This window comes from Pezoporus wallicus, unplaced genomic scaffold, assembly GCF_028554395.1.
Source record: "Pezoporus wallicus isolate ANWC-B61680 ecotype Strahan unplaced genomic scaffold, APGP_CSIRO_Pwel_v1 contig_7485, whole genome shotgun sequence".
Taxonomy (NCBI): Eukaryota; Metazoa; Chordata; class Aves; order Psittaciformes; family Psittacidae; genus Pezoporus; species Pezoporus wallicus.
Window position 1 is genome coordinate 899825 of NW_026641901.1, and position 60948 is coordinate 960772.

The window sequence follows — 60948 nt, forward strand, 5'->3', positions numbered from 1 at the left end:
TGGCCCTGTTGTTCAACCTGTTATTCAGAGACAACCTGTTGTCCCATATGCTGCAGCAGTCTGAATAGTGCTGCACTTCAGGGTCTTCATCCTCTACTCCTTAAGTATCTGGAACTTTGTAAAACTCAGCTATTTTCCTGAATGCTCTGGTGCTGTTCTTTTCATCTGCAAGGGCACATGTTTTAAAAAGAGCACAGTGACTAAAGCATTTCCCATAAAATTGTCTGCTGTACTAGTTTTCCAACATCTGGCAAAGACTCATCCATTACTCTTTTGATTTTTTTTACAGTAAGAGTACTTTTTATGCTGAATACACATGATAAAATGCATACTTTCTCACCAAGCTGCAACAGACATGTAGTAGCTCACCTCAAGAGGATTGTTTATCAAAAAAAGATATTTAATAACGGTAGTATACTGCAACTGATGCATCTCCTCCAAAATGACATGCATTGTTTCACTGCCATCGACATGGAAATGCCTAAAATAGGCCTGTAATAAATGACAAACTTGTAGAATCATGCCAGACACCATTTAGAGGATGAACTTTTCTGAAGTCACAAGGCTACTTTTGGCCTGAATGGGCAACTGCTACTACATTTTACAACAGAATGAAGACCAGTATTGATGGGCAAGTGCAAACAGTGCTTCATTCTCCACCGATCTGCAAATGACTGAGTCAAAAGGTGATGAATAAATAGGACAATTTCTCCATATGTTAACATACTGCTTCCACCCTGCAGAGTGCATTACCATCTGCTGGGAGATATTCAGCTTTTGTGAGCATAGTATTACAACACATTAATGTTTTTTGGGAATCCACACTGGAACTAATAGAGACACAAAAGGTGTTAAAATATTTGGAAACTGTAAAAACTGTGCAAACCCAATAGCAAAAAAACATTCCCAAAGTGTAAATCCCTTCTTGTTGAACTGCTGGAGTAGTTTGAAAGTAATGTGATTAAATTTGTTGAGTTGTGCTGATGTAAAGTTGTTATGGCATTGACTTCAGGCATAAGTCTACATTGAGTTCTGATAACTATTTTAGAGCTTTCCATGTTCCAAGACTAGAAAAAGAAAATATGGAAAGGGCTTACATGCAATGAACAGACCTAAAACCTGGGGGTGGGCTGCAAAATGCTGGATCATTTAGGTAACCCATGCATACATGAGTGGGTAGGGTAATCACAATACAGACAAATGCTGATATGATTTATGCAGGTTGTACAAAATTTCTAGAAGTTGCTGCTAGGGTGGCTGGCTGATATGGTGTGTTCACAATTTCCTGAGCACTAATGCCTGTGCTAAACAACCTTTTATGACAAAAGCTGTCAAAGCAACAGCTTTAGGAAACTCCTGCTAACAGACAGCTGTAGAAAACCTAATATTAGTTTATTCCAGTATTTAAAAAGTGGCTACAAAGAAGATGGAGACTGTCGTTTTTACAAGGATTCACATGGAAAGGGAGAGGGATGAGGGACACAAGTTACTCCTGGAAAGATTCTGGTTGCACACAAGAGGAAATTTTTCACAATGAGAACAAACAGCCATTGAAATAATCTCCTAGGAAGTGGTGGATTCCCTGGGATTTGATGCTGTTAAGATGCAGTTGGACAAGGTGCTGGGGCATCTAGTCTAGGTCATGCTTTGCCAAGAAAAGTTTGATCAGACAGTCCTTGAGGTCTCTTCCAACCCAGTATTCTACAGCTCTAAGATTCTATGAAAACAAAACGTGATCTGTGGCAGCAAAATGGAATCTCTTATGATCCAAATCTATTAACCCAAACTAGAAGGTACAGTTTTCTGTGCCATCTTCATTTTTTAAATGAAGTTTAGATTTGTTGTCTGCATAGCCTCATAAGTTATAAAACACTAAATTGGATAGTGTATGCTTCTCACAGTGATTTTTTGGCATGCTTTCTGAATTCTCAGCAACATAGAATCATAGAATCATAGAATAGTTAGGGTTGGAAAGGACCTTAAGATCATCTAGTTCCAACCCCCCTGCAATGGGCAGGGACACCTTACGCTAAATCATATCACCCAAGGCCTCGTCCAACCTGGTCTTGAGCACTGCCAGGGATGGGGCATTCACAAACTCCCTGGGCAACCTATTCCAGTGCCTCACCACCCTAACAGGAAAGAATTTCCTCCTTATATCCAATCTAAACTTCCCCTGTTTAACCCGTTACCCCTTGTCCTATCACTACAGTCCCTAATGAAGAGTCCCTCCCCAGCATCCCTATAGGCCCCCTGTGTAACACTCCTACTCATAGACACTCAATGGCTTCCAACAGGCAGAGGTTTCAGAACAATGCTTTTTTCAGTAAAATGTAAAATCCAGCATTAATGTGATTGGTGTGTAATCACAATATCTATGGAACTTAGCTTACTGCTCAGTAGGATACATGTTGAAAGTGGGTTTTTGTTATGATGGGGGTTTTTGAGAATAAATTCTGTTAATAATTTTAATGCACTCAGAGTATGTATGGCCTTTTGAACGAAAAACCTAGCTCTGAAATGATTTGCCCAAGAAGTTTATGACAAGTACTATGCAGAAAACATTAATGACTGGACTTTGCACCCTTCTTCTCAAACACAGTTTTAATAACTTAAAAGATAATCATACAATAAATACTTTGATATAAAGGGGAAGAATGAATAATTCTATATTACTCATTAGAATTCATGCTCCAGGTAAGTGTGATTGATAGAAAGCTTTTAGCTCATGTAACTTACATGGTTTCAGCACATATCATTTATCTGAATGTAATTTGTCATTTATTTACAATGGGATAAAAAATATTCCTTTTTTTTTTTTAATCAGATGACACCGAAAGTGCACTTTTCTTTTCTTTTTTTTCTTTTTTTTTTTTTTTCCTCTCTCCCTTTTTTCACAGAATGACTTTGTATTTTGTTTTTTTCATCTACATATTTTGGAAAACATTTTGTTCTCAAAAAGATAATTTTTATTTTTCTGCAGTCATTCCTATTACTAGTTCAGTTTGGAGAAGGACAAGGTAATTTAAATCTCATTTTAGCAAGGTATTCCAGCAAACAGACTGGCTCAAGGTGCAACGTGGGGCTGTATCTTTTCCTTATATCCTCAGTCCTCTGTGCTCCCTGACCTTGACCCAGAAGATACCATACATACAACCTTCCTGAAAACTGAAGCGATCAAATACTTTATGCCTAATTCTATGGCACTCTAGTTTCCAAAGTCTCACAGCAGTTGTAAACCTACATTTCTAGCAGCCTTTTCTGCCAGAATACCCATGGTTAGAGCTGTCTGTACAGCTTCACTCAGTCAAAGAAGAGTTAAACACTAGCCTAGTCTAGTGAGACAGGGCTGTCTGCATTATCTTTGTGTAAATATATAGCATAAAGTATATATGTAACAGATTTAATGTCAGTTTTCTGCAGAGTTTTGACAGTGTATGCTGGGACTTCAGCCAAGGTGTCATCACTTTTCCCTTTTTCTTCCGTTTTCTCCTGAATGCAACTTTTTCGGTGACATACAATATCCATCTGAATTTGTGAACATTCACAAAAGTCTCTGATAAAGGAAGAAAGTCATTATACACTGTAGAAGACCCATTTCAGAAAGATAAGCAAATATACATCTTCATAAATTTGATCTTTCTCATCTGCTTATGTGTGCACATAGGTGCAATACAGGAGGGTGAGATGGTTAAAACTGGCAAAAATAGAGGCCCAACTGTTCTCCTTTTTTTGTCTTTAAAAATCTCTGTGTTCTTAATAATTATTGGGAACCACAGATTTCTTACCTGTTTTCCAGTGTGAAGAGAAACAATGTTAGCATGAGCACAGAGGTGTTATGTTCTAGATAATCAACTATAAAAATAGTAAAACGGTTGCCTTCTTGGCTTCCTGCACCCAGCTGACTGCCTTGAACTCCAGGCAGCACTGTATGTTAACCATAATATGGCTTCTGTAAAATGTTAATCCCTAGTGTAGATTTACACAGTGAAAAGCAGCAGCCTAAACCTACCCACTATTATGACTTGCTCTTCTATTTTTGAAATGTCACTGTAAGATGAAAGTCAAATTTGCCCTGCTCAGCACAAAAGTTTATTCTACCAGTTTTGCATTGCTAAGGGCAATGAACTCTAGTATGTAGACTTCTTTTTCTTTCCAGTAATCATTTACCTTATTATTTTTTTATTATTTTTTTTGTTTAGGAAATTACAGTAGTGGGAGATGCAAAACACATCCGCCCTCTTTGCCCTCTTTGCTTGCTTCTAAACCCTAGTAGCAGTTAGTCGATAGTTCCCATGGGAAGACCTGTTTAATTGTAATCAGAATAATCACTTCATAATTTATGATTCTAAATTGAAACTCACATTTTCCTTTTTCTTTTTTCTTTTGACAAACAGCTAGACCAAGGCACAGGTTAAAATCGTTTATCCTCAAGCGTATGTCAACAGCTTCTCCTTAAAGTTTTCAAGTGAGGTACATTTGTACGTACGTAAATTATCCCATGTGGACCCAGATATGCAAGTATATCCACAGAAGAAATATTTTCATAACTGTAGAAACACATGGTCCACAGCATGTTTATCTTCTGATCTGTTGCAGTCATGTCTCACAACAGTTTGACAATGACGCATGTTAATACCTTTGAATGCACAAAGTCATTTAGTGATTGCTAATATACAGGTGCTCATATACCTAGGGCCCAGAAGTCAGGATGTGTATTATTTGGTTATGTTGCTGAATGCACTTTGAAAGCTAACGTTTGCACCCCTGTCACACAGCACATACTCCTCTCCCTGCAAATAAACCCTCCTCTGTTGTTATGAGATAAAGATGAGAGAATATTTTTAAGTTATTTTTTCCCTTTGTGTAATGGATGTCTCAAAAATATCCTTGGAAAAAGGAAAAAAAAAACAACCTTGTTGCAAAGTTCTGTGTCCTGTTGACTGAGTTTATGATTAAACTTGTTTTTGTGCTCAGACTAGAACAAGGTGTTGCAAGGCCCCCTTTCCTGCCCTCCCTCTTCACCTCCTCCCCTGGGCCCAAGCCGGGGCTGTGTCCTGGCATCCTGCCCTCCCACCAGCCCTCCCCTTGCTGTCCTGAAGATGTCCGGGGTGGTTAGGATTTGTCAGGTCACACCTCCGCCTGTCAGGACACGGCGCCTCCTTTGCCCTGCTTCAGCCCATCGCTTCATTTCATCTGCACAGAGCCCGGCGACGAGCTGTCCCTGTTAGACGCAAATAACCACAGCCAGCCAAAATGAGCCAGCTGTTTTCTTCCCGCTTACCTGTCACATCCCATTGGCTTTTGTTAAACCAGCCAGGGCTTTTATTCAATCCTGGCCATGGGAGATAGGCAAGAATGTACATGCATGCATGCATATATATATGTGCAGGCACATGCAGGCATGGAGTCCAACAAAAGCTTCAGGTTTTGGGTTGAAGGTGGTGGAGGCCAGGCTATACTCCCAGCCCTTGCCTCTCCCAATGCACTCCTTTCCCTCCTTCCTCCCTCCACCACATGCTGCCTATGGAAATTCCTCCTTATCCAGCCCTGCTGTTTTCTGCCTCTCCCACCTGTTCACTTGTTGCTTTGTCAACATTTCTTTCATTTCCCTAGCATGAAGATTTGACTCCTTCTCCCTCTTGCTCTGCTTTGGTCTGACACCATTTTCTTTCAACTTGACTCACAGTGATTCCCCCCAGCCTGCCCTTCTCCCTGTCATCACCAGCTCTCCACTTCTACCTGCACTTCTCCTATGTTTCCCTACCTTTTACCACCCCTCTTTACTCCTGTCCAGCCTGAATGTGGAGTGGTGATATGGTCTGAAGAGATCAAGTCTCAACTGTGGCAAGCCCTACAGCCTCAGTTGAAACCACAGCAAACACACTCCTGTGATCCATCAGGCTCCCATCCCCACCTCCTCACATGGAAAGTGGAGAACACAGGCACAGAAATGTGGGACTGTTGACCAGAGTCTTCTCCTGGGGCTGGGGCAAAAACATACCCCTCTAAACATGACATTATGCACTGTATGCTCACATTTGAAACTCAACTCTTATTTCATACTTGCTCTACATTAAAGTTGGTCACTGCCATGTTGCGATATGTTGTACTATCAAATCCAGCAACCATCCTACTGGTAAATGGAGTGTGAGAGCAGAATCAGGACAGCACTGAATGTATGTAACAGCACTACAGATTCAGCTTCATGTTTTTACATGAAAAATATTCCAAAGAAAGTCTATCAAAAAATGTGTTGCAATATGTTCTATGTAACAATGTCTGCAGACAAAAAGAATAGTAAAAGAGTGAAAACTTCTTACGGACAAACATAGAATCTAGAAGTTATTCTATTCCTAACTGAGAAAATAACACATTATTTTACACCAGGATTATTCAACTCTACCTTCCTCTTTGTGCATGTGTGTCTATTTCTAACTGCTAGCATAAGGAAAAGTACGTTTAATTTGCTTAGTATGGTACAAGAAACTTGTCACTTCCCTGGCATATTTTTGTGAAGTTTAGAAAGTACAGAGTAGTTCTTCCATGAATAGTTTATATGGTATTTTCTTGGCAAAAATACATCAATAAATTGTGAGTACATGCCAGAGAATGCAGATGGCAGAGCAGTATCTGAATTTTGAAATCTGAGCTGTTCTCTAGTGGGTGCTGAAGCATTTCCTAACAAGAAGCAAGAATCTGACTTCAGCAGAGTGTTGGACTGGTTGTATTTCTTTGGTGCTTTCACAAGGCATCTTTGCGTTTTCTTGGAAATGAAAGACAAATCTGTTCTCACACCCTTCTATTCCCTTACTTTGCAGCCTAACTGTATCTGCAACTCCACTCCCTCCCTCTTTCGTATTTTCTTTTCTCTATCCCCTTTAAGTTGTAATTCAATCCCTTCCAACTCATGATCTCCTTTTTTTGGCACTCCCTCGGCTCTTTCTCTCTCATTAGTTTGAGTTAATTAGGAATAGTAGGCAGCCCTCAATCTGTTGTGTGTTAAGATAGAACAATCCAAAACAGAGAGGCACAGACGCAACTATGTGATTTCATTGTCTAAGGGAGACAGAAAACCAGTGGGGATTCTCTTATCTAGACTAACATCTTCTCAATGGTTAATATAACTGGCTTTAAAATGTTCTGCAAATGCAGATCTAGGATAACAATCCTTCCATGTTTCCTTTCTTTTTTCTTTTTTTTTATTTCATCATTGGCAAGAATGAGTGAATTGGATTGACATAGAGGTGATAGCAGAAGAGAAATAGTCTACACGTCAAAATGACAATGTATATTACATGGTTAACAGAATGAGTGGTACGTGCAATGGCTGTGGGTATTTTCATCTGCTGAGTTGTACAATAAGCTCCTTTTTTTTCCCAAGTGTATCATCAAGATCACTCCCAATTCAATGCAGATTAAGTTTTTGCTTGAAGGATCTCTTTCTATGAGAAGTATCACATGATAAATGTGGAACTGAAGTTAGAATCTATGTATTTACTTGCTGTTATTGCTGAATTGTGTATATATATAGAGGTTATGCCTGGCATTCTCACTGTAGTGTTGATTACGGACCTTAGGGCAGAGCGTGCTGTGGAAGTGAAATATAACAGATCTAAGAAATCAAGTCCTGGTTGTACAGGTAAGGCCTTGCATTTTTGATTGACTACATATGGTACTCTATGGATTAAATGCATGCTCAGAAAAGACAGATATAACTGTGCAAAGCAAATATGTATGCCTGTCTGTGTGTTCTTGTATGTTTATATATGCATGTAAATACATAAATAAAGTTTAAGCCTTCAGAAAGAATTGTGTAAGATTCATGGACTATGAACAGCCAAAGTCATAGCAGTAATTACATTAAATTGCTAGTTTTGTATGTTTGTGCCTGCATGCATATGAAGATGTCTGGCAGTAATTACTGCTAATAATTTATCTATTAATTAACAATGCTAATGTAAATATGCTTTGAAATGAAAAGAATTCCAATTCTTTTTTTTTAATCTGATCTCTAACAAACAGAATGAAAAATTTGTTTGAAAAAAGGGAAGAGAGTCATTAAAAGTCCTGCAATTAAAATGTCATTTTGTATGTTAGAAAAATTAATCTCCTTTCTGCCAAAATCATCAATTCATGACAAACAAAACATCAGACTAATGGGGCAGAAAGGAAATGTCTAAGAAAAGACAAAGTATAAGCGTGATTATCAGAACTTGCAAGAATATTAAAGCACTGGGGAAGATAATTGGCAGTTTCTTTTGGGCTGTGTGAGGGAATTTCTAGCTAGACAGAATCAACATAAGACCAAATAAGGAGATGTTGCACTAAGTTTAGGGCTTTTTTACAGTTTTATGCAATTATGTGCAAACTGTTAGATTCAGTGATAAGAGGTAGATTTCGCCCTTATAATGATCCACTGTATGATCTTTGCTTTATACAGCAAATACAGCTTTATACATACAAAAACCAGTGGGTGCTGGTGCATTTTACAAGACAAGAGAAAAAATACTCGTGTTTTTCCATGGAATTAAAAGAACCCATAGTAACACCTCTGTTTCAGTTCTGACAATTAAGAACTTTTAGTTTACACAGTGATTTTCTTTCTATAAACATTATAGATCACAATGGAAGGGTTGCATAAGAAAAAGGTATAAATATATGATTTAATAAAAATCCAAAATATTATAAATCTATACACTAGATAATAATAAGTCTACACAGTTCTGAGTTCTGGGTTTATATCAGTTCTAGTTCTACATAGATGCTGAAGCATCTTCAGTAAGCCATAAACCAGATATGAACTCACACATGAAACCATTTTTTAGTCAAAAAGTGAAATAGTAGAGTAAAACAGTAGATGTAACTAAATCTAATGTCTATCCAACAGATCTCTAGAAAGTGCATACCTTTAGAAAGGCACAAAATAATCGCACATGTAGGAAAAATACTGGTGATTTTACAAGAGTAAACATATTTGTACCCCTACATGCAGCAGATTAGAACAATAGTTTCTGTCAGTCCTTATTTTCCCCATGCCAGACTGGTGTGCAAGCCCTGAAAATGCTCTCTGCCTGTTAACAGCACACTTTTCAGTGCAATGCACACAAAACCCCTCTCTTCCATCAACATAGATACTGGCATAACAAGAACAGGAGAAACATAGTGCAGTGGCCTGAGAAGAATTGCTTTAGTAGCTAATAAACTATTAATAAACTAGGGCAAGTATTTGTCACAAGCTGAATAAAATGACTGGAATATTGCCATACAATGCAAATAGGAATCTGCAGTCTGAGTGGTTTTGATCCACTGGTATGTATGAAATTTAGTCTGGACAGAGTTTCCACAGCAAGCTGAGGTTCAGCTATACTGAGTACAAGAGTGTCGAAGCTGCAGAATGCAAGACCTGATAATAAACAGTTACAGAACCAAGAGAAAGTAACTTTTAAAATGCATAGTTAATGCAGTGGTGGCTGTATCCTAGGGGCTTTAGTGGCATGTAGCTGTTCACACGTGGTTATCTAACCTGAAATACTACAAAAGCATAAGGTCAATAGCTTAGGAATTATCCTTTAAGAAACACTGCTTTAAGTGCATTAACAACTGTATTACTAAAATCTGGTGCAAATCATTTTGGTGTAATGACAGTTTATCATGTGTTATCAACTGTTTTTTGCAGCTAATTTTTCCTTATTCTTGAGATACACATAGGTAGATTCAGAAAAATAAATAAGTAAACATGGTATTTTGGCACTTAATGGTATTTTTTAATTTGATATAGTGCTAAGATTCATCTCAAAACTAGAACTCAGACAAATATTTTAAAATGCATTGGTCATATGCAAGATTGCTGATAAATACATCTAAACCCATACTATAAAGATCAATAAGAAAAAAAAATATTAATCTTTTACCCAGAAATATTTCAGTGCTTTTGTATTTTAATCATGGAGAGACGCCTGAAATTCTTCAGACAAAAAGCAGACATATTCTTACTGTAATGGAGTGACCCACCCAAAGTATCCTTTCCTTGTTTGAATGCTGACAAATCTTTTCACAAACGCTTTGTTTCTAATCCGCTGCATGGCATTACATAGAGTCTCTCCTTCTGCAAATACTCACCATGAGGCAAGTACTCAGATTAGTATTTTTTCTTGATTGTTAGCATATTGCTCAAGCCTGAACTTGAGTAGATGGATTTAATCTGCCTTGGTATCTAACTTTTATTAGCACTAATAATTATTCCAAAATCTGTAAAGAAAATTTGGAGCACTAAGAAATGCATCCTTTTACATCAAAGCAAGCAGCTTTTCTTATTTTGTGTTCACATCTAGTGTAAAATGAAAAGAACTCTGAGAATTTTAATTTGGAGACAATTGTGAATTTATGACGTTCTCATGTGTTTGGAATTCTAAAAACTTTTCTAAAATGTATTGCCATGACTCATTTTAAGAAACATTTTTTGTGGTCTTTTTAGAAACGGAGCAATGAAATCTTGTGCAAAAGTACAAAGCCTTAACAATACATTATTAGTGTATATTACTTAACTAACGCTACGCTTCAGTTCATGACAAAATTGGGGATTGGATAGCACAGAAAGGGAATGGATGTGAAAGGCCTTATCAAAACTTCATTACCTTAAGTTTCCTTCTTGTAGCTTCCAGAGAGGTAGCATGACCAAACAGCTATTCCTCTACACACATTAAAAAAACAAAAACAAAAAACAAAAAACAAAAAACAAAACAAAACCCATCACAAAAATTAGTAGATTTGTTGTTGACTTGCATTTAAATGCATTATTTGTACAGCTGGAGTTACACTAACCCAGACAAGGCACTGCAGTCCAATCTAACAAAATGTTCTTCTGGAAGAGTTTGTTTTACCTGCGGTCCCAGAAAAGAAATGGAAAATATATCATGAGGCTATAGTCAAAACAACTTGTTCACTTTGTCTTTCAGAGATTCTTACATTGATTTTCCTTTGATCCAAACACTGTCTATAATTAAATATTCTTAACTGTATTAGTAAACTGAAAATGAGGTTCTCCAAACAGAACGCTTCTGAACTGTGAGTACTAAATGTACCAATAAAATTATTTGCAAACTGACATCTGAATAATTCTTCTGCTTAACATGAACTTGCGCAAGTTTTCTAGATAGATGAACATGCTCTTATCTTACAACTGCTCTTCCTCTTCATTGTAAATTACAGCACTTGAACCTCATGTAGTTTCTCCTGAGAGTACAGATATTCTACAGTTTTTCCAAGAATGATCCTGAGTAGATTTTTCTCTGCTTTTCACAGAAATATGGCAGTATACACTTTCACTATTAATAAAGTGTCCTTGGCAATGCAGAGCACATCATAAACAAGATAAGTTTCTGTTTCTAAGAACTTAAAATTCTGGGAAGATATTAAACAGATATTGCATAGGTATGACAAAGTTATTGCAACTTGCTTTTTAATTATTATTTTTTCATCTAATTTTCTGACAAGACATCAGCTACATGGATATTGTTGGCAAACTGGAGGCTGAAAGAGCTAGTACTGATGAAAGATTGAAAAAGAGAAGTAAGTCTTGTGAAAAACATGCCACAAAGCATAATGATTCACAGGCAGTAAACTCCATCCTGATACTGCAGTTGCATCAGCTACCTGTGAGACAAGAACAAAATGGAACATATTCCAATGCACAGCATATTTTAGCTGCCAGATCTACCACTTATACTTTTAGTGTAGTAATTTAAGACAGAGGAAGAGCAGATTTATTAAAGAGCCATGAAAGAGAAAGTGAGAAGTTTCAATGTTAGAAAGAAGATCAAGGGCTCCTTGTGGCCTCAACTACAGTGATTAACTGATTAGAGGAAAATGGAAGAAAATCGGGTTTAAAAATTCACTTGCAGCAGTTCGAAATCCAGCTCCAAGCAACTAACAAATTTTACAGTGCCTTTCCGAGTATTTCTCTTCAAAAGACACATCACAGAGGTATGGACACATATACACTGAAACAGAATGTGAATTGTCTGCTTGTGCTCTCATTGAGGTGTTTAAAGGATAATTCAGCCATTGTTAATCTATAATGGGAAAATAAGAGTGCAAACTAAGTAACCAAAATTACCTATTGAGCTCCTTTCCTAAGGATTTGTTTATGCTTTCTCATCTTGCTTAAATTGTTTTATATAGACAATTCTTTTTTATTCCAGTTCATATCTTAGCCCACTGTAACTAATTCTTCGTCTCATAAACCCTTTCTTTACCTTCATTAGTGTTATGACTTTTAGCTCATATATTTTGACAGTCTCTTTTTTCTCCTCTGCTTCTCTCTTCAATCTATCTCCTTTTTTACCTTCTGGTTTTGTAGAAGTTTTATATTTACCTATGCTGAATAAGTACGAAATTCAAGGTGAAACCTCAAGATAATGTCAGAATTTTACTTAGTTTTGAAATTGTAAATCTTTCCTGGCAAAGTTAGGAAAAGAATAGTTTTATGCAAAGCCTATCCTGAGCAAAATAACTGTGAATTTATGTTGGTTGTGAAAGATTAAATACTGTCTCCCACATACTGCAAAACTTCTGTGTCAGTGAATTTTGGCAAGCTAGCTAAACAAGAAAGAGTAGCAATATTTTCATTTTTCAAACAGAATTTATAACTTGAGCCACATGTAACTTGTTTTTCAGGGAAAAAAATTATAAGGAATAAATACTAACTCTAACTTCGACCACTGTCTCCTCCCTTTGACTCATCTTTGCTTTCTCCACAACCTGCTGATCTCCAGGTAAATTTTAGTTTACTATTATCACCATCACAGAATACAACTTTGGGTTAATATCCAGGTAATGTGTAATTCATAGAAATATTTAAGTAGTATAAGCATAATTATTGTGTATAGAATATTGTGCATTCTCATTACCAAAGCAGTATGCCAGAGGATACGTATTTGATAAACCTCAGCAGAATGTTGAAAAATGCAGTAAAATGTTATAAACATGTACTGATTTCTCCTGGCAATAAGAAATGCTGATGTTCTCAGCTCTTGTATCCCTAATTACACGGAGTGACAGAACCAAGGTGTTTCTTAAATTACTCTGCTATCTAATAAATGAAGCAGTCAAACCATAATAGATCTCATTTTATTTTAAAACTTTAAAAAGATATTAAACTCCTCAAAGTCTTGTTTTAAAACCTGAATTTTGAAAAACAGAGATCCTTCATAATTTTCAGCAAAAGTTTTATTCTACATTGGGATTTAATTCTGAGTCCTAGAGCCCCAGAGCACATGTATGTATAGATCTACAATATGGTTAAAGTTCAATTCTCATTAGAAGCACCAGCCTCTGACAGAATCCACAGAAACTTCCCTGAAATTTGCAAAGAAAGAGAGTCTTGCTTCATGTTAGTTGTTTGCTTGTTTAAGTTAAACTAAAGAGTTGGAAAATAAAGGAGTTGGAAATCCATCAAAATTCTCCACTGGCATTACAATACAGGGAAAAAAGTGTAACAGTTGACTTCATAATGTTGTGTGGTGAGTCACTGTGCCGAGTTGGTTTTTGTTTTTTCTTATTTTAAATAATTCATATGCCTACTGTCAGTATGGTTCTTTCTTAGTATTTCCCATTCCACTTCAGATATTATAAAGTTGAGGGTTTTTTTACCACAAGATTGCTTACCTGTATGGGTGGTTTTAGCCAACTCTGTGGGAACTTTCTGGGGAAAATCATAGTAAAAGCAAGTTGGGGAAGGGGTGGTGCAGGATGACACAAATGAACTCTTATTGATTTCGTATTAGTTTTACATCAGTTTAATTGTAACTTCAGTAGATATCGTTTTGAATTCTTCTACTAATAGCAGGTTTCAAATCATGTTCCAGCAGTTTACTACCATGATGTATGGAAAAGGCACAATGGCTCCCGAGAGAGAGGGGTTTTCTTATTTTCACAGCAGAGATCTCAAGGCCTGATACATCCTACACTGAAAACTATGAAAGTAAATCTTTCAAAAACACAGTAGTTATGCTGATTAATGTCAAATACTAACATTAAGAATAATAAAGACTGATATAAGGAAATTAAGGAATATACATTCAGAAAACTATTTTTATATATCAAATCGAGGTAGATTAAATATACTTCTGACTTCTTTTTCTTTATACATGTACAATAACTTTTTTGGATGCTCTTTGAAACTTTAAAAGTAGAAAGAGTATTATTTTCACATGTGAGGCTTTTATAACCGAAGAATACAGTCACTACACACAGGCGTATAAAGCACATATAATAATTATGTAAAATCAATCAAGCTTGTCTAAATCTTGGCTTTGAAGCAAAGTTCATGAAGGAAATGTTGAAAATTACTTGTCAGTAATTGTTGCTAACAATGCAGGTTAATAACTAGTGTTGGGTCTGATTCTGATCTAACCCTGACTAGTTTTGCACTTGCATGAACTCTATTGATTTGCGACAAATTATTCATGATGTTCACAGATAAGAGCTTTTATCTGTGACCTGTGGCATAAAATCTGCCTCCTTATTCATAACCAATTATTGGAGGAAACTTCAAACTATTTTGTTACTTATTACTTGCTCTCATTTGACCTATGTATTGAAAAAAGTGTTTAAAAATTTTAGTTTAATTTTTAACAGGTAAAACAGGAATAGACTTGTTGTTCTGACTCATGCAATATGAGTCTTAATGTTACAATTCTGAAACAGAGAATAGAGATAAGAATAACAGTATCACAAAAAAATATTCTAAATACAAAAGTTATTCTATGCTGCTGACTGAAGCTATAGACTACAAAACTGTACTCATTTATTAGCTAAGATGTTGTGATAATACTGTTCATTTACCAGTTCTCATTTTTGCAGCCCAGATATTCATTCCAAATTTCTGAAAGCAGTATTGCAAAGGAAATAGAAATATCCATTAACTTTTAAAAAGCAATAGACCATTCTTAATGTTTTAATTAAATAATGTCTCGTTAATATGAAAACTAGCTTAGGTTGAGTGAAAAAAGTACTTTCATCAGTCCTAATTTATGAATAGACTTTTTCTATAACCTTAATTTTACAAATACTTGATGTCATGTTTGAATAATAAAGAGGAATAGATAGAATGGAAAAAATTCTACTGATAAAAGTGAAATACAGTGCACATACAGACCTTTACAAGTCACAGTTACATTATTTAGTATGGTTTATCCAAGTTTTGTGTGAATTTCATTCATCTCCAGAAATACAGAAAAAAAATTTGATGCATCAGACTATAATGAGTTCTTTTTATTGGGATTTTTTTATTGTCTTCTGCTCAATAACTATCATGTCTTTTACTTTTGTCTAATTTTTTTTATGATAAATTCAAAAGGAAAGAAAACCAAGTCATTTCAATTTAAGGAAAAGGAATATATCATGTTATCAAATATTCTTGCAACTTTTAGGAAATGCTGTAATGCTGAAATAGCTACTGTTTAGTTTTTTAATTTGTATTACACAGAAAATTGCTTCCTCTGGCTATAATAGGTTCTATGGCTGTTTTGAAAAATGGTGTTGATAATTCTTTAAACACTGCTCTCTCTCTCATTGTCCCACAATATATATAGTTCTTTTAACATTTTGTTATTTTTTTCTTTGATGCTATTTTTATTATTGCATTTTTGTCATTATTTTATATGCAAATTGCCCTATTTACAAAAATAAAACATTTTTCCCCACAATCAGTACACAGTATATGAAGCAATGTTACAGAAAATATAGACCACAAAGAGTAAATGTCCATGTACCAGAAAGAGCAATGTGTTTTCTAAAAATATCTCTGTTATCATAGAATCATCATAGAACTGTAAAATCATGGAAAGGTTTGGGTTGGAAGGGACCTTAAGATCATCTAGCTCCAATCCCCTGCCTTGGACAGGGACATCTCCCACTAGATCCGGTTGCTCAAAGCCTCATCCAACCTGGCCTTATATTTCCAGGGATGGGACAGCTACAGCTTCTCTGGGCAACCTCTTCTAGTGCCTCACCACACATACAATAAAGAATTTCTTCCTTACAACTATTTAAATCTACCCTCTTCCAGTTTAAAGCCATTACACATTGTCCTGTCACTAAATGACCTTGTATAAAGTCCCTGTCCAGATTTCTTGTAGGCCCCCTTTAGCTACTAGAAGGCTGCTAGAAGGTCTTTCCAGAGCCGCCTTCTCTCCAGGCTGAACAACCCCAGCTCTCTCAGCCTGGCTTCACAGGAGAGGTGCTCCATCCCTCTGATCATCTTCATGGCCCTCTTCTGGACCCACTCAAGCAGGTCCACATCCCTCTTTTGTTGGGCCCCCAGAGCTGGATGCAGTACTGCATGTGGGATCTTAGGAGAGTAACAGGAGAAAATCAACTCCAATGACCTGCTGGTCATGCTGCTTTTGATGCAGCCCAGCATGTGGTTGGGTTTCTAGGCTGCAAGCGCACACTGCTGGCTTATGTTGAGCTTCTTTTCAACCAGCACCCTCAAGTCCTTCTCCTCAGGGCTGCTCTCAGTCCATTCTTTGTCCAGCCTGGATTTGTGCTTTGGATTTCCCTGACCCAGAGCAGGACCTTGCACTTGGCCTTGTTCATCTTCGTGAGGTTGTCATTGAGCTACCTCTCAAACCTGACAGGGTCCCTTTGGATGGCATCCCTTCCCTCCAGCATGTCAACTACACTACACAGCTTGGTGTTGTTGGCAAACTTGCTGAAGGCTCACTCAATCCCGCTGTTCATATCAGTGACAAAAATGTTGAATAACACTGGTTCCAATACCAATCCCTGAGGAGCTCCCCTCACCCCTGGTCTCCACTTGGGAATCAAGCCTTTGACCACAACATTTTCAGCGTGACCATCTAGCCAATTCCTTGTCCACCATGTGGTCCATCTATTAAATCCATTCCTCTCCAGTTAGAGACAAAGATGCTGTCCTGGACTGTGTCAAATACTTTGCAGAAGTGCACTTTTAAGCTGATGTACATGTTTCTAATAAAGCATTTTGCTTCAGATAAACTGGGACAGATTTTAAATAAATATTCCTGGGCTTCCAGTCAATCTTTTAAAGAACAAAGACTCTTCAGCAAGAGAATGTGTTTACCTTCTGAGGGACTGCTATCCACAAAAGGATATTATTAAGCCTTATTTACAGTCCAGAGCAATATAAGAGATCACAAATGATAGATAGGAAACCCTCTTTCTATGTTGGAGGAATAAACCAAAATGAGGTCATCTCACCTGGCAGTACCTATCCCCAGTAAGGTACTTGTATCAGAGGCAGGTGAGTAGATTTCCTCTATAGCCATGAAAAATACTTATGCACCTATCAGTACTGTTTACTAGGATGCTGAGCAGTTTTAGATACCTCCTTTGGGGTGAGAGGATCTGTGCTTTAAAATACCCTCTTTCTAACCACTGTTCATAGAGAATTGCTCAGACATAGATAGCTGTATGCGTGTGATACAAATCTGTTGAAACACGTCCTATTCCATTGGGCTGATCATGACATACCATGTTGTCTCACCACATCAAAGTCAGTGAGTGGAAGTATGGCTGGTTTTCTAAAGGTGGTTTCTGACAGGCTTTCTTCAGCAAACTTGCTTTGCAGAGTTTACAAATTAACCTTAGTACACCTTTTGTGTTTTGCACTGTCGTCCATGCAGCCATGAGTAGGGAGTTTGGGCTTACCATTCTGAGCCCTAGGCTTCCTTTCTGGGTCCTCTGCTCTCTCTAGTTCTGTTATCATACTCTGTTCTCTGTTGTGAAAAGATTTCTGGTGAAAAGGTGAAATTACGATGAATGTTTTTTGCAAAGTTATGTGTTCAGCCTACAGTTGTTCAGAGAGTGCCTGATCTGCATACAAAAGCAGATGAAATTATCTTGCTCCACTCGCAGGTGAGGCAGTGTGTGAATGAAAGATCCTGCTTTGGTTGCACAGGCTTCTATGTAGGAACAGGGGAAACAGTTATTTTTCCCTCTCTGCAGAAAGTGTCTTGGGACAAGAGTGTCATTATGGATTTAGCAGATAATAAGCGTCATGATAGCATCCACAGTCATCCCAAACACTGATATCAAGAAGTTATTCAATACCTTTCAATACCAAGATTAGTAACAATAGTTTTTCTGCTTTTTGCTCTGCCTCTGCCCTTCTTAAAGTGACTCAACAAAAGTTAAACCTGGTTATTACTGGAGCAAAAGTCCTTGCATGAATCACCTAAACAGTAGCTAGTATTATGATGTGTGTTCAGACTTGTTTGTGGAAGTATTTTGAAGAAATTTCTTCTGGGACATTTCTTTATACATTGTTATTATCCATGTAGGAAAAGGGAAAGATTTTTTTACTGAGTTCAAATTTCAGACTCAAATAAATGGTTACTCATGTCAGCTGCCTCACTCCACAAGTTTACACCTCACAGAAATTTTATAATTCTGGTGCCTTTGACACTTCCATCTTCCACTTTTAACTTAATGCCTGTTTCTCTCAGTACTAGCAGGGGATCTGTAAGAATGACTGAATAACTTTTTGTACAACTGTGCTTTAAGGAAGTACTTCAGATAATCAGGATTTTTAGTAGCAGTAATGTCTCAATCAAGATTTTTCAAGTAATTTTTTATTATAAGTTTTTATAAAGTGTGAACATGTGCTTCAGCATTAAAAACTGCCTAAATTCAACACAGATGATACAACACAGCTACCAAACTGTGGACCACAGCAGCTTATTCTGTTCATCTCCTATTCCAGGGAAATTTGGATAACAATACCCTCAATCACCATGGAAGTTTATGCACATTAAGTGTTTCTAATTAGAGCAATTTAAAACTTTTCAAAGTTACTTAATGGTTATGTCATCTCTAGAAGGCACAATAGTTAATGGAGTTCAAGGAGTGATTTTGATAGATCATCAGGTACCAAAGATACGTAATTTAGACATTCCCAGAGTTGTAAATGACAACAAACAAAAGTAGAGAACACCTTACTGTCTGTTTACCTGTAATAAAATACTTGAACTGTCCTACATTTGAGATGGTCCAAGCTAAATATATGCAGTCTTATCTGATCTGAATAGCTTTGAGCATGTCTAGTACAAGATAATGGTTAGATTTCTTTAATGATTAAATATGTTTTTTGAAGGGCAAGGCCTGCTTTCTGTAGGAACCTGTGGACCAGAATTTCTTACTACTGTGACTGTAATCTCAGTATTGTACAAAGAGTAAGTCACCTGTCCCCTGTTGCTGGAGAATGGAGACACACAGACCATGGGAAATGGGAAGATAGTTTGGCAGCCATTCAAAGAAAAAAAAAAAAAACAGAACAAAACAAAACAAAGCAACCCAACAGTTTCTAGCCCTTAAAAAAGTCAAAATAACTTCCGTATAAGACATAAGTCTATGCTATCAGAAGAATCTTCTTCCGTGACATAAAGTAAATATTTCTCTATTAAATGCAGGAAGGAGAATTTCTGTAACAAATATATGGCTTTCAGACTGCATTAACATAGCATACACTAACATAAAACTGACAAGTAGAATCATAACTCTTCTGGTCACGTCATTTCCTTCGACATAAACATCAAGAGCCATCAAGTGTTTTGAAACCACTGATATGACTCTAGTTAGGCGACATAGGATCTATAGGAGTCTCCTGACTGACATCTCAGGGCAGCTAAGAAAGACCAAGCATTTCCAGTTGTGCTAGTATTGCCTTTAGGAAAGACAATCCAGTCACAGGTTATCTCAAGCTGGTTCTTGTGACACACTGGTTTCATTAGATGGATTGCCAGCTAGCCCAATTAAAAGCTCTGCTTTTGTCTTTGTGCTGCTGGCTATTAAATTGCATCTCGTGTAATGAATATGGGGCTGGAATGAATCATAACAATACAGACCTAGACTACAATGAACCAATCAGAAAGCAAGTATTGACAACATTGGCAATATCCCACTGTATGATCACATCTAAGGAGAAAGGTTACGTGTATTCTGGAATGCTGTATTTGCTTAGCTTTTTTTTTTTTTTTTAAATCAGTCTTTGTGAAGAAACACTTGAATGAATGATTTACAGCTTCTTGTAGCACGAAACTTTCATTTAACTTACTGCACAATGACATAAGTTCATCCAGCCCTCAATCTTGTGTTTTAGCACCACCAATGTTATGCAGCAAGGCATCTCACAGCTTAATTATAGCTTGCATATTGAACCTTTCATTTTTTTCCTTTTTGATCTTGTATTTAATAGGGAATTCAGTAGGCTTAAAGTAGGAGAAATGTTATGCATTAAAGTGTGAAAAACACTATCATATAGTTACAAAACATACCATGTAGTTCTCCAAGGTGGGAGAACAAGTAGCTAAGATTCATTCTTTAGCAGTGAAAAAAAAAACCAAGTAGCAATCAAATCATCCACCCGAAGAAAGGAAGGAAAAGAATAGATAAAATCTAAAATTTTCCAAGAAAATATTAACAAGACTGGAATGCATCTTTATTTAGGTGAAATGTGTAACATTAGTGATGCAGGATGGGGGAAAAAGTAGCAGAGAGAAAATAGCGAGAAACAGTAATAAACAGGAACATGGGACATAAGGAAAAGGAAAGAATTTCTAGGCTAGGCTAAAGGAATCCTAGGCTGAAAGTGAATAGGAAAGCTACTAGATAAGAAACAATTGGGATGGTCAGAAACAGCTAGCCTAAGCAATAGTTAGAATTTCCTAGCAAAAGGGAGGGGAGCCAGGCATTCATAGATAGGAGAACACAGAGAAGTTAAAGGAGTTATTGACATGAATAGTAATTCTTGGAGCAAGTCTCAGCAGACAAGGCCTGACAAGCAGATTGGATGAGCAGATTGCTCAAGATAGCTAGTAATCTTTTTAAGAAATGAGACCTTTTAACAATACACAGGGTTTAAAGAGGAAAGAAAGGACTCACAGGAAAGTGTGGTAGTGAAGGTGATTCACGCAATCCAAGAGTGAAAGAAGGAAACAGCAAGTTAAAAAAGAGGGTAAAGTGTGCGTTAAATGGATGAGTGGGTGTGGAAAATAGAACAGTGATTACCAACATGTTTGGAAAAGTTTAAACTTTTCATCTAGGGTAATACCTCATCTAAGCAGATTTCAGGCTGTCAGTATAGTCATAGGAACAGGGTAAATACCACCATTTTCCAAAGAAGTGGTCATAATTCACTTCTGCTTAATCATTAAAAAAACAAAACAAAACAAAACAGAATCTGGAATGCAATAGTTCCTAAATATGAGAATGTGTTTAGAATACTCCTGCTTGGGAGAAAGAGGTTTTGTTTTGCTTGAAACCAGACAATTCCACTGATCTCTGTCTTTCAGTTCCAGCTAAATTCTGTTTAGAGTTAGATAAATCTGAGCAATTAATAGGTGAATTAACTAGAGGCAAACTCCTTCCTAGTTAATGGAGAAATGAGTGGCAGGAAGATTATTAGAGTAGACTTTAGTGTTGAAATCAGAAAATTACATGTAATTTAAAAAAATGGGAAGAAAGAAATGAAAATGACAAAATATTGCTATGTGAAGATAGCACTGAAAAGCTATATTTCAAATAAAAGTGAACAAACTGTATTTAGACATTGCCTTTTTTCATGAAACTCAAATGCATTATCTGAAGCAGGCAAACATTGTAACCCAAAATGTTAAAGTCTGAAAGTGTTGTTCACAAAACATTTAAATATACCATTTGACACTGTTATGTCTTGAACCAGATAGCTGAGGCCTAACAGCTGAAGGATGCATCCGAAAGGAAGCAACTGAGGTGGTAGTTTTGGATACCATGGTGTTCCAGTGATAGGAGTGGGTGCCCTTCTTCATTAATGTGACCGGGTGAATGATTGAAACTTGTTCATGTCCACATGGCTCCTTACATCTCACTGAGAGACAACTGTCACAAGAATAGAATTCTGCCTTATCCAGAAATTACTTAGACTTCTCTAAGGGCCAGAAATTGTTGCTCCAACCATATGTCCAAACACACACACACACACACACACACACACACAGATCAATTATAATTAAAACACGCTTTTTAATTCAAACAGTATGTTACATGTAACATGCATTGTAAAATTAATCTTGTGATGTGTCCTGTATCATCATGAGTTAAAAGCAACACAGTGTCCATTGCCAGATGGTTTAGATGATGACTGATACATGAATTAACTGAATACAGTGAGTTGTGTTCACACAATTGTGTTAAGTGTTAATTAAAACACAATTTAAAAATAAAGATCTGTGTAGTCTCAATGAAAGCAATAAGATCATTTCTATATTTCTATGGCACAAATTCATTATGCATGTATCAGAAGCTTGGCATATAAAAAAAAAGCTAATTCAGTCCCAGTTTGTTCTGTGATACCATTCATTAGAAAAGGTAGGACTTAGTAAAAAAAAGAAGTTTCTTGTCCCTTATAAATGATTTGTCAATACCAGAGACATGTTTCTCATTTAATGGTTAGAACTGGGCATGTATGCACCAGGTTCCACCCTGAGTAGAAAAGTCCTGTCTTCTAAATAATTTGTTTTGAAAGACAACAGACTCAGATTTTACGATTTCTTCCTACCTTCACATTTCTTGAAAAACATGATGGATTTTGTATCACCGTGGTCACCCCTTATCTTGTGATCTACAAACCAAGTATTAATTACAGGAATTATAAAGTACTCTGCACATATTAAAATGTAAAAGCGTAACCTAAGTTGGCTTGTTTTTTTTAGTGACTGCTTTCCAGCTCTGGGAATTATTCTTGCCAACTCTGCAGTGAGAAGGGCTTAGTTTCTTTCCAGAGCTAAGAACTCTGTCTTTACCTTCAGAGCTGCCTCCAAGTACATGAAGAACTTCACTTAAAATCTGGGGACTCACCTGCTGAGAGAAAGCGATTTTACAGGTAAGGTGAGGAGGCCTTAAACTGTGCTCCCCAGTAAGAATTTGTAGTGTCTGGCTAAGCAGATTGTTTTAGCAACATTTGCTTCATCGAGGTCTCATCTCAGGGAAAAAGCTGTTGCTTTTGGTTTAAAATATGTAGTGTCATTTTCTCTTTGCAATGAGTCCTTTCATCCAATCATATTCTTGCATGCAAATATGTCATAGCTGGGTACATATAAAAAAGCACAAGTAAAGCTAGGAGCTCAGTCGGGACAAAAATCACTTCACTTCCCTCATACCTTGTTTCACCTGTGTTTCAGGAGCGTCCTCAGACTCCACAACTGAAAATATGAAGAAGCAAGGTTCAGAGAGCAGCCCTGCTCCAGTTTTGCCAGCGCTGCCAGAGCCAATCAAAGATCTGAAAATTAAGTACACCAAGGTTAGTAGTGTTTATGTTTCTTAATTTTTCTTATGCATTCAGCTCAGACAGTAGGATGTGCGAATTTCAACCTTATATGAACCATGGAAGCAGCAGTAAATCAGTGCTTAAAATGTTTATTCTAACCTTCCTCCGATATTATGCATATTAGCAATTACTGTTCAGTGATCTTTTTAACCTTTCAGAAAACATGCAAGTGTGATAGAATCATTTCATATCTCACTCGGGGGGTGTGTTGTTTTTCTCCTGAAACAAACTTTCTGCAGCGAAAACCTTCCTAGAAAGTATAAAGGGATCAAAGAAGGAAAAGTTTCTATTATTTTATTGCTTTTCTGACAGTAAGAACAAAATAAATGTTAGTGTGTAGCATTGTTTTACAATCAGATCTAAATCATTATACCAAATAAGTTTATGTAGAATGGGATATGTGAAAATTAAACTAAAAGAAAATGCATTCCACTCACATGTTTTTTTTCTAGAGATACTGAATCCGGTTTTCAGCTTAAACAAGTAACTATCAATGAAACAGCTAAAGTCTCCCATCACTAATTATTCGGTATTACCATAAAGTTTTTGTAGTAGCAAATTCTTTCCATATGCAGTTAGAAATACACAGATAAAGAAGGTCTGAATCCAGACTCGTGTTCCTAGCTTGAAAAGGCATTTTGCCTGGTTTATATCAGATATCTGCAAGAACTTTGATCAAACTGTTGGCAGAAAATACTGAAACTCGGCCCTCTGAAAATTTAGGTAAAACAATTGATCAGACTGGAACTCTTCCCTTTTGTGACTCCTCAGTTACTGTTCATTTGTTTTTCTCATTAACATTGCAATGGAAATAAATTTTGTTTACTAGAATCACTGCTTATTTTCTTTCCCAAAGGCAAGGTGTTCAGGGATCATCTAGATTAGTCCTTTAGAATTCCATTCTATCCTACTTTTTTCATGGGAAAAACCTAACCAGATTTCAAAGCACGTCTTTCATGAATAAAACACACAGGATCTTACTTTGTAAATATTTAACAGGCTAGGAAAGCTATGTAGTACTTCCATGTGATAGGTCTCTACTGCTCTTCCTGTCTTATAAATAAATAAATAAATAAAAGCTTAATTCGGAGAATATACTTTTGTACCTGAGTCATACCTAGGTCACAGTGGTGTTCCAAAAACTACAGCACTGTTTGTTTGACTTTTTTATTTTTCCAAACGAAAACAACTCATATGAACAAAGTGCCAGCTCAGAATTCTGATATAACTAAACATGCAAGACATAAAGTCCTCCAAATATTTCTATCCTTCTAAAACATGTAGTTAGCAAAAGCCTATTACATTCATATGACAAGCAGCCACAAGACATCCAGCTGAAAAATCTACAATGTGCAATTGATAGCGTCACATAGCAAGTGCATGTTCCTTTTGTCTTCACAATAGATACCAATTTTTTTAAATACAAAGTGTAACTGTGCAGAAACGCAATGCAATTTTTTGCAGAAGTGTGTACCTACAAGTGGTCAAATCCAACACACCCCCTGTGAGCAGTCATCCCACAATTTCATAGTCTTTCCAATCTCATCTTCTTACCCACCCTGTTCTCTCCTGTCTCATACAAGTTAGAATGTGGGGTGTGGGATTGTTTTGGCTAGTTATGTTGAAAGGATCAAGATGGAGGAAGATGTAATTACTGCTGATGTGTTAACCTTTCTGTCTGAACCACCTTGGATATCAGCAGATCCCTCAGTTTTGGAAACTCAGTTTTCATTGTTTCTTCCAATGCGTAACATCAACAGCCAGTACACAGCGATCTGAAATAAGGTCTGCAGGAGATGTCCAAAAGACATTCCCCTTTACTTAACACTCTTGATATTTTATTTTCTATGAGGGGAGTGTCATTCTGGGCCTTTACAGACATCATTTAACAAAGTATTTCCGCATCTCCATGGATCTATAGATTTCCATATCCATACGTATGGTTTAGGTTATGCCTTCCACATATAACATAAAACTAAGGCACTCTTCAGGTAATTTGCATTTCAATAATTAAATTGAATGCATTTTAAATGGTTAAAATGGCTTGGATGTTGAACCACAAAGTGATCTTGAAGTAGTTTCTTGTCTGAATCTCCTTTATTCTGATGAACTGAATTGAACTGAATGAGTGTTGGTAGCTGGCTAAAAATGTATTAGTAAATATTTTACTTAGTCAACACTGAGGAATTAGGCAATGATTGTTTGGCAAATGATTTCTATCGTAATGCTTTCACATGCACTAAGCCCTATGGTGCTCCTTTAATCAGAGAAACTCAGATCAGTTAATTATTAGGCTGTCAAATTACATGAGGAGGAGAAAACAGCAGCGCATTCTCTCACCAAGATGCACATGGAATATCAGAAAATGTGGAAAGGTTCACACTTGGAGTGAAGAAAAATTGTAGCTGAGTATCGCATATGATGCAATCACTAGCTTCACAAGCAAAACAGGGCGGGGGAGGAAGAAGGAAGTTACATGAAATATTAGCCAATTATCAACTTTTTGTAAGTAAAAACCTAGGAAAAGGAAGAGATTTTATAGCAGGGATTCTGTATTGATATACCTGTTTAAAGCTTAAAATGGCAGTCTTTAGTAGTTCCTTAAATAATTTCACGTATTTTAACTGTATTGCCTAAAATACACAGTGAGACTTCATGACATATTTTGGATGACTAAATCAGAACTTATAGCACAAGAAACAAGCCTCCTCTTGGGCTACAAATCTCCTTTAGGTTTAGATCTAACTGTAAGAATTATTTCCATTTTCAAACTCATGAATACCTGAATGACTCTTATGATCTGCTAGAGCAAGTGTGAATAGGTGCCAACAATCACTTCACCTGAGTGGTGTTGAATTGCCTCCAGCATGCAGGAGCCTAGCTCTAGCCATGGTGCCTCTTCACTCTTCCTGGCCTCTAAGAAAACGTTAGTAGGGTCATTCCCTGGTTTACTGTCTGCACTAGAAAGCTTGTTAGCAGTCAGCTGAGCAGCCAAGCAGCTGTTGAAATTTGGTGATGGCTTTTGGCTCTGTCAAACAGGCAGCTGGGCTCATTTGTAGAGCCTTGTTGAGAAAAACTTTATCATAGGAAGAGTTATAGACTATCATGGGGCAGATTTATGGTGGGAAGAAGTTACGCTTTTTTCTTGTGCCATAAATTTAGAAGAGTGTCTGATATCTAAAGAGAATATAGCTTAAACATTTCTGTATTTGTAAAGCTGCCTTTCGCAGCTGAATCTGGGATAGTCCACATTTCAGACAGGTCTATTACTTTCCTTGACTACATCTCTGCAGTATGGATTACAGTTTATAACAATAATAGTGAATTACATGAAAATTCTCTGACAAATAATTTTATAGACAGATACAGAATATGGGTTCATGCAACATCAGAAATTAAGTATTTTCTTCTTTAAACACACTTTTAAGTCACTGCTACAGAAACACTGAGGCTTGAAACCCCCTACAGACTTTTCACAGTATTGATCGCACAAAAGAGGTCTTTTGCATTTAGGTATGGCAAACAAGCAGAAAAAAATGTAAGTTGCCAGTGGAGTTCTGACTAACAGACAAAATACTGTACATGACCCCCCAGCATTAAATGGGCATGGCTGAATGCACAGTTATGAGTGCAGCTGCCTGCAATGTATGTAACACAGTTTACATGGAGACTTTCAACTTTTTCCTAATCTTTCCTGTCTTTCATACCTGCATATATAAGACTGCCATCTAACTTATGAAAAACATCTGGATAGTTTGATTTATATAGTCCTGATACAAAGATGTGTATATATTTAATAGAGTAAGGTTATGTTTTGGATGGGAATGGTATTAGAAACATTAATAAGAAAGATACTCTAAACCAATATTATGGGTGATATTGGTTGGTGAAATAAATGTAGTATTTAAACAAATACTTTAAATCTTCCAAAAATGGTATGTTTTGCTATTATTCCTTTCTCAGGCAGATATGAATTTGGCATACTGTAACATCATAGCAGTGTTATGTTAATATTTACCTTGTACTTTGTCTCTTTTCTTGGCAATGAAGCTAGTTACTAAAGATGGCTTTTTCATATTAACCATTTAGCTGCTGCCTTTGTCCTTTCACTATAGTCAGAATTTTTCTGCTGATATTCCTATGATCAACTTCATCATATGTCTGAAATCTCCTAGGACCTAGGTATTTATTTCCCTGACAGCTTTTGTTAAATCAAGAATTCTCTGGTCAGTCCTGATGGCTGGAGGAAACAGTGACACTCTACACATGGTACTCATATGGAAGCAAGCTGAAACACAGGGATATATTAATAAAAAGTTGTTATCACGTATCTTTAGACATAACATTTTTATTAATGTTAATAGTTATTACCAAACTATTAAGCAATAATTAACAACAGTCAGTGTAAGTAGTTTTGATACTGAAAGCTGTCATGTTTTCATAACATGGTTGTGGTGGTAAATTTTAAATCCCAGGTCTGGGTGGCAAAGAGCATTTGCCCTTCAGTTTTGGTGCCCTGATTTTGTCCTGTCCTGAATCAACTGTCATTTGCTTTGATTTGCCTGCCACAAAGTATTTTCTAGTTTTCTATTTAAATGCTCCTGTTACTCTGAACAGCAACAGTAGGTCTTTTATCCTAATTGAGAGGGAAAAAAAGACACATTTTTTCTGCTTGTTGGCCTCACAGCTAATCTCCAGTGACTATAGGTGGGGCAAGACCCCATGACCCAAAAAATCGGCACAGTTTGAACTCAAAATACCTGATACAGTCAGTCAGAGCCTTCCATGCTCTTGATGCCAAACATGACCAAGATCTCATATGTCTGGCAGCAACACAGCAGTACTAGGAAAGAACAAAAAGAGAAAGCACCAGGCAAGCAGTAGTAGGAAGGTGGGCTCAGGCACTGGCAGGGCAGCATGAGGGGGTGACCCCCATTCAACACTGATCCAAACCCAGAAATTGCAGAGATGGTTAGACAGAGGATGACAGGTACTTTTAACATTGGACTATATACTTTATCATGCCCACTTTAAAAAACAGCCTACACTACATGTGGTAGCAGCACAGACATCTTTTCTCAACATCTGTGCCATGTATCAGATTTTTTCCAATTACGTTTTCCTTTCTCTCTCTTTCTGATATTTTCCCTACACGTTTGAAAAATATTGATTTTTCAGGAACAGTTGGAAAATCAGTCTAATTTCTACAGATTCCATCAACAGTCTTATTTGGTAACCAAAAACCTAGACACACAGAGGACTGTTCACTCCTAAAGCCCTCTTTGGACATAGTTTTAAGGGGTATATAGTACAACTGAAATGAGAGCTTGCAAGAGAAGGAAAGTGACATGTCAAACAGACAACAAAATTAGTAGTAAAAATAAAGCAGACATAGTGGGAATTTTGTACTGTCTCTGGAGAAAGTATTCTTGTATGACACTGATGTAATGTAGCCTTTATAAGGATTTCAGACATTTAAGTACATATTCAGCTGTAACAGTACCTTTGTCAATTCCTTATTCCCATGCGCAAGGGACTATGTTTGAATTTCTGGGGTTGTTACACCACAAAGGGTTATGGCTCATAAAAGCTCATTAAGGGAATCAAAAATGACCACCTTGCTTTGTTAAGGTCTGTTCTAAGTGCACCAGCAATGTTACAATCAAGACTTGATGGTATTCGTTCCTGCCATGCAAAAGAAATTCATTATACAATGTGCTTTCGGTCAGCATAAAAGTCTGATCTTTGAATAAGGACACAGTTCCTTACACATATTAAATGAACTGTGGGTATCAGTTTCACTGCTGCTGGGTAAACTGTGGTGTAGGCTGTAGTTGCTGTGCATTATTTGTTCTTTCGTGCTTCTCAATTGCTAGCTATATGTTTGGTACTCTATAACAGTTGGAATAGAAAGATATTATAAAAACATAGGATTTTATAGCAAGATTAAGGAACACACAATTTTATTTATTTTATTTTCTTGGTGCTAATATTAGTCTTTTTCTAGTCCCTGTCAAGTAAAAGTCAGGTTAAAACAGCTAAATAAGCAATACATGGTGGCCTCATTGTTGTGGTATATGGATGTTCCACATAAAAGCAACAGATTAGTAAAGGGGGTTTGATGACGTTTGGGAGGATGGAAAATCAAGAGTGGTAGTGTCTGCTGAGGGAAATAAATGTAGAGACATAACAGAGACCCTTAGAATTGGAATGAAGTGTGAAAAAACTACTAAAATGGACAGAAGTTATATTGATTCGATGTAATACCCACTGCGGTTCAAACAATAACAGCCAGACATTGGAAGTAATAGTCAGAATAACAAGAGTATGTTTGCATTTATGCCTAAAAGTTGAATAGGAGGCAGGACAGTGTCACCAATGTCATGGTTACAAAAAATTTGAAAGCTCTGACCATTAAATTGGAGGTAATCAGGCTATTGATAGGAATTATTGAATAAATAATGAATAACATCAAACAGTTAGGAACTTCTTAAACAGAAGATAGCCATACTGATTGTAGCAGTGACGGTGCTGGGATTTTTTTAGTCTTGACTTTAATTTCAGAAAAATGGTTATTTTTTGTTGGGATTTTCTTTTTTGGCAGGAAGGAGTAAAGAGATATCAAAACAAAGCTTAATAAACTAATTCTCCAATATACTACATGTATTTTATGTAGTAAAGCCAAGAATTTGGTTTACTTCTACTGGGGCACATAACAGACATGCTCTCCATCATTACCAACCCTATGAACATTGGAAACCAGTGTAGTTTAAGGTAGAATATTAAGGGCTGTACTTCCCCTGTACATCACAGACTTCAGTTTGAGAGCAGAAGGCTACCGTTGTAGCAGTATCTTTTTATGGTATAAAACAAAGTGAAGATATCTCATAGAGAGATAAAGTTTGCCTTTCCAAAGGAAACCAGTTTTTAAAAGGTGTTTCTGGTTAAGTGTGTATATGAGTTTTCATGTCTTCAGAATACCATAAGAAACAGCTATTCAATTTTTAATTCAGGTAACTATCAATCAGGCAGCTGTCTGATATGAAATATAGATTTATTCATTAAAAGAGGTAACAGACAATGTTACTATTATTGTTACACTATTTCTTCCTCTGCAGATATTTATTAACAATGAGTGGCATGATTCAGTCAGTGGCAAAAAATTTGAAGTCTTTAACCCTGCAAATGAAGAGAAAATCTGTGAAGTTGAAGAAGGTGACAAGGTAAAGTTTTCTTTCTTGATCTTAACCCTAGCTTTAAATTTAATTTAACATCTTAAAAGCAAGAAGGCAAAAGACCATCTGTGTTGATGTAAAACACAGCCTCAGAGATGTACCTACTTCATGCCATATACCTTCTCCTGCAGACATAATTCTTAGCTTTTTTACTAAGCTTTAGTATTACTTGTAAACAGACACTGAAAAACTGCTTTACTTTTACGATTTTATTCATATAAGGAAAGTTTGAATAATTTTTTTTTGTTATTTTTTTTAATAACATTTATCCTTTCTTATATTTGATCAGTAACATCTAATAATTTAGCTGGAGTTTTTTGTTATTTTTCCGGGGCTTTTTCTTACACAGTGATGTAATCTGTCCATTACACATTTAAATAAGGCTTTTATTATAGATTAAAATATAAAGAAATATTAAAAAAATACGTTTTCCCACACAGACTCTATAAGGATGATCTTCTCAGTATTGCCCCTTCATATATTTGTCTCTGTGAAAAATGTATTGAACGTGGTTCTAAAAACACCTGAAACTGAAAGTAAACTATCACATGGACAGTAATTCTACCAAAACCAGTTTCTTTACGTCATGGTGAATTGGTGAATTTTAAGCAGTGGACTACAAAAATTGTTGACTCATATCCCACTAGAAATGTATGCAGTTTTGATACAAAATGATATGTCTTCTGCCTCTTCTCTGTTCAGCATTCAAAACCAAACTACATTGCAAATCATGTTGGGCCGACATTTGATCATCCTCAAATTAGATTACTCATGACCTGCAACTGTTCACTTACCATTCAGAACTTTTGTAACCTTCATTCCTTACAAGTAATCTAACAACTCCTTAAATAAAGAGATAATACTGTTCGACACACAGGTTTGCTTTCCAATAATTTTGCAAACTAATGTGTAATGACAACTACTATTAACTGAATTGCCAAGTGAAATGTACAAATCTAGTAAATTACACAGTCATTGTGAACCTAATATTCTAGAGCCTAGTCTTTAGATAATGAGCCAAGAGATTCGAGGAATTTAATTTGTGTGTACAATGGGGTTGACAAAGAGTTGTACACTGCCTTGCAGTGGTATTTAAAAAAAGCAAGTGGAGATTAGAAAACACAGACACATCTGTGGGTGGGAACTGTTTTCCTTTCAGTTTGGTGGCTCTTTCAAGCTACATTTGCTAATCCTGAAGGCCTCTGGTAATAATAAAGCAGCTCAACAAATGGTCAGTGGGACGTAAAGTAAATGTACTTCTGCAAAAATTCTAAATTAGCTCTGAAAGGAGTTATCAAGTTTTAAACTCATGGTGTAGATGTGCCCAAATTTTCATACAGCTGAAGAACATCTTTTTTCCTTGATTTTCATTCAGAGGCCTATATTAGCTTTATATTATTTATATTGGGTTTAATTATTTCTGTACTTGCAGTACAAAGAGCACAGGGCACTGTATCAAGTCTTAATTTGCATCATTCTCAAGATTTCCCTTGTTCTTTTCCAGCAAAGGCCAACGCATATCCCCCAAAGACATATTGCAAAGCTGTAGAATATTTATGATAAAAAGAGATGAGAAAATAGTAGAATGAAATAAATAGCAATTTTCTGGGTCACACATAGGTGATGAGGTATTTCACGACACTGTGATAGATTCTGAAGAAAAGCAATTCTTTTTAATCTCATAGATTGCAGCAACGATTGCAGCACCCTGATGTATGTGACTGGTCAGTTTTACCCACTAGTAATGACTATTACTATTTGTGGAGAACCTATTTGTGGTTCTATAGGGGTTTTTTGGACAATTTGTGGAGAATCTTCCTATCTTTTCCCAGACTTCTGGAAAGAATTCTGGGAAGTTCTGTGGACCTCTCCTGCCTAGCAGGTCTGTGCTGGACTTTCTAAGCCACTTACCCCGCACCTGGCTTTTAAAAATTAGTTGTCATCTACCAACATCAGTTAAAGATTCAAGATCTGGTTCGCAGTTAGCACAACTGACGTGGGTGCTGACTTCGTCAAATTTGCTGACATATTCAACATTTATAGTGATTTCCCTGGAGGACACTCTAGCAACCAGCAGTATAAAAAAAAGTTCAAAAGAAATCCTTCACATAACGCATGGAAATTGCTCACAGAAATGTGCCATGTATAGTTTCCTCTTTTTTTTTTTTTTTTGTTTTAACTTTCTAACAAAGAAAAACAGAATAAACCTCCTTTTTATATAATTTTTTTTTCTGGAAAAAAAAATACAGAAATTGTGAAATATAGAATCTTTCCAAGTGCAAAAATCCTTTTCTCAAGAGATGTTTAACTAGTTTTTTTTGTTTCCTGGAATACACTTGCACAGAAAAGAGTTTTCTATTATTCATTGTGAATTTTCCTTCTATAGCAAAATCCAAATGGCAAATCATAAATTAAGCTATAAAAAACATTAATGAACTGACACATTAGCTTGCGTATTGCAAAGACCATGCTTAGACTTTGAAATACATAGTCTTAACTTTTAAACCTCATCAATTAGTCAATTGTTTAAATTATTTTAAATAGAAATGTTCCTTAAAGCTTTCTATACCAAATGCATTGATTTGTTTTCCTCAATTCTAAATTGGTGTTTAGTTTATGAATCATCCTAAAGAACAGATTTTTCTAACTTGGTCTTCATCACACCACCACTTTTAGGTAAAGCTGAGTATTTAAATATGTAACCTACAGGTTTGGGCATCTCTTTGTTCATAGAAAAGATTTGATCATCAATGTAATTGGTGAGTATATCCCTAATTACAGACACTAGCAAGTGGGTGATTTGAAAATCTAAATTTTAAAAATAGAGATCCTTAGTGTGTTTTTATTTTAGAAGCTTTGAGAACCCATCTGGTTTTCATACATCTTTGCGTTGCTGAAATTATAGCAGAAGTGTTTGAATGAAAATAACCCATATATTTAATATTATTGTACTTGACAGATTCAATTATTGATTATAAAAGTTTCTCTGTTTTCCCCACAGGCAGATGTAGACAAGGCTGTTAAAGCAGCTAGAAAAGCTTTTGAGCTTGGGTCACCCTGGCGTACAATGGATGCTTCAGAGCGAGGAAGGCTCTTGAATAAACTAGCTGACTTAGTTGAAAGAGATCGGGTGATTTTAGCTGTGAGTATGATACATGAGCAAAAAGACTGGGAGAAAAGCCTATGTCTTATTCTTAAAGAAAGATATAAGCAAATATAACTGCTAAATCCTTGGAGTCGGGATGTCTCAATTCTTGTTTTTCATCTGTGTTGTAAATGGACCTCAATAAATTGGCTTACACTCTGGTCTATTAGCACCCCACATCCAAAAATTACTCGAGTATTTGATTAACTTCAAGGTGATATTTTAGCCACCTACAACTGATGCAAGATCAATTACTGATTCTTAAAGACATATTAACATGGACCACATACTTAACACATCTAAAACAAAGCCTGAACTAAGGCCTGAACTCAAAGCCTGACCCAGCACTTTCAGATGATATAGGCCGGAACTAGGAGAAATTTTGAATTTCAAGGCCACGCATTTTGTTGTCATTGGTCCTTTATTAAGTCCTGCTAACAACTGGCAATGAGCAGAAAGCCTTAACCAGAATCAAAGGCAGCAATGGATTATTTCCTAGTAGGAAGAACATGGGTGGTGAGGAATGATGCCCTGTCATTACCAGTTACTGTGTATCAGACATTTTGCCGTTCTTAACAGCAGACACATGAGGTATAGCACCACCACCTACTGATTGTGCATTATGGAAGAAAGAAGATTTAAAATAGAAATTGATATCAAATTTTTTGATAGTGTAGTATTCCCCCCACCCTTCTTTGAAACCCCACGTTTAAGACATCACCATTAAGGTGATGTCTTTGGTACTTCAAGCACTCTCTGAAGATGAAACTTAGTTTTCTGCCAACAGTGTCAAAGATTTGAGAGAGCAGGAGGAGTACCCAGCCTTCAGGATCATCACGCTGACTGATCTCGTCACAGTTTGAAGCATTTAGCTCTTAAAGACAAATCGCACCACTGATAAGCTCAAAAATTAAAACTATCAAAATATGTAAAATCTGCAAAGAATCTATTGCCCATTCTATTGTCCTTATGGGCTGTAGTATAGAAAGATACTTGCATGTGTCCCAAACAGGTTTTTAAAATAAAAATGAACATTCAAAGAAATTAAGGTTATGTCCTTCAATTCCAAAAGTCTGCGGCTTTCCAATTTACACTTTCCTTCAACAAGGTTATTTCTTTAAGTGAACTTTGTCACCTTGATAGGACTAATAATCACATAGTATGTCAGGAGAAAACCTGGGTGGCTAGAACATATACTCCTAAAAATGCTAGATATATTGGAATTGAAAGACAAAAGCTTTTGAGAGAGTTACATTTTTAAAAAGAAGTGTATGCCCCCTTGCCCATTAAATACTGAAAAAGCTAGCATTTGCATCTTTCAGGTACAGCCTAAGGAATTACTCATACAAAGAGGATGGAAAAATAATCTTTTTTTCCACAGAAAAGCTAAAACATTAAGTTAGTTTTAGTTCACAGTTGCCATTTTCATAGCATGAAAGTACTGCTCTTCTCCTGGGCCCCTCCTAAGTTTGTATTTTAGTGACTTTGTTTTTATTTCCTACACCTTACTCGTATTATTGACTACTTTCCCCTTTTAAATAAGGTGTGTTTGAATGAAATATTTTTCAGACTTCATCAGAATGAAGAGAGATTTTCTCCACTCACAACTTAATCCTAAACGTAGAACTACTACTACAGAATAGCAAATAGGCTTGCAAATAACAGAGGTCAAAACAGAATCCTAAAGCTCATTGCAAAGGATTTTCCTGAGTTTGTGCATCTAGCCAGGATCAAAATTATTCCATTTCAGTGTTTCACATACTAAGGTATGCATAAGATGTCTCTCCTGAAGCTCCAGAGGCTAACCAACCTTATAGGCAGGCTACTGGAAGAAAAAGTCGAAACACTGAAAGAGCCACTGAGAATTTTTTTTTCCTAGGTTTCAGTCTGTTGTGATGTTCAAAGCTATAGTGTTCATAAGTTTGAGAAAGGCTAGAATTTTCTCCCATGTCCAAACAGAACAAAGCAATGCCAAACATATTGCCTGGAATGTCAAGGGTATATCTCATTTAATCAGTTCCTTGTTAAAAACTATCAAGCATTGCAGACTTCTCTGTTTGTTCTCTTCTCTTCCCAAATATGATATCTGCATTGTTTCCAGTTAACTAAAACTGCAGACTTCGCAGAGAAGTTTGTTGGTGAAACACTGTAATTGAAGGACCAGTTTGTAGACTCAGCCTAAAATGTTAAAAAATCCTCAGGCATAAAATATAACAAATTTAGAAAAGAAAATATTTCTAAGATCTGACTAGACGTTGCAAATATAGTTGGGGGTTTTCCTACTAAGTAGGAACAATCATACAGCATTGTTAACAAAGCTGAAGGTCTCCAGTGTCTGTGTGCTAGAAAACTTGAGAAAAAAAATCTAGTAGTATCAATAAATTGTTAACATTCTTTCAGAATTGCACATGGTATTTAACTAGATGTCCCCAAAATTAGGGATATTGAAAAGCCATTAATCCAAACCATGCTCCCTAGATTTGGCTGGAAATCAACCCTATTTAGTGCTGGTGTCTCTGTGGGTGGAACAGAATCAGTCAGCTGAAAAGTTATATGTTGAATGAATATTCTCTGATTTTTATTCTAAAGGCTTATATCTCCCTGGCATGATGATCCATAGAATGGAGAGTCAGGCCTGGATGTAAATAATATCAGTTAGTTCACTCAGTCAGTAGACAGTCAATAAAAGAGAGTCTCTTCTCTGCAAGTATTTATTTTTCATAATGAATTTTTCCTGTTTAAGAGGTCTTGATAGCTCAGAACTTTCACTTGCACATCAAACAGTCAAGGTATTTTATTCCATGCTTTGCGTCTTCTTGCTCATATGAGTTGCTAATCATGCATTTATTAAGCATCTAGAAAGATGTCCCTTAATAATTATGCAGCACAGGGTCCTAAATTATTGTGCCAGTTATTTTCAGGAAACTAGTGCCTACCTTGGATGTCAGCGCACATAGGCTGAGGGAGGCCGCTCATTTTATTTGCATCAGTTATTTGTACAGACTCCTAGCTGACCTTTTCATCTGCGCTCGTAGAATGTTCAGTATAAACTATAACAGAATAACTGATTCAGGTGTGAGAAATGTTACTGATTTTTAGGAACATCTCATCATTACAAATGTGAATAAAACATCATGAAAATTTCTCATTTGTAAATTTCTACCTTGGGTCTTTCAAATGCTATGTATCCTGCAGATGACAACCAATCTAAATTTCTGTACTAACGCTGAAAACCTTTGAACTCAAAAACTGAAATCTAAATGACAAAGTACAAGCATGAGAACCATTATCAACTTTTGATATTAACTTTGTAATTGCTGTTGTCTGCAGACGATGGAAGCCATTGATGGTGGGAAACTCTTTTCCACTGCCTATCTAATGGATTTAGGTGCCTGTGTCAAAACATTACGCTACTGTGCAGGCTGGGCTGATAAAATCCATGGGCGTACTGTACCAATGGGTGAGTATTTCTGAGATAACAAAAGTACAGAACTGAAACCCAATGTGATCTGTGAAAAACTGCCTTTTCCTAAAGTTGTGCAACACACAAAGAAAATGTCAAATGGAAAATATTTTCCTTCTTAATATAGATTATTTAAGATATAGCATAAAGCTCATTTTAAATATTTAGTGCAGTTATCCACATTTATTTATCTATTACACCACTGATAAGTACTGGTTATTCACTAAAAGGTTTTTTCATGTACATGCAGCTAAGAAGTCTGGTAGGTTACTTTTGCATAGCAGTGTGTAGTTTATGCAGTGGTACAGTAATTGAAACCAGGTATTTGCTTAATAAATCTAAAATTAGAACAAATTGATATTTGTTTCAGCTACTGGATAATGTATTAAGAAGCATCCGAAGAGGCAGGAATGAGGAAACTATTCCTTTATTTAGCTTAAATTTCATTCCATTCCTTCTCCTATTAAGTAGCTCTATAAAAACATTGTTTCTAGCTGCCTACTCTCAGAAGGACAAAAAGAAGAGTGTAATAAAGAAGGAATTAAGGAAAAACGGAGTGATAAATACTCCCAATTTTTTGCATCATGTAGATCTCTATACTAGGCTTAATGAAACATGTTTATTTGAATCAAAGAGAATTTTATACTTAATGAATTTGATATAAGCCAAGAGCTGATATTAAAAAGTGTGATACATACCCAGGGTTGCAAGTAGCTTTTAAAAGAGCACTTCCCCCCACCCCCGCAAAAAGGTGCTAAAAAGAAATGAGGAATGTTCATTGGTGTGCTGTGCATACCACACTGAGAACCACAGTTATCGCTGCAAAAATTCAGTCAGACTGGCAGAATCAAACTTTGGAGCCAGGAAAGTAGATATTGAATCCAGATGTACTTTATGGTTGAGTTGTGTTTTTTTTTTTTGCACAGATCAGATTTTAAAATTACCATCTATAAGTAAAATTGTTTCCAGCTAAATTTGGTATCCAACTTTATCTTCTTTCTGATTTAACTGTTCCTCACAAATACTTTGTCTGAATGTCTAATTTATTTCTTCTTCCCCCCCAGATGGAAACTTTTTTACATTTACAAGACATGAGCCTATTGGTGTGTGTGGCCAAATTATTCCTGTAAGTTGGAGCTAGTTCCGCAAAACACAAATGTTCCTGTTACAAATAGAAATGCTGTCAGAATTTTATCTATATAAGTGCATTTCTGAAACATTGTCAATCAGAAATTTTCAGGTCCTGAAAGAAACTATCCTGAGTACTAATCGAATTCTGCAACATAGAGATTTTAATGGATCAGTCTTGTCCAGCTTTGTCTCTTTCCTCCCTGTATATGGGGGGGAAATCAACCTCAAAATTTTGACTGACGGATTAGTTTGAAAGAAGAATTGTGATTTGTTGGAAAGGAAAGAATTAGAAACAAACAAGTAGGAGAGGGTAGCAGTTACAGCCTATGAGCAAATAAACTCTTTAGGACCTGGAATATATGCTCTGCTTTGAACTGCATTCAGACAAAAGAACATGTCCAATAAGCACAATGATACTCAATCATATGTTCCCAAGTTCCTGCTTGGAGTGTCTGAATTCCCAGTTTTGAAGACACTTCTTTTAAGTAAAGATTCAAAAGTCCTGCCTGAGTCTGAAAGTTCAGAACACCAAGGAACTCAACTTCTATATTTACATTTTTTTGTGAGATCTACAAAGCTTCAGTGGGTTTCTGTGAAAATGCTTACATGCACTTGGCACACCTAATCCACGCACCTCTTTGTACGTGTAAGCAACCTGACCTGACCTGCTCAGCAGCTTACCAGATTCTGAAATAGTTGTCTTGTCTGTCAGATTTGCTCAGACATGTGGGTCCCACACGTTCCTGATGTCTTTCAGTTGAGCTTGCAGATTTGTTACCCCTTTAGACCACCACACTGATTTAGAGACCATCAGTGGAATATGTTTGGATCCAGCATCTTAGAGAGCTTGGGATTCGGCTGGTTTAGATTCTCTGGTAGGTCAGTCACAAGATATTTTAAATAAAGCACTCAAAGTCAAGATATGCTAAATTACATTAAACACTAGATGTGACCACTTCAAAATAAAATTTCATCCAAGAATTATAAGCAGTTAGTACAAACATGAGCTTCACTTAAAAGATGTTCAAGTACTTCCAAGTACATCTTTATTTTTTCTCCATTGAATTGTCAACCCACTAAGCTGGATGTTTTTATATAAACCAAAAACTTTGAGGAACATGTGAATCCTGCAAAAAGCTTCTGCGAACTCATCATTTCTATTTCCCTTTCACACATTCAGTTCCATTCTAATGATGATGATCCAGAAAAACCTGTGATGTCTTATTCTGTGTTATTTGTTCTCCTGTTGTTTTTTGGGGTGGGGTGAGACTGAAATGAGAGAAGGAAATAGATAAAGAACGGTTGCATGTACACTATTCCAAGCCTTTCTGACATAATAGTCAACTGTTAACTGCCTTTTCCCCCTCTTTCGTAAAGGTAAGTCTACTGTGTCTTTTGTACTGAGGCTCATGGGCTCACTGCTTCCAACACTATCAAAAATATTCTCAAAAGGACAACCCATTTTCTAATCAGCCACGTTATCCCTTGTACGCTGAATATGCAGCCCAAAGGAGTGTGCTGCTCTGCAGTCTGGCTGTACTGACCTCAAGAGTAAAACTTCCAGGAAAGAGGGCAGGGGCAGCATTATTACCTTGTCTCCTTTAGAAAATTGGATTGACGACTGATGTGATCATTTAAGATAGCAAAGCTCCCGCTTACACCCCTAATCCAGCACCTTTCTATAAAGCTTTGTTAGATGAGAACACTCATTTTCTCTTGAGGTTTTAACTAAGGCCTTGAATCCCCTGGACTAACATATACCAAAATCACTGGTCTTTGTGTAACATGGCTTGCCAGTTGCTTTTTCACAAAATCTTCTTTTTGAAGAGAGTTCAACAAAGTGTTCAACGACCCAGTTGACAATTCCCACTATTATCATAGAAAAAGCAAAGGTATTTTGGTGATGTATTAGAAATAGGATATACCTTCTCATCTGTCTTTCAGTGGAACTTCCCATTGGTTATGTTCATGTGGAAGATCGCCCCTGCTCTTTGTTGTGGAAACACAGTGGTTGTCAAACCAGCAGAACAGACCCCACTGACTGCCCTTTACATGGGATCCTTAATTAAAGAGGTAAGTCTTCAACAACAGATTTTTTTTTCTCTTCTCAGAAATGTAAGCATATACTGCAGCTGAAATGCCACAGAGGTAATATAAGCCAGGCTGTCCTCTGCAAGCACTTCTTGCATGTCTAGCCTTGTACTATGGAACTTACCCTTAATGTCAACCAGTGAAGCCAACCCAGGGCAAAAGCACGCATATCTTTCAGCCTAGTTCACACACAGAAAAAACCCTCACAATCACAGTTTAGTAAACTCTGTTCCTTAGCAAACATATTTGTATTACAAAAGCGTTATTCAAAGTCAAAGCAAACACAGAGTCAAGAGCAGAGTACTTAGAGGTGGGTGGCAATGACTTTATTAACATAGTTATCACAGAAAAGGACCTGTTTGTACAGCATTTTTTTTCCCTCGTTCCTTTATTTTTTTTTTTTATTGAACAAACTTTTTCCACCCAGGTTTATCATTAACAGGGAGCTGTAAAATTGAACTAGAGACTGCTGCCAAACTTGTGAACTCTCTTCACACAGAAACTGGGCAAACACACTCTATGCTCTTGAACACGAGGAGTGTGGCAATTCCTGCAGTGTCTCCAAAGTTTCATTGACTATTGTGCCCAGCCTAGCAAATACCCAAAGAAGAACACTTAAATAGTTTAGCTACCTTGCTTCCCAATAAAATCAACAAATGTAATCTAACATGTTTGAAGAGTCTGCACATATGTCAATAATCACAAGTGCAGTAACCTTGAACAGTGTTAATGGAAATTACTTGCCATATTTTATTATTCTGTTTCAAAACAATGATTCAGCAGAGCAAACTGACCAGTTACGTGTTAATATTTTACAGAAACTAAATGACTATCAGGAAGGAGTCAAGTCCTACTTGTTATTGCATCACATAGTAAATGCTGTTAGATAATACTGGGAAGGAACAATTGTTTTAAAAGAAATATCAGAAATATCTTTTTTTTTAATAGCATGCATAAGAAAGTTTATTTCTCTGAAAAAGCAACTTCACAGAGAAAGTAACTCAGTTCTGATCCAAGTTGGACTAAATATTTGTTTTGATATTCTGATTTCCTGAAAAGAGAGCTCATAAGGGGGAATGTGATCATCCTGTACTCATAGTTAAAGAGTTACAGAGTGGTAGTGATTGGTATAACACTAGAACAATTTTAGTAAAAGGCAATATGATTCTTAGCTTACCCATCCATTCAGTGTTTAAGTGGATGAGAACCTTAAGTATATAATTATGTCTTTGGTATATTATCTGGTAAATATTGTGAAGCTTTAAAAAAAAAAAAGACAAATATTTATCTTAACAAATCCTTCAGGATTTATTCACTCAAGCCTAGTTGCATTTTAATTTACACCCAGATTACCCAAATAAAGTTAGACCCCAAATCCCTGATAGTGATCAAATCCTCAGTGATCACTTCAGTAGCTGATTTAGACTCCTGAAACTATCTATTCATCTATTTAACTTTCTACTTCTCATGTGTCCACACTTGTGACTTTTAGTAACCCTCACTATCTTTCTGAATAGTTGGCACAAGGCTCCTTTGCTAATATGGAGAAAACAGCTTCTAATACAGACATGGAAATTAAATGCCCAAAGTGAGACAGTGTGAATTAATCCCATAAAAAATACTCTTCTCACTTTTGTCTACAAATTCTGAAACACAATGCTAAGCAAATGGAAGGAAATTCATTGTCTCATTAGCTCTGGGATAAGTATTAATCTGGAATATTAAATGAGCAGAAAAAAAAAAACATCAATAAAATGTATCTGAGCATGAACCTGTAAGGAAAAGAAATTGCCCAAACAGAAGTAGTTGCCTGATGTCCATAACGCAGTACATGAAATTGAGGAACTTTAATTCCCTGGCTGAAATCCACAATTTTCTAAATGTAAATGGAACCTCTGCATGTAATTCCAAAGTCCTGATTAATGTTGAAAAGAGACTCATTTAAGTGATAACACAGGAAATACAACTTTTTGGCCTTCTAATTCTAAGCTTCCTCTCTGAGTGACATTGAGATCTATAGCTGCTTCATAAGCCAAGAAATCCTGCCGCAGTTCACACACCTGTGAGAGTTTGTCTGACAAGCTCTTGGAAGAAGGTAACTTATTTTGCCTGTGAATGAAACATGACAAATACAGAATTGGTGGGGGAAAAAAATGTTTGATTTGGCTCACAGAAAAAGGCTTTTTAAACAAAAAAGTGGTAAGATATTGAATTTTCTATATCTCAGCCATTTTTTTTTTTGTGGTTGTAGCCTATCTACCTCTTCTGTGCTTCAAATGCTCATGTTGCCACTTGTCCTGGGTTTAGCAGTAGCAGTCAATTTTTCTCCTTGGTAGCTGGTGCAGCTCTGTGTTTTGACTTCAACCTGGGAACAGTGCTGATAACACCGATGTTTTAGGTTGTTGCTAAGTGATGTTTACCCTGGCCAACGACTTTGTGAGGCTCCTGCTCTGCCAGGGAGGAGGGGAAGCCGGGAGGAAGCAGAGACAGGACATCTGACCCAAGTTAGCCAAGGAGGTATTCCATACCACAGCACGTCATGCCCGGGGTGGGGGGTAACTGGGAGTTACCCGGAAAGACGCGGGCTTCTGGGTCGGACTCGCTTCTCGGCGGGTGGTATTGTATTCTCTTCCCTTGTTATTTTCTCTTATCATTGTTGTCGTTGGTGGTAGCAGTGGTGATTTGTGTTGTACATTGGTTGCTGGACTGTTCTTGTCTCAACCCGTGGGAGTTGCAGTCTTTCAATTCTCCTCCCCATCCCTTTGGGGGGGGGGGGGGTCTCGATTGTTGTCAGCCCTGCACCACTCACTGGGAGTGTGTGAACAAGTTGTCTGGCTAGGGTTAAAACCACGACAGTTATTTTTGGCACCCAGTATGGGGCCCAAAGTGTTGAGGTAATGACAGATCTGTCCAGATTAATAGTCATTAGTCGCAATGTTGATTTATTGGCTCTCAAAGTTGTTCCACTTGATCTCACAGTTTCAGTATATCATATCTTACTTCCATCCGGTATTTGCTGTATTGGTGTTTTTCAAGTGTGGCGCTTGGGCTAAGGTTTTTGCCTCATTGTACTTTATGGTGATGACTTGCAATACAATAGAATCATTGATCATGAAACTGTCCAGCGAGACCTGGACAGGCTGGAGAGTTGGGCAGGGAGTAACTTGATGAAATATAACAAGGGAAAGTGTAGAGTCCTGCATCTGGGCAGGAACAACCCCAGGTTCCAGTATAGGTTGCGAAACGACCTGTTAGAGAGCAGTGTAGGGGAGAGGGACCTGGGGGTCCTAGTGGACGACAGGATGACCATGAGCCAACACTGTGCCCTTGTGGCCAAGAAGGCCAATGGCATCCTGGGGTGTATTAGAAGGGGGGTGGTTAGTAGGTCGAGAGAGGTCCTCCTTCCCCTCTACTCTGCCCTGGTGAGACCCCATCTGGAATATTGTGTCCAGTTCTGGGCCCCTCAGTTCAAGAAGGACAGGGACCTGCTGGAGAGAGTCCAGCGCAGGGCAACTAAGATGATTAAGGGAGTGGAGCATCTCCCTTATGAGGAAAGACTGAGGGAGCTGGGTCTCTATAGTTTGGAGAAGAGGATACTGAGGGGTGACCTTATTAGTGTATATAAATATATAAAGGGGGAGTGTCACGAGGATGGAGCCAGGCTCTACTCAGTGGCAACAATGATAGGACAAGGGGTAACGGGTACAAACTGGAACACAAGAGGTTCCACTTAAACTTGAGAAGAAACTTCTTCTCAGTGAGGGTGACAGAACACTGGAACAGGCTGCCCAGGGAGGTTGTGGAGTCTCCTTCCCTGGAGACATTCAAAACCCGCCTGGACACATTCCTGTGCAACATTATCTAGGTGTTCCTGCTCCGGCAGGGGGATTGGACTAGATGATCTTTCGAGGTCCCTTCCAATCTCTAGCATATTGTGATACTGTGATCTGGCTTATGTTCCCAGTGTGGTCACCACCTTTATACTTTGGGAGGTATATAATAGAAGTGCTTAGCAATTACACATCTTTTTTCCCCTTCTCAGGTGCTCAACCTGTGAAGGAGACATTCTTTTACCCTCCCAGTCCTCCCACCAGACCATTTACATTTGAGAGTTTTGAAGTTTTTGAATGGCCTTTTAATGCTGTTGAGACTTGTTTGCTGATCATGATGGGGATCACCATGTTGGCACGCATACAGAGTGTTTTTTGCCCACAACTGATTTCAAGAGTTAAGCAGAGTCAGGTTTGGGTTTTGTCTGGCGTCAAACGACAATATAGGAGGACCAAGAGATTTTCCCAGAGGCTGGTGCATGGTAGGGGATGTGATATACCCACTCAATGCCATGCTCCTTGGCCCAAATATCTATAAGGTTACTCCGGAAATGAGTCCCATTGTCTGACTCAATTCTCTCTGGGGTGCCATGTAGCCACAAAATCTGTTTTTCAAGGCCCAGGATAGTGTTCCGGGCAGTTGCATGGGGCACAGCGTATGTTTCCAGCCACCCGGTGGTTGCTTGGCATGGCACTTGCCTTGGCGGGTTGGTGGCAGTGTGATATAGTCAATCTGCCAGACCTCCCCATATTTATACTTCAACCATCGTCCTCCATACCAAAGAGGCTTTAACCGCTTGGCTTGTTTAATTGCAGCACATGTTTCACACTCATGAATAACCTGGGCAATAGTGTCCATTGTTAAGTCCACCCCTCGATCACGGGCCCATCTATATGTTGCATCTCTGCCCTGATGGCCTGAAGTGTCATGGGCCCACCGGGCCAAAAATAATTCATCTTTATGTTGCCAATGTAAGTCCATCTGAGCCACTTCAATCTTAGCAGCTTTATCCATCTGCTGGTTGTTCTGGTGTTCCTCAGTGGCCTGACTCTTGGGTACGTGAGCATCTACATGGAGTATCTTCACCACCAGGTTCTGCACCCTGGCAGCAATATTTTTCCACAGTGCAGCAGCCCAGATGGGTTTACCTCTGCGTTGCCAGTTGCTCTGCTTCCATTGCTTCAACCACCCCCACAGGGCATTTGCCACCATCCATGAGTCAGTATAGAGATAAAGTACTGGCCACTTTTCTCGTTCAGCAATGTCCAGGGCCAGCTGGATGGCTTTCACCTCGGCAAACTGACTCGATTCACCCTCTCCTTCAGCAGTTTCTGCAACTTGTCGTCCAGGACTCCATACAGCTGCCTTCCATCTCCGATGCTTTCCCACAATACGGCAAGAGCCATCAGTAAACAAGGCATACTGCTTTTCACTTTCTGACAGTTTATTATATGGTGGGACCTCTTCAGCACGCATCACCTCCTCCTCTGCTGACATTCCGAAATCGTTGCCCTCTGGCCAGTCCATGATGACTTCTAGAATGCCTGGATGACTGAGATTTCCTATTCGAGTTCTTTGAGTAATTAGTGCAGCCCATTTACTCCATGTAACATCAGTTGCATGATGTGCAGACGAGACCCTGCCTTTGAACATCCACCTGTTGTGGTTTAAACCCTAGCCAAACAACTTGTTCACACAATCCCAGTAAGTGGTGCAGGGCTGAAAGCAATCGAGGCCCACACCCCCCCCCCCCCCCTCCCCGGGGATCTCCCCTTCCCCTCTCCCAAAGGGATGGGGAGGAGAATTGAAAGACTGCAACTCCCACGGGTTGAGACAAGAACAGTCCAGCAACCAATGTACAACACAAATCACCACCGCTACTACCAACGACAACAATGATAAGAGAAAATAACAAGGGAAGAGAATACAATACCACCCGCCGAGAAACGAGTCTGACCCAGAAGCCCGTGTCCTTCCAGGTAACTCCCAGTTACCCCCCACCCCGGGCATGACATGCTGTGGTATGGAATACCTCTTTGGCTAGCCCGGGTCAGGTGTCCTGTCTCTGCTTCCTCCCGGCTTCCCCTCCTCCCTGGCAGAGCAGGAGCCTCACAAAGTCCTTGGTCAGGGTAAACATCACTTAGCAACAACTGAAAACACCGGTATTATCAGCACTGTTCCCAGGTTGAAGTCAAAACACAGAGCTGCACCAGCTACCAAGAAGGAGAAAAATTGACTGCTACTACTAAACCCAGGACACCACTCTACTTTCAAACTATGTTCAGAGGAAGAAGCAAGGGCATGCAGTTTGAAGTACTGTTTCCATCACTCTTCTTAATAGAATTTCAGTGTAAGCTGGCAGTCATTAAGTTACATCTAGAATGAGGGATAATGACCAGATGTAAGCAATCACACAGGACGATTCAAATAGCTGTAATGTAACAGACATGAAATGAAACAATCTTTTTTTACTTTAACATTTGACTGGAAGAGCAAACTAAAAATAAATTTATTCCTTGGCAATGGCACTAAAAAGAACTAAAATTAAATGTTCTGGTTTTTGAAAAAAAGATCCAAAAAGATCAAAAGGCAGGTGAGGGAAAGAGGGCAGAAATCGTGTGAGAATACACACATTTGGGGCTCTAGGGTTAAGAATAACTGTATGACTAAGAAAATGTGAATGGAGAACTGGAAAGGGAAGATTATATGAGACAAGTTCTTTCTGTTATTATCCTTCCTAAAATTTACAGTATTCTCTCTTCCAACTCAGGCTGGATTTCCACCTGGAGTGGTGAACATTGTGCCAGGCTTTGGACCCACCGCTGGAGCAGCAATTTCTCACCACATGGATGTAGATAAAATAGCTTTCACAGGCTCTACAGAGGTACTATAATGACAGCACGAGACTATGTGCAGGAAACATGCCCCTCTGCCAGTAATGATTTAATGTCTAAATTGCTCTATGTAACTTTTACTTTTTCTCTTTCTTTTGGCTGCTGATTTGTTAAACAAAATCTGTTTAATGATTTGTTGGTTATTATTAACTTCAAACATATTTAAACAATGTTTGTATTTCAGGAAAGACCTTCAAATAAGGCAGTCCATGAGATACAACAGCTTATAATGTACTAAAGCTAGTTTAAGTCTTGTCCTTTAAAAAAAAAACACAAAAAAACCCCCACATTTTCATAACTTTTGGGGTTTTTTGTTTTTTTTTAAGAATAATTATTTCTTAAAATGCAAAGAGTGAAACAGTCTGTGCTCTGTTCTCTTTAATGTTAATAACAACGGGATGGTAGGGGGTTACTTCAGAAATCTCATTGTTGCATGCGCTTGGGTGAGGTGATGGCTTTTTGGTATTTGAATGATCCTAATCATCAGCTGGGTGGTCTTGGAAGTGATTTTGAATATGTATCATTTTAATAACTGAAAGACAGGTCACTGTTAATTTCCCCTAACCTTAACTTTGAAATGACTGATTTTAGAGCTGCCAACTGGCCTCCTGTCTGGTGTACCCTCCAATGATAAATATCATGGTCTTATGTCAAAGGTCCATACACAATGAGTGCGACAGCTGTGTTTACACCTAGAAACCTTTAGCTCTGAAATAAAGGGAAAAGACAATAGCTGAGAAATATCTCACAGGTGTTTCCAATGGACAGTAACAACTACAATTCCCAGTGCCCTCTGCACCTCCAAAGGGAGGTGGACCAGAAGGTGTAATCGTACACTTCAGTGATGTTCCTGTTCACCAAAGACAGTGAAATTTAGCAGTGAGAAATTAGGCAGGAAGGCTGCCAGAAGGAGGAAAATATCTCATGTTTGCCCCACATGAGCAGTTACAGGCCAAAACCACAAGGGCTACAAGCATGTTTTCCCTTCATAGTTTTTCCAGGACAATTCATATTAGGTATTTGCTTTAATTATGTCATCAATGGAAAGAAGCAGGGTAGGGGTTCTGCCTCACAATGTTCATTTCCTCTTCTTTCTTCTAAGGGAGATTCTGAAATAAGGAAGATTTGGCCATGCAGGCAGTGTAGATATCTGCTTTTTCTCTCATACACTTTGTGCATCAAAGGGCTTTCCCATGTATAAACCAGAGGAATTTCAAGCTAACGGGGGCAACTGGCAAAGCAGAAATCAGTGCCTACTCATAATTCAGATACAAGCAAGTAGAATGGTGGCAACCAAAAAAGCATCAGACATATTTAGTAGTTAACCCAAGTGTGTCTAGGGGGAAACTATTCCGGCAAGCATTACTGCTTCACAGGACTGCAAGTCACCTCCACCCTGACTCTTCTAGGAAGTATTCCTGGTGCATAAACTGCAAATTAGCTGTACTCTCTTCTTTTTATTTTCATTCATATATTTATTTATTTATTCTTTCTGCAGTTACTGGGATCGCAGACAACTGTGAACTGATTTTCCCTTTTGAGGAACTCCGAGAAGTGTTATGGAAGTCATAACAAAATTTTTAAGATAAAGCTGTCTTCTCCCTACATTTTAGGTTGGCAAACTGATTAAAGAAGCAGCAGGAAAGAGCAATCTGAAAAGAGTTACATTGGAGCTTGGAGGAAAAAGTCCTAACATTATATTTGCGGACGCAGACTGTTAGTAACATTTTTGTTACATAAACATATATAAACGTACTACTCTTGCAATTACCACATTCTTTTTGTTTTCTTTGTTAATAAATCATATGTATCTGTTTAATGAAGCAGTAATTTTTAAGGTTTTCTGGTCACACTATAGTTTTAAGTTAGACTGCCACCAAAAATTGGTGACTCATGAATGGATATGAACCTCTGACAACCTGTGCACCCTAATATAACATGAATGCAGAACCAAAAGCAGCTAGATGGATGTTATATGTGTTTATTAGCTATCTAGCTAAATACTCCTCTTGGTACTGCTAAAAAGATAATGTTGAATCTACATTTCACAAAGAGCAGCTGAATGTGTGTTTGCCTAGGGGCACCATGCTACTCTTAATAAAAGTAGTTTTGGACAAAAGTAAATGGATGACTATCTGTATTACAAGGTATTACTTAAAAATAGGAAGCACTAAAAAGGGAAAAGGGACGGAGTGACAAAGTTTTTTAAGGAGTTTATGACCATTCAAGTTTACAATCTGATGAACTCTGCATTTCTTTGCAGTGGACGCCGCTGTGGAATTTGCACATATTGGTCTGTTCTACCACCAGGGGCAGTGTTGTATAGCAGCATCTAGGATTTTTGTGGAAGAGCCTATTTATGACGAGTTTGTTCGACGAAGCATTGAACGAGCAAAGAAGTATACCCTTGGAAATCCTCTGTTGCCTGGTGTACAGCAAGGCCCTCAAGTAAGTAATGTGATGTGTTTCCAATATAATTGCAATGTGACAGCACAGTTTAATCTACTTCTATACCTATTGTTGTATTAACTTCAAGGCTAAGTGCAGTTGTTTAGTGATTAGTCTGGAAGACCAAGAGAACGAAGCACGAGACATGACCTTCTGTGACACTATCATAGGCCTAAGGATGAGGTTTCTTTCTCTCTTCTAGTTGCTTTTATTACAAAATGGGAACAATTATATAGAACTGAAATGCTCTGAGAAAGCTACAGTGCAACAGCTATAAAAGTGCAAGTATGGTCACCCATGTCAGAAATCGCTAACAATGTTTTCAAATACAACCACTGTGAGCAAATAGCTTGAGGAAATAAAATTTAATGCTGTCTTTTTCCTTTTTTCAAAGTGCTAGTGCTTCATTATGGTGCTGCCGATTACAGAATATTACACAATTAAAATGTGTAATTACACATTTTTTACTTTTTGTTGGTTTTGTTAAGATGTTATACCAACAGCTTCCCCATTAAATGAATGCTAAAATGCAATATTAAAAAGCACAGCTATCACAGTTCTATGGATTCAGTGGATCACAATAGAACGTTGTTTAATTTGTTTCTATCTAGAGTCTTTTTCCTGTATCAGTCTGTACTAGAGAGTATACACTTTCTTGGCAGAGCTATTATGCACATATATGATGGTTGTCACAAAATAAAGGAATTCTATTTGAGACAAGGCAAAGGCTGGAGACAAAGCAATTCCCGCACATTTCATAATGTAACGTGTTCCTTGTAAGGTATCACAGTCATTTTATGTAATCAAAGATACCAAGTAAATTAGAAAACTGCATTCTAAGCCCCTCAGACTTTGGATAATTTAAAAATAGTATTTTGGTGTCCTGCAGTGTGTCTTGCTAACAAGCTAACAGGTTCAGCTGAATAAACTTAAATGTCAGAGGGTAGAAAGATTGAAGTAAACTTCAGCACTCTGGTGTGCAGCTAATATAAAATTAATAGGAAACCACTCTTATGTTACTGTGGCTTTGCTGAGTTTAAAATTAATGCTAACAGTTTAACTGAGAGATGAAAGTAAACTTTTACTAACAAAGAAAGGAATGTTAAACATGGAAAAAAAAAGCATTACTGAAAACATCTGAAAGTACATGAAGACTCTTTTCTCTTCCAATCCCCCGATTTGCCATTCTTGACCTCTTTTTTTCTTATGATTCCATTTAATGGAAAATTGTAACTATGCTGTTTAGGTGCATTTCTTTTCTGGCAATTAAGTTAAATATCTCTCTTCATCTTCAAATGTTGTCCTCAGCATAATTCTTTCTAGAAGCAAAAAATTATAGCCTGTACCAAGCATATTAACCATGCTCTTTAGTCATAAAGCCTACCTGAAAGCCATATTTATCCTCCAGCTCACAGGCCCTCTGCAGAACCTGCCTCAGGCAGCAAGTTTAGGTAATGCTTTGCACAGTGGGCACCAAAGAAGACCCAAAGGCCCTACAGGAATTCAAAAAATCATATATATGTTAATTCACACATTAGTAAGAAAAATTATGCTAATCATAATAAAGGAAAAACTGACAGCAGTGTGAGCTGTCTCATCTCAATTTTAATCTTCTCTACAAGATGTTTATGCCAAAGAAATAGCTGGCCACCAGGGTAGCAGAAATTTTATGTCTTCATCATGCAATTAGGCAACTGTTTGAAAGCAAAATGACGAAGCTCAGCAAATGAAAAATCGCCCCCTTATAAATATCCTTATAAATTCAGATCTTTATAAATATAAGCTTTTATCTCAGCTTTAGCTGAATAACTGTTTAGTCTAATACACATCCAAGATTCCTCAGAACCTTTAAAAATATTGTTGTGTTCTACGAGCCTAGTAAAACTTATTACTTAAACTGAAATATGAACTTTTTACTGTATGAATAAGAGAACAAGGTGCGCCTACCCTCCTGACTGATGAGTATGATCAAAGAGAAAAAGCTTCTATGCAAGAGCCTCTAAGAGTAGTCTCAGTATCTTCATGAGCCAGTGCTTGAAGGGCTGAACCCTGAAAGGGTGAATAAAGGAATCATGAAAATGGAACAAATTGAAAAAAAAAAAAAGGTGTTGGACTCTTTTACTGAACATGCTTTACGATTGATGTTTTCTTTACATAGGTGTTATTCTATACACAATTTCCCTTCAGACCTTAACTGTTGTTTGGTTGATTTGGGGGGGGGGGGAAATGATACGCTACCTTTTTTCTGCTCCCCTATTCTCTTTTGACCACTTTGTCAATGAATTCTGGAAGGGCTCATGTGAAGGTCAGAAGAGTCTTGCTGGCTAGATCAGGCCCTCTGCTTTTTTTGCAGAATCAGGCTCAGTGATTTTTATTTTGATGAACTATTTGCAGTTGGCAAAAGTACTGGAAAAAGTATAAAACAGTCATTTGAGAGATCTTCTTTCATTTCTTCTACTAAAGAAACGCAGGATATCAGTCCCTCTATAGCTGATTCTCCTATGTCAAAATTCCAGATTACTGGTCTATTTGAGAAAAGCCTGCAAAGTTTGTAGAAGCTAGTGACAAGAATATTTACAGGGCTGTCCAGCTCTTCCACTTCAGCACATGTAACTTAAAAGGCTGGAACATTGTTAGGTTTTGGTTAATGAGTCAGAACGATTGTTATTGCGTGTGCTGGTTTTATCCCTGTAATTTCTTTTCATTTAGATTGATAAGGAGCAGTTTCAAAAAATCCTGGAGCTAATTGAAAGTGGGAAAAAAGAAGGAGCCAAACTGGAATGTGGAGGAGGTCCATGGGGAGACAAAGGTTACTTCATCCAGCCTACAGTTTTTTCTGACGTTACAGATGACATGCGCATCGCCAAAGAAGAGGTAAATAAAGTCTTGGCAGCCTGTACTCTCACTGGAGATTATCCATTTAAATGTCCGTACAAAATATCCATTTAGAAGGTCAAGTGGTTACATAAAAATGCTTTGAGTAAATCTATTGCTCCGTCGTGGTGGTGTTTAAAATGCTTTTCTTGGTTTCTGATGCCTGGTTCACCAACTCAGTGCAGGTGAGGTACAGGAGCATGGATCTGGCCTGCCAACAAAGGTCCCAGCTTAATCTGTCAGTAAAGAAGAAATGTTGAGATTTGAATTGTTTACATCACCCGTAGTGCCCATGTCTCACATGTTAGAGTCACAGTAACCTCTCACAGAGAAGTAAACCTTGATGGTACAGCTTGTAAATTCTTTGCACTGCCTGAGAAACCACCGAAGTTGGGGTCTGGACACAATTAAGGTGTCAGTGCCAGGACACCAGTGACTATTTGCAAGGAAAAGGAGAGAGTTCCTAGTACAGGGCTGATGTATCATTCAGAAAAACAGTTCTGTAAACACAGCCTTGAAGTCCAGTCATGGCCACTGCTGTGTGGGTTTTTTTTTACATTCATCTTGGTTAATAACTGCTGCAAATGTGTTGCAATCGATGTCCATTATACTTCTCCATACTAGAAAGCTCCTTCAAAATTATTACGAATCTAGGTGTTGCTTTTAACAGCCATCAATGCTGCTGATGCATCTGCTCAACATACAGAGTACTTTCAGCAAAAGTCAAAAAGCTGAGCTAAAAGGAATAGCAGAGCATCTAGATTTAATTGTGATTAGGAGGGAGGGGTAAAACAGGAGAGTGCAGTGAGAGAAATAATTTGGGTCTGGGAGGCAGATAGGAAACTGAGAGGTATGTTTCTTCACAGATCTATTGGTTTCCTCTGGGTCAGCAGTACAAGAACACTTTCCTCATACTATTTTGAGTGTACTGAGCAATGAAATCCCAGAGAGCTAAGGCAGTGTAAAGAATATCTGGGTTCTGAAGCTCACAGCCTGAACAGTGGGGAACGTTCAATGGCTCTCTGAGCAATGTAAACCAATCCCTGCAACTCTAGTTAGAAACTAGCACTAAACCCTTCCCAAGAAAATCAAGTGGAAAGCTCATGATCTATGGAGCAGAAGAAATTATATGTGATATGTCCCCCTGCTCTACACAACCTTGGCACTATATGGTGGACATGGGCACCTCTGGCTGAGAGCACAAAAGCAACACTAGTGGGAAAGATGTGCCTGAGGAACCACAACCTCTCATAACACCCATATGGAAAGAAGAATTAGTTGTTTCACTTGGTGTCCATGCCCAGTTGTGCAGCTACCTGTAGAGATGAAAGTCTAATAGAAAGTTTAGAAGAAGGAAGTCTAATAGAAAGTTTAGAAGAAGGAAAAGCTGAACATCTTTCTCAATTCTAAAACTGCAGTTTATCAAGGAAATACCAGTTTGTTGGTAGGTAGCATAGATATGTAGCACGCTGTGACTCCATGCTAGCTACCTTTATGGTGGGTGTCTTTTAATCTTTTTTTTTCATTTGTTTTCATCTTTTATTTACTTATTTATTAGTAGTTTTACAATAGGCTATCTTGATTGGTTTCATGCCACAAAAATCTTTACATGAATTTATAATCCTTTTTAGAACTCTGTTATGAGATGCACACTCCTGACTGAATGAATTTAGGAATAGGGCAATCTGACAGAAGTATATTTTAGAAATGTACATTATTTACAATAGTAAGCTATTCTAGTCCACTTCATATGTTTGCATGTGTCTGAAACAGATATTTGGACCTGTTCAACAAATCATGAAGTTTAAAACCATAGATGAAGTTATCAAGAGGGCAAATAATACTACCTATGGCTTAGCAGCAGCAGTTTTTACCAAAGACATTGATAAGGCACTGACATTTGCAGCTGCTCTTCAGGCTGGAACTGTATGGTAAGTGGTGGCTTTTATAATACTTCCTTCAGAACTGCAGGTCCCAATGGCAGTAGTTCTAGGACATTTTAAGACCTCTTTTGGCAGTATATTTTTATATTTCAATTCCTTGTCATCTTTAGGGAGGTAGATTAATGCCATCCTGCCATCCTCTTATGTCTCTCTTCCCCTTACCTCAACACACTTAACATGCTGTTAGATAAATACTTCTTGTAAGTCTTCACAAAGTTATCTTAGTCTGAAAAAGGAAATTGACTTGCTAATAAGGAAAGGAGACAAAACAAAATACAGTGACAGTGCCACTTTGGTTTCCATTCAGGATCTGGGGACAGCCCAATACATAATTTGTGGTGATTACTTTATGCAGTGTGTAAAGAAATTAAATATCTGAAGTTCTGAGGCTATTAATCTGAGCACAACATTCACCTGTGATGCAAAAGATTGACAAAATGTGGTTGAAAAAAAGGAAGGAAAAACAAGTGAGGGAGAACTACTACAATTAGAAGGGCAACTATTTCCAGCAATGGAAAAGAAAAAGGCGACCTACATGGACCTGGAAAGACAAAGAGCTGCAAGTGTGGAAAGCCTGGAAGAACAGCAGAATGAGTCTAATAGCTATCACTGACAAACACCTGCATTTCCCTACAGTTACTTCTCAATGCATCAGAAAGAAAACAACCAATTTTTACTTTAATGCTAAACCTGTGTCCAGTCTATATTTTATCTGAAAGAACTTGCAAACAGCACAAATTCCAGCCCAGGTACTGTGACCTGAAAACATACACTTTCAAAAAATAATTTAACCGTTTTGACTTCAGAATTTGTAGAATCATAGAATGGTTAGGGTTGGAAAGGACCTTAAGATCATCCAGTTCCAACCCTCCCTGCCATGGACACGAATGCCTCACACTAAACCATGTTACCCAATGCCCTGCCCAACCTGGCCTTAAACGCTGCCAGGGATGGAGCATTTATCACTTCTTTGGGCAGCCTGTTCCAGTGCCTCACCCAGCCTCACAGTAAAGAACTTCTTCCTTATATCTAACCTGAACTTCCTCTGTAAGTTTGAACCCATTACCTCGTGGTATTCTTTAAAAGCAAGAAAGATCAAAATAAATGTGGTACCTTTTGGTTTTACTGGTATGTGGTTGATGGTCTGTCTAGGAACCCTCAACTGTGAGTAGAACCTCTTTTGTTGAAATGAGTAGACTGGTTTCAGAAGAAGAAATTATAAGATATGGAAATAGAGAAATCTGATTTGACAACGCTGCAAGACAAAAAGAGATTCTGTGATTCTCAGCCAACAGGCAGAATACACATTCTGCCAAAACTCTTCACACCACGAATTCCCCTGTGTAATTCTTTTCTTACTCATTATTGTGTTTTGTTCTCCACCATGATACAGTGGTTTAACACTTAATATGGTTTAACATTGAGTACAACCAGACAAACCTTCCTAAATATGTACCGAAGTGATTCTGAATTCATCTGTTAGAAATGCACCTGCAGAAGATTTATTTAACTTTAGTTTCAGAGTTTATGTGCTAGTTAGGAGGGAATTTTATCATAACTATCAGAAAAATATCTGACAGTTAGAACCCTAATAAATGTAGTTTCTGTTGTTTCTCTGAACATTTAACTACACATACTTTTGCAAATACATTATTGAGATATATTTTGTTAATATCAACATTGGGGTTTTTTTTACCGGCAACAGAAACCCACTGATTTTACAGAAGTTAAAAAATTGTTTCATACTGTCAAAAGTAACTTTCCTGTTCTTCCAGGGTTAATTGTTACAGTGCACTGTCTGCTCAGTGCACTTTTGGAGGATTTAAGATGTCAGGAAATGGACGAGAAATGTAAGTAAATAGTTTTTAAAATGTAAGCTCACAGGAACTACAAAATAAAATTCCAAAACTCAATTTTAAACATTCATAACCAGGAGGCCCAGTTCAGTATTTTGTCAAATTAGTCTATACAGCATATAGATGCTTCATGTTGTGTAAGACAACGTCAAGCAAAGTATTACTCCCTGAAACAAATAAGAAAATCACTTTGATACACATTTTTTCCAAATGACCAATTTTAGTATCTTGTATCCTACTCATATGCAAAACTGTGTTTATGGTTTACAGCTTTTTCATGTATAGAGAAGGTGTGATTTGCAGAAACTTATATATGGGTGTAGTTTGTGGAATTGCCTTTCAATGCTAGTTTTTTGAAAACATTAGACATCTAAAAATCCTTGATTTAAACTAGATTTTCAGTTTAACAGCCTTGCAGCAATATTTTTACAGTATGTCCTAGCTTGACCAGAAATTATGACAAAAATAATCTGTATTATTCAGATTGGTGAAGTGTACAGAAAATATAAGCTAATAAAATTCTTTCAAATTTATCAGGTTCAGTCTAGTTTCAATTTGAATCATGTCTTGTCTTACCTGAATTCATCCTGATCTTCGCATAATGTGCCAAATCATGAAACATTTAATATGATACATCTTCATTACATTATGTAGAATTATGTCTTCTGGGTTGTTTTTTTTTCTTCAAACATGAATCACAAGTTGTCCTTTGTTAAAAATGCCATACATCTGGGAAAAACAAAGTGTTTTTTAAACAATGCATAAAAACCAAAATGGGTAAGTTTCCCCTTTTATTTTGCCAAATGCTTAGTACTTCTGAAGAATAATGGAAGTCATGAAAAATATATGTGCAGCTGAAATGATACAGAGCTTCTTTTTCCTCTGGGTTTGGGACTGTTGTTTTCTTTTCGTTTGGTTTGGGTTGGGTTTTTCTTTTTTTTCAAGAGGTGAAGGCTAGGGTTTTCATGTTTGCTCATCAATGGACTCAATCTGCACCTGATTGCAAAGCTCCCACTGACTTCAAAGGAGACAGAGTTATGCCAATGCTGAGAGCTTTAGAAAACATCAACGTGAAATAACACCCATAACTTAGGTCATTGTTATCAAGGAATGTTTTTCATTTGCTGATTGACAAACACTGGGAGATCACCAATTCTGAATTACATCCTTTTGCAGGAATATTTTTGGGATTTATTTGCTGTAAATAACAGAAAAATTATAATAGGTTATCATAAAGATTAATATTGTCTATAACAGTGCATTTTGAAGGAAGTAAACTTTTGTGCAAATTAAGCTTTTCCCAATGCTTGTTTCAAAATCATAATTAGGGGACAAATAAGAATATTTTTGCTAAAGATCAAGGAAATAACTAGTACCAGATAGATGTCTGACCTGGAAAGAACATTTCTGGCAATTAGTTATGAGAGAGGCAGAAGTATGTGTGAAATAACTGCACTGAAATAATCAGGAAGTTAGTATGTCAAGCTGTTGACTTCTTTGAATCCCAGAATAAAATTCCCTGAATAAAATTATCATTCTTGAAATGATAATACCGTTATGAATTAAACTACTGAATGTCATGCACTAACAGAATACCTCTTCAAAAAGGAAAAGAATCAGTAAACATTTCTCCACTGCATGAGAGGTCTGAGCACAGATTTCTCTTTTGCATACATATGTATCTAGTAAGACGGCAATGAGAACTGAATAACATTGTACTGTAGTAAAAAATAAAATTGTATTTTTCTATAAAACAATCAACTACTGCTAAAGAGTTTTATTGTGTCAGATGTCAAACATCTATGCACACAAGCAAGCTTCATTTCATCATGCAAAGCATAAAGTCGGAATCGTGTTAATAAAATGTCAGAAAGAGTCTAGTGGTTTTTACTGTCTGTGAGATTTCGTAGTGGATTAATAATGTCCTTCACTTACTTGAGATAAAGCATCTGTTCTTTGACTCTGGAGAAGAATCTTGACATTAGAGGAAGGCCTTTGCAAATAACTTCTTGATCATGTTTGTGAAGACCTAACATGTGCCTGATTTGCTCTACAGAAATGAATTTGCTGTCTCTCACTTTTCTCAGGAGACAGTTGTAGCTTTTCCAAATACTTCCAGCAGCAGTCTAGTTGCACAGATGTCTTCTATGTCCAGCATGCTTGTTACATACATGGCCAATTGCAAAGCAGAACCAAAAATCCCATCCAGGACATAAGTCATACGAAAAAAAATTAACGTAAATATTGCTCTTGGTTCTCTTTTATCTAGGGGAGAATATGGCCTTCATGAATACACAGAAGTTAAGACTGTCACAATCAAAATCCCACAGAAGAACTCGTAATGCTGCTTGAGGTGCAGAATTTAACACCTTCAAATGAATCTGAAAAAGCTATCTGAATTCGGAAAGCTTTTGTGTCCCAAAATATTCATTAACCTTCCTGATTTCTAATTGTGTGCTTACATTAACAATATGAAGGATATTGTCAACAATTTTAGTGTCATTACTTGAGAAAAGGAAACCTTAATGTCTGGTACATAGCTGAGTGATGTTTAAATTCATGTTGAGAAAAAACTACTTTTCAGTAGAAAGTGTCTAGTGCTCTGAAAATATTACTTTTTCAATGTATCCTACAGGTACAGTTTGAACTTCTGTGCTCTTCTAAATGTTAGATGGTGAACTCTTTGCATTTTCTTGTCTTTGTGACCTTAACAAAAGCACTTACGAGTAATTACCAGATACTCCTCTGTGTCTTTAAAAATAGTAGACTTTTTTTAGATGTATTTTTTAGACTACTGAATTGTTCATCACACTACATAAATGTAATCTGGATAATATTAAACCATATTAAAATTCATCTTCAAAACCTGATATTGCTCCTTGCATTAGTCTTTCCTATTACACTGGTTTACCGCTGTCTCTCATGTATCACATATTTTATATCTCTAAAGAGGAGCTACTGTCTCAGTGGTGTGTTTAGGTCATCAGAAATCTACTGTATTGGCTACATGGAGGCCTAAGTCCCTAATACTTCAACAGTATTACAAAGGGAAAAATATGAACACAGAGAGCCCTGGGCAGTTTGCAAAGAGCCAACACTTGGCTTTTTAGTGTTAAGTATATAATAAAGTTCTAAAAGATGACAAGCAAGAAATACTGAAGGGAAAGAAGAGAAGAGGAGGTGAGGCAAGGTAATCTCTTCTTCTTTAAGTGTACTCATATTCCTGCATAAAACTTGCATGTTTTCCTCCCTCATCTTTCCTCCTCTAGTCTACTGTTTCACTTCATTCTTTTTCCTCATCCTCTCTTTTTCTTATAGCTGCTTATTCTCATAAAGGCCCTCTGCAGATAGTGTGCCAAGCTGATCAGAACCTATAAGGTCTCTCAGTCTGTGCAGCTTTAGTGTTTTGCAATCTTCTGCTAGTGCAGCTTTCAGCATGCTCCAATGGCCACTCACCATCAGCAGCCGCCAGATAAGCTCTCGGACAGTGATCTATACACACCAAGCACAGCAATTACATAGCCTGATACTGACAGGGTCATGTTTTCTGTTCAGAAGAGGAAAGAACAAAAATCAAAATAAATACTAAGTAAAGGAAAAGAAAAAAAAATCCTAACAAAATCAGCTCTGAAAGACTTTAGGAGGGGTAACGAACATAATGTTAGAGAATGACAATCCTACAACAAAATATCAAATATTTAAAAAGAGATGAAAAGCAGTATGTAGAGCAGGTACGGATCTTAAGTCTCTATTGTCCAAATTCTACTTTTGCTGAAGTCAGTTTCATAAGTCTCAAGGGAGGCCAAATGACAATAAGTCTACATATGCATTCTGGTTTGAATCAGGAGTGCACTTCTGAAACTATATACCTGAGCACCTCCACTTATCTTCTTTATTTACATGGAAGAGTAATATAGGGGAGCAAAATTAGCTGCTTTTTTAATGACACTAAACCAGAAGATGCACACTTGGCCTTTGCCTGGTATAATCCAACCACTAATAACCATTCAGCCCTTAGAAGCAGAGTAGGGCCAGTCTAAAGCAACTCCCGTTTGAATGTGTGCTGTGTGGGTGGTGGGTTCTTATCTGCTCACAGCGTCCTTTGGCAGCACAGGACTGCAAATCCAGTCCTACCAGGCTACGCTGCCTGCATCTGCAAGCCCAAGCGAAGAATGATTTTGAAATATAACCGGAGGAAAAGGAAAACTCAACATAAACAGAGGGGCAAAGGAGAAGGATCAACTCAGCCCTTGCATGTATACATGTATTCTTCTTGACAACACCTAAAATATTTTAATACTGCTCTCAGCAATATTACAAATCTATTTTGGTTCTTATTTAAGAAATTTGTTCTCTTATTTACAGATAAAATAAAGCTGGCAATGGTCTTGTTCTGTCAGTTTAAACATGTAAATGTAATCAGAATGTAGCATCTGGTATTGACTTTAAATTCTCATTTTTCAAAAACCTTGAGTCCATGTGCATATTAGACATATAAGAGAGACAGAGAGAGAAGAAAGAGAGAGCAGATAGAAACAACAAAGGCTGTCATTCAACCAAGGTGAAGCACCCAGCTTTTTCATCAGAGCCAAGTATAGCTTTGGGTTAATCCGATGACATATTGAAGTTGTTCGGAAGAGATGCCAATGTAAAGAGATACACCTTTTGGCATTTAGTAGGCTTAAGGAAT

At 37.3% G+C, this 60948-nt stretch overlaps 1 protein-coding gene across 1 annotated transcript; it reads left to right on the forward strand.

The window, feature by feature from the left end:
- The first annotated feature begins 23152 nt into the window (after nucleotides 1-23152).
- Nucleotides 23153-59126, forward strand: ALDH1A1 (aldehyde dehydrogenase 1 family member A1). Its single transcript, XM_057425813.1, has 13 exons — nucleotides 23153-23320; nucleotides 30466-30570; nucleotides 33584-33724; nucleotides 37058-37187; nucleotides 38255-38316; nucleotides 40266-40394; nucleotides 47014-47127; nucleotides 48751-48853; nucleotides 49401-49585; nucleotides 52295-52459; nucleotides 54233-54390; nucleotides 56178-56252; nucleotides 58528-59126. The coding sequence occupies exons 1-13, from the start codon at nucleotides 23231-23233 to the stop codon at nucleotides 58598-58600; spliced, it is 1530 nt and encodes a 509-aa protein (XP_057281796.1). The 5' UTR covers nucleotides 23153-23230; the 3' UTR covers nucleotides 58601-59126.
- Nucleotides 59127-60948: the final 1822 nt, after the last annotated feature.

What these genes read in the sequence shown, in the direction of transcription:
- ALDH1A1 (XM_057425813.1), top strand. Translation starts at nt 23,231, where the DNA reads ATGAAGAAGCAAGGTTCAGAGAGCAGCCCTGCTCCAGTTTTGCCAGCG. An exon ending in GAGATCGGGTGATTTTAGCT is followed by an intron (nt 33,725 to 37,057) that starts GTGAGTATGATA and finishes TGTTGTCTGCAG; the next exon opens with ACGATGGAAGCCATTGATGG. An exon ending in TGTGTGGCCAAATTATTCCT is followed by an intron (nt 38,317 to 40,265) that starts GTAAGTTGGAGC and finishes TCTGTCTTTCAG; the next exon opens with TGGAACTTCCCATTGGTTAT.